Source organism: Bos indicus, chromosome 23 (genome assembly GCF_029378745.1).
Source record: "Bos indicus isolate NIAB-ARS_2022 breed Sahiwal x Tharparkar chromosome 23, NIAB-ARS_B.indTharparkar_mat_pri_1.0, whole genome shotgun sequence".
NCBI lineage: Eukaryota > Metazoa > Chordata > Mammalia > Artiodactyla > Bovidae > Bos > Bos indicus.
Genome location: NC_091782.1, coordinates 444,557 through 516,645, shown reverse-complemented (window position 1 = coordinate 516,645; position 72,089 = coordinate 444,557). Strand labels below are relative to the sequence as shown.

General features: G+C 36.6%; 3 protein-coding genes and 3 pseudogenes across 3 annotated transcripts; 1 reads left to right on the top strand and 5 right to left on the bottom strand.

Moving 5' to 3' along the window:
• LOC139179041 (olfactory receptor 4C13-like) overlaps positions 1–2,452 on the bottom strand; it is a 9,279-nt pseudogene extending 6,827 nt beyond the window's left edge.
• Positions 2,453–8,044: 5,592 nt separating this feature from the next.
• Positions 8,045–8,972, bottom strand: LOC139178857 (olfactory receptor 4C11-like; annotated as a pseudogene).
• Positions 8,973–15,145: 6,173 nt separating this feature from the next.
• On the bottom strand, positions 15,146–22,781 carry LOC139179040 (olfactory receptor 4C46-like; annotated as a pseudogene).
• Positions 22,782–34,491: 11,710 nt separating this feature from the next.
• On the bottom strand, positions 34,492–37,417 carry LOC139179039 (olfactory receptor 4C46-like). The gene is made up of 2 exons (XM_070778326.1): positions 37,385–37,417; positions 34,492–35,427 (listed from the first exon to the last, which is right to left on the bottom strand). Exons 1-2 carry the CDS (start codon positions 37,415–37,417, stop codon positions 34,492–34,494), a joined length of 969 nt encoding a protein of 322 aa, XP_070634427.1.
• Positions 37,418–49,785: 12,368 nt separating this feature from the next.
• LOC139179038 (olfactory receptor 4P4-like) lies at positions 49,786–50,748 on the top strand. The gene has a single exon (XM_070778325.1). It carries the CDS (start codon positions 49,786–49,788, stop codon positions 50,746–50,748), a length of 963 nt encoding a protein of 320 aa, XP_070634426.1.
• A 7,377-nt stretch (positions 50,749–58,125) lies between these two features.
• On the bottom strand, positions 58,126–59,088 carry LOC139179037 (olfactory receptor 4C13-like). The gene has a single exon (XM_070778324.1). It carries the CDS (start codon positions 59,080–59,082, stop codon positions 58,126–58,128), a length of 957 nt encoding a protein of 318 aa, XP_070634425.1. The 5' UTR covers positions 59,083–59,088.
• Between the last annotated feature and the right edge of the window lie 13,001 nt (positions 59,089–72,089).

The following is a 72,089-nucleotide window of genomic DNA, read 5'->3' as shown; positions in this document are numbered from 1 at the left end:
ATTATAGAGAGTGAAGTAAGCCAGAAGGAAAAACATAAATACAGTATACTAATGCATATATATGGAATTTAGAAAGATGGTAACAATAACCCTGTATACGAGACAGCAAAAGAGACACTGATGTATAGAACAGTCTTATGGACTCTGTGGGAGAGGGAGAGGGTGGGAAGATTTGGGAGAATGACATTGAAACATGTAAAATATCATGTAAGAAACGAGTTGCCAGTCCAGGTTCGATGCACGATACTGGATGCTTGGGGCTAATGCACTGGGACGACCCAGAGGGATGGTATGGGGAGGGAGGAGGGAGGAGGGTTCAGGATGGGGAACACATGTATACCTGTGGCGGATTCATTTTGATATTTGGCAAAACTAATACAATTATGTAAAGTTTAAAAATAAAATTAAAAAAAAAAAAAAAACTACAATTATGGCATCTGGTCCCATCACTTCATGGCAAATAGATGGGTAAACAATGAAAACAGTGACAGATTTTATTTTCTTTGGTTCCAAAGTCATTGTGGATGGTGACTATAGCCATGAAAATAAAAGACACTTTCTCCTTGGAAAGAAAGCTATAACAAATCTAGTCAATGTATTAAAAAGCAGAGGCACACTTTACCAACAAAAGTCCAGTCAAAGCTTTGGTTTTAAAGTAGACATGTTCAGATGTGAGAGTTGGATCATGAAGTAGGCTGAAGGCCAAAGAATTATTGCCTTCAAATTGTGGTGCTGGAGAGGACTCTTTAAAGTCCCTTGAACACTAAGAAGATCAAACCAGTCAATCCTAAAGGAAATCAACCCTGAATATTCATTGGAAGGACTGACAGGGAAGCTCTAATACTTTGGCCACCTGATACGAGAATACAACTCATTGGAAAAAACCCTGACCCTGGGAAAGATTGAAGGCAAAAAGAGAAGGGGACAGCAGAGAATGAGATAGCTAGGTAGCATCACTGACTCAATAGAGATGAATCTGAACAAACCTCTGGAGTTTGTCCCACTAAGGACATGGGAGCCTAGTATACTGCAGTCCATGGATTCACAAAGAGTCCACCAAGACTTATCAACTGAACAATATCCTCATGATAAAAATACTTCTTTTAGAATTTTTATGGTTTTAGATTTTACATCTAGTTCACAGACTTATTTTGCGTTAATATTAGTGTATAGTGTAAAGTATTGTTGAGGTTCATTTTTTTGCAAGTGGATATCATATTGATCCAGCATTTGTTGAAAGATCTATTATTTCCACCCTGAATTTCTTTGATATCTTTGTTGGGAAATTCATACATTTAGATTTTCATGAACATTCTAATATGTTTAAATAGCACATAACTTGTTTTGTAGTAATTTTATACTATGCCTTGAATTTAAGTAGAATAAATCCTTTCTTGAGAGTGATTTTCTACCATGAGCTTTCAGACCAAACCAAGTCTCTAAAAGATCAACAAGACTAGGAAATGGATCACTTAACTAAGAAATCTGATTTTCTCTGTAGGTTAGTAAATGCTTTGTATTGTAGGATTCATCTGTATAAAATACAATTCATCTGTATAAAAATGCAGCATGAGTTTGAATTATTTTACAAGTTCCCCCTGGATATGGCCATATGATTTCTGTAACTTAGTTTTGTTATCATGTTGCTGTTGGTTTTCTCACTCAGTCAAGTCAGAGTTTTTGTGACCCTATGGACTGTAGCCCACCAGACCCCTCTGTCCATGGGATTTCCCCAGCAAAAGTACTGCAGTTGGTTGCCATTTCTTTCTCACAGAGATTCTAGAATTCAGTAAGTTTGTGGCTTGATTACTGTCATTCTAGGCCTTATATGTGAATTCTGAAAAAAGTTTCCATATAGGCAATTGCATCTTTCCATCCTCTGAAGGCATAAAATAGCTGTTAAATACCAGTGAAATACTGACCTCTTTGTCCCTCAGTCTCATATAATGGAAAAATTGCTGGGGTCACAGCTAGGTTAGTGCACACATGGCCTTGAGCACAAAAGAATCTTAAAGTACTTCTTCCTGTTCATCCAAGTAGAAGCCCAGGCCATATATTGGTGTAATTAATCATGACCTGAGATACAGGTATAATAGAAACAACATGACAGAATCTGTTCTGCTGGGGTCTCACAAAATCCAAAGAACCAGAAAATCATATTTGTTGTGTTTTTGGTCATCTACCTTGTCTCTATGATAGGAAATGTGCTCACTATGGTCACCATCACCACCAGCTCTTTATTAGGTTAACCTGTGTGATAGTTCCTGGCCCATATCTCTTTTGTTGATGCCTGCTACTCCTGTGTCACTATTTCCAAACTGATCATATATTCACTCTATGAAAACAAAATCAGCCTTTTCAATGAAAGCATGATGCAGATCTTGGGGAACATGTCTTTGCAGGTGCTGATGTCATCCTACTTACTCTGATGGCCTATCACCCTGTGCGGCATCTGCAAGCCCTTGCACTATACGACCATTATGAATCAGTGGCTGTGTGGACTGTTAGTGGGAGTGGCATGGGTGGGAGGCTTTCTTCATTCAGCTGTAGAACTCCTCTTCATCATCAGAGTACCCTTCTGTGGCCCTGCTGTTATAGATCAAAAACAGTCCAGGACTACTCTTAAATATTTGATGTTTTATTAAAACCAAATTGAAGCCTAGTTTCACAAGCTTGATTATTGTATATGTATTCATAAGATTTCATCCTAGTAAAATGCATTGAAGAAATTAAAAAATATAGTGATGAAGCTTTCCTGGTAGTCCAGTGGTTAAGAATGTGACTGCTAATGCAGGGGACACTATTTGACCCCAGTCCAGGAAGATTCCACATTATGCAGAGCAACTAAGGCTGTTTGCCACACTATGGAGCCCACATACCACAACTACTTAAGCCTAAGTGCCTAGAGCCTGTGCTCCTCAACAAGAGAAGCTATCATAGTGAGAAGCCCACACACTACCACAAAGAGTAGTCCCAGCTTGCCACAACTAGAGAAAGCCCACACACAACAATAAAGTGGCAATGTAGCAACAATTAATTAATTAAAAATAAATGCACAAAAAATAAGCAAAACAACAACAGTGATATTCAGCACTAATCTTTATAGCAATACAAAAAGGCAAGCACTTATATTATCTTCATTTTACAGATGGGTAAACAAACGAAAGGAGTACATTCTAAAACAGAAATATTGAAGAACATGTAACTGAAATCTAACTGACATCTCAGATCATGCACTTAAGTGCTGTGTGAGATGGCCAAGGCAATGATGATCGAAGAGCAGCATAACTATACTAATTAATATTTATTGATTTGGGGACTTGAAAGACTACCTATCCATTTCCCTATCCATATATATACATACACACATATATATGTTGCATATATATATATGTATTTACATGTGTACACACATAAATAATATTCATACATTTAATTAGTTATAACAATTATATGAAAAATATAATACCAGTTCAGTTCAGTCACTCAGTCGTGTCCGACTCTTTGTGACCCCATGAATCTCAGCACACCAGGCCTCCCTGTCCATCACCAACTCCCGGAGTTCACTCAGACTCACATCCATCAAGTCAGTGATGCCATCAAGCCATCTCATCCTCTGTCGTCCCCTTCTCCTCCTGCCCCCAATCCCTCCCAGCATCAGAATCTTTTCCAATGAGTCAACACTTCGCATGAGGTAGCCAAAGTACTGGAGTTTCAGCTTTAGCATCATTCCTTCCAAAGAAATCCCACGGCTGATCTCCTTCAGAATGGACTGATTGGATCTCCTTGCAGTCCAAGGGACTCTCAAGAGTCTTCTCCAACACCATACTTCAAAAGCATCAATTATTTGGTGCTCAGCCTTATTCACATTCCAACTCTCACATCCATACATGACCACAGGAAAAACCATAGCCTTGACTAGATGGATCTTTGTTAGCAAAGTAATGTCTCTTCTTTTGAATATGCTATCTAGGTTGGTCATAACTTTCCTTCCAAGGAGTAAGCGTCTTTCAATTTCATGGCTGCAGTCACCATCTGCACCATACCCCCAAATATATATATATACTTTAAATTATTTTCTCTCATTATTAGGGTTGTCTTTTCATTTTGTTTATGGGTTCCATTGTGGTGCAAAAACTAAAATTTAATAAGCTTTCATTCGTTTATTTTTGTTTTTATTTTCATTACTCTGGGAGGTGGATCCAAATAGATATTGCTATGATTTATGTAAAAGAGTTTTCTGGTTATTTTCCTCTAAGACTTTTATAGTGTCTGGCCTTACATTTAAGTTTTTAATCCATTTTGAGTTTATTTTTGTGTATGGTGTTAGGAAGTGTTCTAATTTCATTGTTTTATATATAACTGTCCAGTTTTCCCAGACCACTTATTGAAGAGACTGTTTTTTCTCCATTATATATTCTAGCTTACTTTCTCATAAGTTAGGGGACCATAGGCGCATGGGTTTGTCTCTGTGCTTTCCATTCTTTTTTTGTTGATCTTTATTTAAATGCTGAAGAGGATGTGAAGAAAATGGAACCCTCCAACACTGTTGACAGGAAGGTAAATTTATGCAGTAGCTATGGGGAACAGTATGGAGGTTCCTTCAGTTCAGTTTAGTCACTCAGTCATGTCCGACTCTTCCTGACCCCATGAACAACAGCACGCCAGGCCTCCCTGTCCATCACCAACTCCCAGAGTCCACCCAAACCCATGTCCATTGAGTTGGTGATGCCATCTAACCATCTCATCCTCTGTCATCCTCTTCTCCTCCTGCCCTCAATCTTTCCCAGTATCAGGGTCTTTTCAAACGAGTCAGCTCTTCACTTCAGGTGGCCAAAATATGGGAGTTTCAGCTTCAGCATCATTCCGTCCAAGGAATATTCAAGACTGATTTCCTTTAGGATGGACTGGTTGGATTTCCTTGTTGTCCAAGGGACTCTCAAGAGTCTTTTCCAACACCACAGTTCAAAAGCATCAATTCTTTGGTGCTCAGCTTTCTTTACTCACATGCATACATGACTACTGGAAAAACCATAGCCTTGACTAGATGGACCTTTGTTGACAAAGTAATGTCTCTGCTTTTTAATATGCTGTCTAGGTTGGTCATAACTTTCCTTCCAAGGAGTAAGTGTCTTTTAATTTCATGGCTGCAGTCACCATCTGCAGTGATTTTGGAGCCCCCCAAAATAAAGTCAGCCACTGTTTCCACTGTGTCCCCATCTATTTGCTATGAAGTAATGGGACCATATGCCATGATCTTAGTTTTTTGGATGTTGAGCTTTAAGCCAACTTTTTCACTCTCCTCTATCACTTTCATCAAGAGGCTCTTTAGTTCTTCTTCACTTTCTGCCATAAAGGTGGTGTCATCTGCATATCTGAGGTTATTGATATTTCTCCCAGCAATCTTAATTCCAGCTTGTGCTTCCTCCAGCCCAGTGTTTCTCGTGATGTAAGCTAAAAATAGAACTACCCTATGACCCATCAATCCCACACTTGTGCATACATCTAGGAAAAAACAATTTGAAAAGATACATGCACCACAATATCCATTACAGCACTACTTATAATAGTCAGGACATGGAAGCAATCTAAATGCCCATCAATAGAGGAATGGATAAAGAAGTTGTGGTACAAATATACAATGGAGTGTCACTCAACCATGCTGTGCTGTGCTTAGTTGCCTAATCCTGTCTGACTCTTTTTAACCCCATTGACTGTAGCCCACCAGGATCCACTGTCCAAAGGATTCTCCAGGTAAGAATACTGGAATGTGTTGTCATGCCTTCCTCCAGGGGATCTTCCCAATCCAGGGATCAAATCCTGGTCTCCCGCATTGCAGACAGCTTCTTTACTGACTGAGCCACCAGGGAAGCCCACTCAGTCATAAAAAAGAACAAAATAATGCTATTTGAATCAACATGGATGGACCTAGAGAGTGTCATACTGAGTAAAGTAAGTCAAACAAAGACAAATATCATGATATCACTTATATGTGGGATTTTTAAAAAGAGGGTATAAATGAAGTTATTTATAAACCAGAAGTAGAGCCATGAATGTAGAAAATAAATTTATGTTTACCAGGGAATAAAGAGGGGCAGGGATAATTTTGGAGTATGGGATTGACATGTACACACTACCATATATTAACTAGATAGCTAAAAAGGACATGTTGTATAGCACAGGGAACTACTCAATACTGTTTTATGGTGTATATGGGAAAAGAATCTAAACAAAAAGAGTGCATATATGTATATGCATAACAGATTCACTTTTCTATATACCTGAAACCAACAGAAAATTGTAAATTGACAACGTACCAATATATTTTAAAATGTCAAAACAACACACACACAAAACCAATGCTTGACGGATATCTTCAGTTTGATTTTCCTTCCATTATAACTGTAACTTGTATTCTCTGAATACAATAAAGTCTTAGCTATTTCAATAATACAAAAAATGAATTAAAGATACATAGAATGAAAGGAAGTAAAAAAAAAATATTGCTGGCAAACGTATGTGGTTGCCATTAATTAAAAACAGACATTTTAGTAATTATATTTAAAATTCATTTATGATAACAATAGCACATACTAGATTTTGTTATGTATGCAATCCTGAACCCTTATGACAAGCCAATAACATAGAAATAATTTTAATTTCCATTTTATAGACAAACACTGAGGCCTATAAGTCCATCTATCTTTCCTGAAGTTACAGGTCTATGAGGTGATAGAACAAGTATTTGGATTCACCAAGACTGAATCCAAACCTAATGCTCTTAATCATTATATTTTATTCCCCATTTCAAAGCTAGAATAAAACCAGTTCATGACCACTTTATCAATTCCTAATGTTTCTTGTGTTTTAGTTTACATTGCAGATGTTTAAATAAAGTGGAAGAGTCATTTATTATAGATTAGAGATAAGGAAGACATATGGAACTGTTTTGAAACCTTCCTTCTTATATTTCTTAGCAGAACAATCTCGAGGATGAGTTTACTCTGGGAACTTCAGAGAATTGCTATTTGTTCTGAATTTGCTTTTTGTATGTTTTTGAAAGACATATTCAACTTTATAATATATTTGAGCCATAACTGAGATAGCAAAAAAGCACTGGAAACATATCAGGAATTCTACTTCTTCGTGAGAGAAATGAAATTATACTTAGAATTGAGAGTTTCTCCTTTAGGTGAATCACTTTTGAGGGCAGATGACTATGAACAATTATATACTCTGTTTATATTAATAGCATCTTCCAAAAATCATTTAAAATTACACCATTTCCCCTATTTAATTTGGCTGTAAGTACTTCTGAACTACATAAAAACTTCTAAGTTTTCTTTCCCTGTATAACATCTTATTCTATTATCAAAAGTTTATGTTTTCATCTGCATGTGAGCTTATTTTCTTCTCTTTTATATCTCTTACACTTGTTCATCCATTCAATCATCTGAAGTACAAATAACCACAAACTCCTGTAGAGTAAGTGTATGTCTCTGTGCCTGTTTGTGTACTGGCATGAGGGATATTTAGACTAGATGAGCTTGCAACAAAATTATGACACTTCTGTTCTTTTTTATACATATGGGCCTCCTAATGCATCACATGAAACTTCTGAGTCACCAGTTTAGACACCGAACTTTGCAATGTCACAAAAAGTACAAATACATGAGAATTAAAACAAACAAACAAAAATTCATGTTATTTTTACTCTTTAGGTGATGTACAAGGGAAGCCTGGTGTCCTGCAGTCCATGGGGTTGCAAAGAGTCGGACACAACTGAGCAACTTAACTGAACTGAACTGATTGAAAAATAAACTTGACAGGGGATCATTATTAGAATTGGCATGTTTGGTGCATGTAAGAATGAGAAGCCTTGGCATTCATCTTGTCTGTGAATTAAAAAAAAATAATAATAAAGCAAAGAATACTTTGATTTTAATTATGCTATTCCCACAAGAGTCAAATATTGTAATATATGATAATTTGTACAGATTCACTAAAACCATGACTCAATAAACAATCAATCCAGGCCCACAATTCATCTTTTGTTTTTTGAGGTAATTCTGACATGCCATAACTTTCTCAGGGCATTTTTCACTTCTGCATTCCTCAGTATGTAGATGAGTGGATTGAGGAAGGGTGTTCCAATAGTGTAAAATACGTCCACCATCTTGTTCATGGGGAATGTGGTTGGGGGCCGAGTATGTATAAATATACACAGACCTAACGAGAAGACAACTATGATGACATGGGAAGTGCAAGTGGAGAGGGCCTTTTTCCTCCCTTCTGCCCTGTGGTTCCACAGCAATTGCAAGATAACAATGTAAGAGATCATCAGAATTATAAAACTGCTTGCACAAAGTGCCCCACTATTAATTGCCACCATAAGTTCATCACATAAATATCCATGCAGGCAAGTTTCAGCAGTGGCTGCATATCACAGCAATAGTGATCAATGAAATTGGATCCGCAGAAGGGCAATCTCAAGGCCAGAATAATCTGAGCATGTGAAAAAGAGTCTATCCATGCAAGAACAATATGGATGATGCAGACTTGCCAGCTCATGATGGTTGCATAGTTCAAGGGCTTACAGATGGCCACATACCAATCCATGGCCATGAGGACCAGGACAAAGATCTCCATGCATCAAAACAAATGCAGTGCAAAGACCTGTGTCAGGCACTCATTGTAAGATATGCTTTTCTTTGCAGACAGGGCATCCATGAGTAATCTTGGGGATATTGAAGTTGAAAAGCAGGTATCAACCAAAGACAAATAAATATGAAGAAGTACATGGGGCTCCCAAGTGTCCAGCTGAAATTTATGGTCATAATAATAAGCAAATTATCATTCAATGTTCCTACATAGAAAATGAAGAAGATTACATATACCCTTTTCTTTCTCTTAGGATCTTGAGTCAACCCTAACAGTATGAATTACACTTTTATTTTGCTGCATTGTTTCATGTGGTGAGGGCAAAGCTCTGTTGAGAAAGTATCTGCAGGGTTAGGGTTAGGGTTAGGATAAAAGGATAAAAGAAGAAAGAAAATGGCATGAATGACACATGCGTGATAAGTCACTTTAGTCATGTTCCACTCTTTGTGATCCCATGGACTGTAGTTGCCAGGAACCTCTGTCCAAAGAATTCTCCAGGAAAGAATACTGGAATGGATTGTTATTTCCTTCTCCAGGGGATCTTCCTGACCCAGGGACTGAACCAGTGTCTGTCTCCTGCTTTGGCAGGTGGGTTCTTTACCGCTAGCGTGATAGAGCCCTAATAGGTACACATGTTCATGGGACTGCCACCTTTCAATGCTTAATCATTTATCTGCAGTGCAATGTTTTATCTGCATTAAATGGAATTCATAATACTCATTCAACCTGTTTCATAAATGCATCTGAAAATAATAATATAAGAAATTGAAGATAATTTAAAAAGTAAATAATTCTTCAGATGCCATGAATAATAATTGAGTTATTTCACAAGAGAGAAAAACTTTTTCAGCTGGTTGTCTTCAATTTCTATCAAGGACATACTGATATTAAAGTTCCCTATTGCAGAAGTAGAGAAATAGTTTACCTAATTAACTCAATATGCTGTCACATCTTTAACAAAATGTCCAGTGACAAAATACTGTTCTACTCAATATTGCTTTGAGTAATGATTCAGAATTCAAACATTTCAGAATGTCTTTCATAATAAAACCTGAAGATTCTTGAGAATCTCTTGGACAACAAAGAGATCAAACCAATCAATCCTAACGGAAATCAGTCTTGAATATTCACTGGAAGGACTGATGCTGAAGTTGAAGGTCCCATACTTTCATCATCTGATGAGAAAAACAGACTCATTGAAAAGACCCTGATGCTGTAAAAGATTGAAAGCAGGAGGAGAAGAGGATAAAAGAGGATAAGATGCTTGGATGGCATTACCGACTCAAAGAACATGAGTTTGAGTAAACTCTGGAAGATAGAGAAGGACAGGGAAGGCTCGTGTGCTGCAGTCATAAAGAGTCGGATATAACTTAGTGACTGAACTACAACAAAACACACATAAAAATATATGCACATATACACACTGCATAACACACATAGACACATATGATAGTAGACTGAGTGGAGACAAAAAAAAAAAAAAAAGCATACAATTTTAGAAATGAATACACAGCCAGGTGATCCAGTCTATCATTAAATTTATTTTAATCTGTTCCCTTGACTAAGTTTAATTTTTACTTCTTAAACCTTTCTTCAGTTCAGTCGCCCCGTCATGTCCTACTCTTTGCAACCCCATGAACCACAGCACACCAGGCCTCCCTGTCCATCACCTACTCCCAGAGTTCACATCCATCGAGTCGGTGATGCCAATCAGCCATCTCATCCTCTGTCAGCCTCTTCTCTTCCTGCCTCCAATCCCTCCCAGCATTAGGGTCTTTTCCAATGAGTCAACTCTTCGCATGAGGTGGCCAAAGTATTGGAGCTTCAGCTTCAGCATCAGTCCTTCCAATGAACACCCAGGACTGGTCTCCTTTAGGATGGATTGATTGGATCTCCTTGCAGTCCAAGGGACTCTCAAGAGTCTTCTCCAACACCACACTTCAAAAGCATCAATTCTTCAGCACTCGGCTTTCTTCACAGTCCAACTCTCACATCCATACATGACCACTGGAAAAACTATAGCCTTGACTAGATGGACCTTTGTTGGCAAAATAATGTCTCTGCTTTTTAATATGCTGTCTAGGTTAGTCATAAATTTCCTTCCAAGGAGTAAGTGTCTTTTAATTTCATGGCTGCAATCACCATCTGCAGTGATTTTGGAGCCCAGAAAAATAAAGTCAGCCACTGTTTCCCCATCTATTTTCCATGAAGTGATAGGACCAGATGCCATGATCTTAGTTTCCTGCATGTTGAGCTTTAAGCCAACTTTTTCACTCACCTCTTTCACTTTTGGCAAAACTAATACAATTATGTAAAGTTTAAAAATAAAATAAAATTTTAAAAAATATCAAAAAAAAAAAAAAAGAAGCTTTTTAGTTCCTCTTCACTTTCTGCTATAAGGGTGGTGTCATCTGCATATCTGAGATTACTGATATTTCTCCCGGCAATCTTGATTCCAGCTTGTGTTTCTTCCAGTCCAGCATTTCTCATGATGTACTCTGCATATAAGGTAAATAAGCAGCGTCACAAAATACAGCCTTGAAGTACTCCTTTTCCTATTTGGAACCAGTCTGTTGTTCCATGTCCAGTTCTAACTGTTGCTTCCTGACCTGCATATAGGTTTCTCAAGAGGCAGGTAAGGTGGTCTGGTATTCCCATCTCTTTCAGAATTTTCTACAGTTTATTGTGATCCACACAGTCAAAGGCTTTGGCATACTCAATAAAGCAGAAATAGATGTTTTTCTGGAACTCTCTTGCTTTTTTGATGATCCAGCAGATGTTGGCAATTTGATCTCTGATTTCTCTGTCTTTTCTAAAACCAGCTTGAACATCTGGAAGTTCATGGTTCACATATTGCTGAAGCCTGGCTTGGATAATTTTGAGCATTACTTTACTAGCATGTGAGATGAGTGCAATTGGGTGATAGTTTGAGCATTCTTTGGCATTGCCTTTCTTTGGGATTGAAATGAAAACTGACCTTTTCCAGTCCTGTGGCCACTTCTGAGTTTTCCAAATTTAAATACAAACTTTTAAATACAAAAATTTAAATATGAAAACTGAGTGGCATATTTTGACTCATCCTCATTTTTTCTGTTGTAGCATGTGTCAGAGACTCATTATTTTTAAGTGCTGAATCATATTGTTTTAACTGTATACCACATTTTGTTCATCTTTTCATGTGTTGATGGGTACTTAGGTTCCTTAACCATTTTGGCTGCTCTGAGTAGTGCTACTACCCTATGAATATCTGAATTCCTCATGTCAATTCTTTTGGGAATATGCCCAGAACTGGAAAAGCTGGATCATTGGGTAATATTATTTTTCACTTATTTAGAAATGTAATACTGTCTTTCACAATGGCTGCAATTTCCTTAACCAGTGCTAGGCTAATCCTTCAGAGAGAGGATGAGAGGTCATGTCCTCTGGGTCTGGGGAGACCTCTTCTATTGGCAAAGAAGACTTGGTTTTCTTTTTTTCCCTCTCCCTGGGTTACTCAAACCTCCAGTGATCTATGATAGAATCTGGATTTCAACATGACTCTTCTTTCTTAAATCTTCATTTTATATATGAAATTATTTTGCCTATATCTCTGGAATACTTCTGGAACCCTTCTCTATTTTTCCATTTTACTTTGGTTTTCTTAGGTCAAATGCAGAGAGGGAAATTTATAAAAGTAATTTCTAAGGAGAAATGTTGAGGGAAGCTGTCTGTAGCACAGGGGGAAAGGAATAGAGTCTCAATTAGTGTTTGGATTTACCAAGGAGCCCTGAGAGTTCTGCAGTATTTATTGTACTATGATATTGGCTCCACTTTAAGGCAAGAGGACCAGCCTTTCACCCCAAACCCAGTCATTTATTGGCCAGTGGTGGACACTGGGATAGTGAGAATAATCCCCAGTGAAGCAGTTCCAATTTTCTCTGGTGCAATTGTACAGAAACAATGGGGTTGTGAGCTCTTAGCCGCTCAGCCATATGATAGCTATTCCTGGGTACATTGGCCCAGTGAAGGAGATTTGACCAGGTGCAACATGGCCACCACATTCCGTGTCATCATTAGTACCACCGCAGCTCAAGCCTCTATCATTTCATACCCAGATAATTACAGTAACATTCTAACTGCTCTACTGCTGCTTGTGTTGCTCCCTTCAATTTATTTTCTGTATTGTATCTGGAGTCATCACCTAAATTTCAAGTCTAACTGCATCACTAGATAGCTTAAAAGACCAGTCCTTTCCATATAGTACATAGCATGAAGCCTTGACACAATTATGAGACCCTTCTTTAACTTCCTTATTTCTATCTCTTGCTATTTTCCCTTTATAAGCTAAATGGCCAGCATGTTTCCTGGCATATAGTTGGAATACAATAAATAATTTTAAATGAATAGTTGATTTCACAACCACAACTCTATCAAAATTATTAGGATTCCTGCATTCTTATATTCACCTTCTAGCCTTTGTTATATACTCCATCTCCAAGAACACTCTTACTTCAATTGATGTCTATTTATTCTGGTAACATTTTCTCATACTTCTAGTTTCAGTTTTCAGATTTTTTTCACTCTGTAAATTTTCTGATTCCAAAGTCTTTGTTGTGTATCCATCAAGCATGCTCTCAGAGCATCCTGTCCTTCCACTGTCTTATTTTTTTGTAAAACTGCATTATAATCACCTGTACTTTTTGGGGTATCTCAGTGGTCCTAAACTTTGTGAAGCCATCACTTGAATTTCTCTTTATTGGTGCTTCTGCTGCTGCTAACTTGCTTCAGTAGTGTCCGACCCTGTGTGACCCCATAGACAGCAGCCCACCAGGCTCTCCCGTCCCTGGGATTATCCAGGCAAGAAGCCTGGAGTGGGTTGCCATTTCCTTCTCCAATGCATGAAAGTGAAAAGTGAAAGTGAAGTAGCTCAGTCGTGTCCGACTGCGACCTCATGGACTGCAGCCAACCAGGCTCCTCCGTCCATGGGATTTTCCAGGCAAGAGTACAGGAGTGGGTTCCTAGTTCCTCCTCCACTTTATCACTGAAACCCAAGCAAATATTAATGTGCTTTATTCATTCCTTGGACCCAAAACTATTTATTGTTTAATGAATGAAATATGAAAGTGATAAATGGAATACATTTATGCTGAAATTACTTCGTATGTAACTGAAGCTACTTATTTAAATTTTTTTTCATAATATAATGTTACCCAAAACTAAATTGATTAACAAATAACAGAAAAAGCCCACAGTAACACAATAATGAAATCTTAGTAATAGCACAAAGATTAAAAGGTTAATAATTTGCTCATTTGATTACAGAAACAGCTTTAGTTTCTTTCTTTTTCATAGTTTAAGTGGGAATAAATAAAAAATTGTTGTTTCCAAGGAGATAAAACTAGAATTCATCCCAGACTTTAAAACACATAAAAGTAGAAAAAGTTTCCTAATCTCTATCACTACCTTATTTATCTTTATTTTATTAATGTTATTCATCTTTGTTTACACTTATATTATTTATTCAGCATTTATTATGAACCAGACATTGGGCTAATTGTAAAAAAAAATGTTAGCAAGTAGGCAAATAGTTTATGGAGTATGACTATTTATATACTTAATACAGTGAAATTCCCATTTGACATGAAATGCTATTTTATTTGAATCATTCTTCCTTTTGATTCCTTATCAGGATAAGATGGTTACATGAGTGATTCAAAGTGATTCTGAATGCAACAGGAAATTTTGAAATATAGTATATCATTTAGATATTAAATGGTACATTGCTTTTATATTCCTAGAATAGTTACACAACACAATAGCACACTACTTGACATAAAACCATCAACTATGACACATAAAAAGTGGTCAGTATTATTAATTAAAATCATTAGCATTTATTCATATATAACGACAACTAAATATATGTGTGTGCATATATATATATATATATATATATATATATATATATATACACACATTATGATAGTGTATATACTAAGGTATAATACATGTATAAATATACATTTCAGCAGAACTATTTCTATAAATGTTAACAAATATAACTATGTTGCTTGTTGATCATTATGGCCTGGTCGTACACTGCAGCATTTAAGAACATAGTCTGACAGTTCAGGTAGCTTCAGGTTACTGGTTCCTCAGTACTTTTGCTTTGAAACATATTCCTTTCTGTTTGTTGGCTCACTTGTAATATGGCAATAATAACTATGTCTACACTTTGGATTGTAATTGAAATTATTAATAAATATCAGCATATTTTGTTACTTCTGTTTTATTAGAAAAATAGTTTTGAATCCATAAACATTAATGAAGTTAGATAAATAGGTAAAAATTTGGTAGTTTTCCAAATTTACAAAAGCTTATTTTTTTTGTCCCATTTCTACACCCGTTTATTCTGCCCTCTTTGTAGAATTTATGATTTATACTAGTTTCTTTCTTTGGTCAAAAATATCCTTTGAACATTGCCTCTCTTCAATTGACTTTGGTGTCAAAGCACATTTATATTTACATCTGAAATAGCTTTCTGACTAAACAATTTCCTAACGGCATTTTTCATCTGGTCATTTCTCAAGGTATAGATTAAGGGATTTAATATGGGAGTTATAATACTGTAGAATACAGCCACTGCTTTATCAACAGGTAAAGTAGCTGTGGGTCTCATGTACACAAATATGCAGGGCACAAAGAATAAGATGGCTGCCATGATGTGGGAGATGCAGGTGGAGAGGGCTTTTTGCCTCCCTTCCAAGCTGTAGGTCCTTAGGGAGTGCAGAATGACCGCATAAGAGCCCATCAAGAGAATGAAGTTTAATAGACAGATGAATCCACTGTTGGCAGCAACAAAGAGTCCTAGAGTGTGGATATCAGTGCAGGCAAGATCGAGCAAAGGGTTCAGATCACACATAAAGAACACATCAAACATTAAAAATCCAAATTCAAAAAATTAACGGAAGGGGAATTTAAGTATAGTTCTCCCCATCAAATCTTGCAACATGCTCTTTTCGTAATAAATATTTTAAATACTGATTCAGCTGGAACTACTGCAATGCTTCATCATTGGTGCTCGGAGCAATTAAATGCAAAACCATTAGTTAAATGGAAGGACCTCCTCTCCAGACAATGGAAGGGTCCTGATCAATTATTAACTAGCGGTCGAGGATATGCTTGTATTTTTCCACAGGACGCAGATTCTCCAATTTATCCCAGACAGGCTGATGCACCATGTTGCAGTCCCCCAGACATCCGGTTCCCCCATTGCTTCTATCACAGAAGAGGAGGGGCACTCCTCTGCCCCTGCCACCGCAGCTGCTGCACAGAACAGCTGCACGTTGGGAGCTGCGGACCCGACCAGCCTGGCTGCCTGGGCCCAGCGCACAGTGCTTGCAACAGATAGCCCCGCCAGCCTCCGTTTGCACTCGCTTGGCTGCCCCTGAGCCCGAGGCCGGATCAGCGAAGGAGTGGGGGCGATGCCCACCGTAAGGGGAGGCAAGATAAACATGGAGATCCCGGTGAGACTGACGGGGCTGCTGCAGCGCAGACTCCAACCAGAAAATAATTCTACTTATTCTGTTTTAGCTTGTCTACGCTTGCCTTATGTTTTTCTTTTTACTAATGACTCCAAGAAACTCAATGTACATATGAATTATTCAGGTGGATCTAATGTAGTGACTTGTGAACAAGGCATCTTGTTTAAACCCTCAATGTAACGTTTGCTCCTTTGTAATGTTATAACATCCACCTTATCTTATAATGTAACCACTTATTGATATAACTATAGTCTTGCTGTATTACAACAACTTCAGGATTTAATGTGATTGTGATGGTTTGCGGGCTTGTTTATCCTGGGAATAACAGCGTTAATAACCGCAATTACTTCTGCAGCAGCAATATCATTGACTCAACAGGTGCATACTGCCCAATATGTTGATACCATATCTAAAAATATGTTGTCTACAAGAGACACACCTCAAAACAGGGGACACATAAAGACTGAAAGTGAAGAGCTGGAAAAAGATTTTCCATGCAAATAGGGATCAAAAGAAAGCAGGAGTAGCAATACTCATATCAGATAAAATAGACTTTAAAACAAAGGCTGTGAAAAGAGACAAAGAAGGTCACTACATAATGATCAAAGGATCAATCCAAGAAGAAAATAAAACAATTATAAATATATATGCACCCAACACAGGAGCACCGCAGTATGTAAGACAAATGCTAACAAGTATGAGAGGAGAAATTAACAATAACACAATAAGAGTGGGAGACTTTAATACCCCACTCACACCTATGGATAGATCAACTAAACAGAAAATTAACAAGGAAACACAAACTTTAAACGATACAATAGACCGGTTAGACCTAATTGATATCTATAGGACATTTCATCCCAAAACAATGAATTTCACCTTTTTCTCAAGGGCACATGGAACCTTCTCCAGGATAGATCACATCCTGGGTCATAAAGCTAGCCTTGGTAAATTCAAAAAAATAGAAATCATTCCAAGCATCTTTTCTGACCACAATGCAGTAAGATTAGACTTCAATTACAGGAGAAAACCTATTAAAAATTCCAACAAATGGAGGCTGAACAACACGCTGCTGAATAACCAACAAATCACAGAAGAAATCAAAAAAGAAATCAAAATTTGCATACAAATGAATGAAAATGAAAACACAAAAACCCAAAACCTGTGGGACATGGTAAAAGCAGTCGTAAGGGGAAAGTTCAGAGCAATACAGGCACACCTCAAGAAACAAGAAAAAAGTCAAATAAAAAACCTAACTCTATACCTAAAGCAACTAGAAAAGGAAGAAATGAAGAACCCCAGGGTTAGTTGAAGGAAAGAAATCTTAAAAATTAGAGCAGAAATAAATGCAAAAGAAAAAAAAGAGACCATAGCAAAAATCAACAACCAAAAGCTGGTTCTTTGAAAGGATAAATACAATTGACAAACCATTAGCCAGACTCATCAAGAAACAAAGGGAGAAAAATCAAATCAATAAAATTAGAAACAAAAATATTTGGCAAAACTAATACAATTATGTAAAGTTTAAAAATAAAATAAAATTAAAAAAAAAAAAAACAAAGAAAATGGAGAGATCACAACAAACAACACAGAAATACAAAGGATCATAAGACACTACTATCAGCAATTATATGCCAATAAAATGGACAACGTGGAAGAAATGGACAAATTCTTAGAAAAGTACAAATTTCCAAAACTCGACCAGGAAGAAATAGAAAATCTTAACAGACCCATCACAAGCACGGGAATTGAAACTGTAATCAAAAATCTTCCAGCAAACAAAAGCCCAGGTCCAGACGGCTTCACAGCTGAATTCTACCAAAAATTTAGAGAAGAGCTAACACCTATCCTGCTCAAACTCTTCCAGAAAATTGCAGAGGAAGGTAAACTTCCAAACTCATTCTATGAGGCCACCATCACCCTAATACCAAAACCTGACAAAGATCCCACAAAAAAAGAAAACTACAGGCCAATATCACTGATGAACATAGATGCAAAAATCCTTAACAAAATTCTAGCAATCAGAATCCAACAAGACGTTAAAAAGATCATACACCATGACCAAGTGGGCTTTATCCCAGGGATGCAAGGAGTCTTCAATATCCGCAAATCAATCAATATAATACACCACATTAACAAATTGAAAACTAAAAACCATATGATTATCTCAATAGATGCAGAGAAAGCCTTTGACAAAATTCAACATCCATTTATGATAAAAACTGTCCAGAAAGCAGGAATAGAAGGGACATACCTCAACATAATAAAAGCTATATATGACAAACCCACAGCAAACATTATCCTCAGTGGTGAAAAATTGAAAGCATTTCCTGTAAAGTCAGGAACAACACAAGGGTGCCCACTTTCACCATTACTATTCAACATAGTTTTGGAAGTTTTGGCCACAGCAATCAGAGCAGAAAAAGAAATAAAAGGAATCCAAGTTGGAAAAGAAGAAGTAAAACTCTCACTTTTTGCAGATGACATGATCCTCTACATAGAAAACCCTAAAGACTCCACCAGAAAATTACTAGAACTAATCAATGACTATAGTAAAGTTGCACGATATAAAATCAACACACAGAAATTCCTTGCATTCCTATGCACTAATAATGAGAAAACTGAAAGAGAAATTAAGGAAACAATTCCATTCACCATTGCAACGGAAAGAATAAAATACTTAGGAATATATCTACCTAAAGAAACTAAAGACCTATGCATAGAAAACTATAAAACACTGGTGAAAGAAATCAAAGAGGACACTAATAGATGGAGAAATACACGATGTTCATGGATTAGAAGAATCAATATAGTGAAAATGAGTATACTACCCAAAGCAATTTATAGATTCAATGCAATCCCTATCAAGCTACCAACGGTATTCTTCACAGAGCTTGAACAAATAATTTCACAATTTGTATGGAAATACAAAAAACCTCGAATAGCCAAAGCAATCTTGAGAAAGAAGAATGGAACTGGAGGAATCAACCTACCTGACTTCAGGCTCTACTACAAAGCCACAGTTATCAAGACAGTATGGTACTGGCACAAAGACAGAAATATAGATCAATGGAACAAAATAGAAAGCCCAGAGATCAATCCACGCACATATGGACACCTTATGTTTGAAAAAGGAGGCAAGAATATACAATGGATTAAAGACAATCTCTTTAACAAGTGGTGCTGGGAAATCTGGTCAACCACTTGTAAAAGAATGAAACTAGAACACTTTCTAACACCATACACAAAAATAAACTCAAAATGGATTAAAGATCTAAATGTAAGACCAGAAACTATAAAACTCCTAGAGGAGAACATAGGCAAAACACTCTCCAACATACATCACAGCAGGATCCTCTATGACCCACCTCCCAGAATATTGGAAATAAAAGTAAAAATAAACAAATGGGACCTAATTAACCTTAATAGCTTCTGAACATCAAAGGAAACTATTAGCAAGGTGAAAAGACAGCCTCAGAATGGGAGAAAATAATAGCAAATGAAGCAACTGACAAACAACTAATCTCAAAAATATACAAGCAACTCCTACAGCTCAACTCCAGAAAAATAAACGACCCAATCAAAAAATGGGGCAAAGAACTAAATAGACATTTCTCCAAAGAAGACATATAGATGGCTAACAAACACATGAAAAGATGCTCAACATCACTCATTATCAGAGAAATGCAAATCAAAACCACTGTGAGGTACCATTTCACACCAGTCAGAATGGCTGTGATCCAAAAGTCTACAAGCAATAAATGCTGGAGAGGGTGTGGAGAAAAGGGAACCCTCTTACACTGTTGGTGGGAATGCAAACTAGTACAGCCACTATGGAGAACAGTCTGGAGATTCCTTAAAAAACTGGAAATAGAACTGCCTTATGATCCAGCAATCCCACTGCTGGGCATACACACTGAGGAAACCAGAAGGGAAAGAGACACGTGTACCCCAATGTTCATCGCAGCACTGTTTATAATAGCCAGGATATGGAAGCAAACTAGATGTCCATCAGCAGATGAATGGATAAGAAAGCTGTGGTACATATACACAATGGAGTATTACTCAGCCATTAAAAAGAATACATTTGAATCAGTTCTAATGAGGTGGATGAAACTGGAGCTTATTATACAGAGTGAAGTAAGCCAGAAAGAAAAACGCCAATATAGTATACTAATGCATATATATGGAATTCAGAAAGATGGTAACAATAACCCTGTGTACGAGACAGCAAAAGAGACACTGATGTATAGAACAGTCTTATGGACTCTGTGGGAGAGGGAGAGGGTGGGAAGATTTGGGAGAATGGCATTGAAACATGAAAAATATCATGTATGAAACGAGATGCCAGACAAGGTTCGATGCAGAATACTGGATGCTTAGGGCTAGTGCACTGGGACGACCAAGAGGGATGGTGTGGGGAGGGAGGAGGGTGGAGGGTTCAGGATGGGGAACACATGTATACCTGTGGCGGATTCATTTTGATATTTGGCAAAACTAATACAATTATGTAAAGTTTAAAAATAAAATAAAATGTTTCTCTAACTCTAACAACACAAGAAGCTATAGATAGAAAGTTGGAGCTGAGGGTAGATGCCTTGGAGGAGGCAATAATGCATATTGGGACTCAGTTACAGGCTTTAAAAATGAAAATGGCTCTGTCTTGCCAGGCTGATTACCAGTGGATATGCGCAACATCTTTAAAGGTAAATGAGACAGATTATGAATGGGAAAAAATCAAAAATCATATCTCAGGTGTTTGGAACAGCTCTGACATTGGCCTGGACTTAGGGAAACCTCATAATCAAATACAGACCCTGGAACACTCTCAACTGGATTTTACCGCTGCTGGAGCAGCTAATGACTTTTTTCACACTTTCTCTAACTTCATTTCAGGAAAAAACATACTGTCTAATATCCTTGGTTATGTCGCTGCTGGTGCTTTAATTTTGCTTCTCATAAGCATTCTTCCTTGTATTGTCAGGATTCTTCGGCAGAACATTCAGAAGCTTGCGACTGAGCTGCATCTGGCTGTTTTAAGAAATAAAAAAGGGGGAGATGCCTGGAGCCAGCGTGAGGAATTCTGCCTGTGGCAAAGGTCATGAGGAAGGAGGCTCGCCATAGGCACAGGAGAGATAAAGCCTCAGGAGTCCCCCTGGAAATTCTCGAGCATCTACCCCCCAAACCAGAGTCTGCCTACTTTCTGCTCTCACCTACACCTCTGACTTTATGTGGGGTTGTCCTCTCTCTTGAAAAGAGTTAACTTACAGCTCCAGTTAATAAAGTTCCTGGGTGTGATAGTGTTTCAACCTACAAACTCCTTTGGAAGTCCTCTAGCCTGCCTGAATAGGATTTTCTGGCCACATGTGATTGTTCAGAGTCTCCCAACTGTGAGAGGCATGAGATGTTCTAAACTGTCTAAATACAGATTCCTTTCAGCAGTTAAAAGATTGATTAGAAATTGTATTAGTGAAGGGTTTTTCACTTGTTGGGCCAATGTTTGCTGCTAAGTTTCCATATCCCTTACCTGCTGTGTCCCTGGCAGTGTATTGATTAATATAACTGGTGTAAGTAGTAGCTTTAACGTTTGTAACCTTGGACCCTTGAGTTAATTCTTTTTCTTGTTATAGCCCACCATACCTTTGCCCTATAGGAATGCAACTTTATCTAATGCTTTTGGAGGGTGGCACCTGACTAATCACCCTTAGAGAAAAATAAGTTTTCTGAAGAAAGGGTCTTAAAATGTTAACAGGCCTCTGGGCCAGAAGATGATGCAAATCAGCTAAACTTTTGCATATGATAAGTTTGCAGGAAGAAAGCCTGGCTTACTGCATGACTCTACCCCTTCCCCCATTATCCTGTATACATAACTTAAGGTATAAAAACTACTTTGGAAAATAAAGTGTGGGCCTTGTTCACCGAAACTTGGTCTCCCCATGTCGTTCTTTCTCTCACCTTCTTGCTGAATTATTCAGCCTCTTTTTTCCACTGAATTTCCTCACTGAGCTGTCCTTATTTAACCACTCTTTATATCCTTAATTAATGTTTAATTAAGCAATTGTTTCCTGATCCTCACTGACGCCATTGTCACTTCAAATTCCCTGGATCCACCGGGGCTGAACCCCGGCAATTAGGGCTACAGAAGGGTAACATGAAGATGAAGAGGATCTGAACGATTCCATGAAGAAAGCCTCCCACCCATGCCAATCCCACTAGCAGTCCACACAGCCACCCATTCATGATGGTCGCATAATGCAAGGGCTTACAGATGGTCACATAGCAGTCATAGACCATCACAGTAAGTAGGATGACATCAGCACCTCCAAAGAAATGTTCCCCAAATATTTGAGCCATGCATCCATTGTTTGGGGGTATTGACACAGGAATTGCAGGCATCAATAAAAGAGAGATGAGCCAGGAAAAAGTACATGGGGGACCCCAATAATGAGCTGGTGGTCATGGTGACCAAGGTGAGCACATTCCCTACCATAGAGACAATGTAGACGATGAGAAACACAGCAAATATGACTTTTTGCACCTTCGGATTCTGTGTGAGTCCCAGTAGAATAACTCTGTCACATTATTCCTTTTCTCCATGTATCTCATATTATGGTTAATTACATTACATGAAAAAAATCTCACTTTTTCATAATGCAACCTTGAATTCATTGTCCCCAGTAATAAATACCTAAATTCTATTGAGTTCTGTATCCTTATGAGTTTATTTGAGATTAAATAAAAAAAAGAGCTTCTGATATCTTGAAAAATTACTCAAATTCTTTCCTGGGAGAAGATAATGCTTAGAGTCATGAGGAACTTAGTGAACACAGAGGCAAGAGGGAATCTGTGTATACTGAACCATGTGAGATGATTTAGGGTCTTAGTAGAAGCAGTAAGTTTCATGTATAGTGGCAACTAAGCCTGAAAAAAGAAGTAGAAAATGGATGCAAAGGCTATAAATTCAAAGTTAAAGAGTTTTCCTTTTAATCTTAGAAAATAAGAAACCAGGGAAAGTAACTGGAATACCATTGGAATGATGAAGAAGCATTTGAGAAAGAGGGAATGCTGGATATAACTCTGATAGAGGTCTTTGTGTGACTTTTATGAAACAGGTTGAGGTTCAGGAAAGTAAAGGAGGATAGATATGGGAACCCCAGGGTCAGACTGATTGCAATAGTTGACATAAATTGTAACAGAACATTGTTGATGAGAAGGAAATGAAAGGACACAGTTACTGTAGTCAAATGATCAATGTGTTGCCTAATTCTAGTAAATTTATAATGCCAATAAGCATACTTCCAATGACTGGCATTATCATGGCATGATAGCAACATATGTGGATAGTATTATTTCATTTTTTGCACAGGATTAAAAATTGTAAAGACTACTTTTAGTCATAATAATAATCATTAACTAAAACTTAATGAATACTGATTCTGCTTCAAATTTTTAATTCATGCTCTATATTATGTCATAATAAACAATATTTACATAGTAAATTCTTTTGATATGACCATGATGACTTGAATTACTTTAATAACTTTAGAGGCAAGTGTATATCAAGCAAATACAACAGAAACACAGGAACATCCACACATACACACACAATATAGCTTTTTTGAATACTCAAATATTAATTAATTAGTGAGTTTTAGTAAGCTCCAGGAGATGGTGGAGGACAAGGAAGCCTGGCATGCTGCAGTCCATGGGGTCACAAAGAGTTGGACATGACTGAGCAACTGAACAACAACAACAACAATGACATATGGTGCTGCTTTCTTTGTAGATCCACTTTATTTTTGTGTTCCCTTAGTCTTTTTGTTCTCTCCCCAATTCTGCTATAAAATATAATCTCGCAGATTCTTCTGAAAAATGTTGAAAACCACAATCCCAGTGGTTAAGTATGTTTTTTTGAGAGTCAGAAAAACCAGATGAGAATCTTGTTTTCCCCTACTTACAACTTCTTGATCTGGGGTACACTTCATTGCAGCTTCCATCCTTGTTTCCTCTAATCAAGTGAGAACAATAGTGTCTGACTCACAGGTTGTTATAAAAAGTGATTCAGGAAACATATATGAATATATCCACCACACTGTGGAGAACACATAAAGGTATTTCATTTATTCCTCTATTTATGCAGCAGTAGGAAGAATTGATATTTTGTGTGATAATACAAATAAATTAACCAATTAAAGTGAGGAAGAGTCATCTCCAATTTTATTTTTAATGAAGTCACAGAGAACTTTATTTTGCACAGTAGTTGATCCCAGGAAATGTTCTTTACATTCATGTTTGAACTAAACAAGTGATGATTTATATCATCTAATATTTACATTTATTTACATATGTGTGTAAATTATATTTAAGTTTTATTTTCACTCACATGATTAGTCTTAATGATTAAAAGAAGTATCTCATGGCCAAAGAACTATATTTAATATTTAGCTAGATCTTAAATTTTTCTTAAATTCTATGCACCATAATTTTTTATTTGTAAAATTATGTAAATTATATTTACAAACTACCTTTTGAAGAATTGGGTGAAGTTAAAATGCTCTATCACTATATTTGAAAACTGTTGAAACAGAATGATTACTGTATACATAAAATCACAAGCTCTATGATCGACCCTATCAAAGAACTTACTTTCTGGTTTTAGATGATAGTAATGATTTTCAAAGTGTTCAGAACTAATTCCATTTTCAAATTATCCCGCCTCATCTTTGGATAAGTAGCTTTTGGTATGAAAGATATGACAAATTTCAAAAGACCCTGTTCAGATTATTCACAGTAGAAATATTATCCTTTTTATAAGTCTAAGTCTTTTCTTCTAGCCTAAAGACTCACAAAGTTTACAAAGAAAATTCGGGGCTTGAATTTAGAATGCATTATCTTGGAACATCATGGGGAAATGGCCAAAACAAGTAGTTTTAGTCCTTCAGACAACAGGCAGAAAGAGTGGTGAAAACATATGCAAATGTGTCATTGCACCCTTGATGAATCTTGCTCTGGAGATGAAAACAGAAATGACATTTTCATAGGTGATGCATGGATATTTAAAGAGATTTCCATAAACGTTCTTGTCTTGTAGATGCTATTTTCTCTCCAGTGAATTAATTATCTGCTTTGATGTTAAAGTTTTGTCTTAAAAACAGGTATTATGGAGGCATGCATTTATCAAACTCTCATTCCTGAGTGGGGAATTGCATTCCCTGCACTTGTAACCAAGACATGTGAGTCCCCTTATTCTATCTGAACCAAGCTTTCTAAGAAGGTAATGTTTGGTGAATAGCAAGGATGGCTTAATTCCAGCCTGGCAGCCTATGATGTAGTTAACCTGTGCACTCATTTTGGAAAGAAAACTTTGTCTAATCCATACTAAGGTATTACTGGAAATCTGGTATCCATTGCCAAGAGAGACAAAAGCAATGAGGACATAATAATGACAGTGGTTTTAAAATACTTGATGTCAAACCAGTTTTTTGCAATTATCATAGTACTTTTAGAATAAACAGAAACTATACATCACAGCAGGATCCTCTATGACCCACCTCCCAGAATATTGGAAATACAAGCAAAAATAAACAAATGGGACCTAATTAAACTTAAAAGCTTCTGCACATCAAAGGAAACTATTAGCAAGGTGAAAAGACAGCCTTCAGAATGGGAGAAAATAATAGCAAATGAAGCAACTGACAAACAACTAATCTCAAAAATATACAAGCAACTCCTACAGCTCAACTCAAGAAAAATAAATGACCCAATCAAAAAATGGGCCAAAGAACTAAATAGACATTTCTCCAAAGAAGACATATAGATGGCTGACAAACACATGAAAAGATGCTCAACATCACTCATTATCAGAGAAATGCAAATCAAAACCACTATGAGGTACAATCTCACACCAGTCAGAATGGCTGCAATCGAAAAGTCTACAAATAATAAATGCTGGAGAGGGTGTGGAGAAAAGGGAACCCTCTTACACTGTTGGTGGGAATGCAAACTAGTACAGCCACTATGGAGAACAGTCTGGAGATTCCTTAAAAAACTGGAAATAGAACTGCCTTATGATCCAGCAATCCCACTGCTGGGCATACACACTGAGGAAACCAGAAGGGAAAGAGACACGTGTACCCCAATGTTCATCGCAGCACTGTTTATAATAGCCAGGACATGGAAGCAACCTAGATGTCCATCAGCAGATGAATGGATAAGAAAGCTGTGGTACATATACACAATGGAGTATTACTCAGCCATTAAAAAGAATACATTTGAATCAGTTCTAATGAGGTGGATGAAACTGGAGCCTATTATACAGAGTGAAGTAAGCCAGAAAGAAAAACGCCAATATAGTATACTAATGCATATATATGGAATTCAGAAAGATGGTAACAATAACCCTGTATACGAGACAGCAAAAGAGACACTGACGTATAGAACAGTCTTATGGACTTTGTGGGAGAGGGAGAGGGTGGGAAGATTTGGGAGAATGGCATTGAAACATGTAAAATATCATGTATGAAACGAGATGCCAGTTCAGGTTCAATGCACGATACTGGATGCTTGGGGCTAGTGCACTGGGACGACCCAGAGGGATGGTATGGGGAGGGAGGAGGGAGGAGGGTTCAGGATGGGGAACACATGTATACCTGTGGTGGATTCATTTTGATATTTGGCAAAACTAATACAATTATGTAAAGTTTGAAAATAAAATAAAATTAATTTAAAAAAAATTAAAAAAAAAGAAAAGAAAAATTAAAAAAAAAAAAAACTATAAAAGGCTGCAGATAAAACATCTCAGGAATCCATGTGATGGTCATTATGGAATCCTAGGCAACATTAAACATGTGGAAAGATATCTGAAGCTCAAGAGGGAAGTTCTAAATTCAAACACAAGAATTGTTCACCATTCTTATCACTTTGCATGATTTTTTTTTTTTTTTCCTTTTAGTCATTTAGGACATGTGCAATGATAGATTATTGAGGTTTTAGTTTGTTTACCCTGATGACTAATGATGTTGAACATTAAAAAATATATATTCTATTGGCCATTCATGTATCTGTTTCCCCCACCAAGAAGTTTCTTTTTTTTATTTTTTTAATTTTATTTTTAAACTTTACATAATTGTATTAGTTTTGCAAAATATCAAAATGAGTCCGCCACAGGTATACATGTGTTCCCCATCCTGAACCCTCCTCCCTCCCCCCTCCCCATACCATCCCTCTGGGTCGTCCCAGTGCACTAGCCCCAAGCATCCAGTATCGTGCATCGAACCTGGACTGGCAACTCGTTTCATACATGGTATTTTACATGTTTCAATGCCATTCTCCCAAATCTTCCCACCCTCTCCCTCTCCCACAGAGTCCATAAGACTGTTCTATACATCAGTGTCTCTTTTGCTGTCTCATACACAGGGTTATTGTTACCATCTTTGTAAATTCCATATATATGCATTAGTATACTGTATTGGTGTTTTTCCTTTTGGCTTACTTCACTCTGTATAATAGGCTCCAGTTTCATCCACCTCATTAGAACTGATTCAAATGTATTCTTTTTAATGGCTGAGTAATACTCCATTGTGTATATGTACCACAGCTTTCTTATCCATTCATCTGCTGATGGACATCTAGGTTGCTTCCATGTCCTGGCTATTATAAACAGTGCTGCGATGAACATTGGGGTACACGTGTCTCTTTCCCTTCTGGTTTCCTCAGTGTGTATGCCCAGCAGTGGGATTGCTGGATCATAAGGCAGTTCTATTTCCAGTTTTTTAAGGAATCTCCAGACTGTTCTCCATAGTGGCTGTACTAGTTTGCATTCCCACCAACAGTGTAAGAGGGTTCCCTTTTCTCCACACCCTCTCCAGCATTTATTATTTGTAGACTTTTGGATCACAGCCATTCTGACTGGTGTGAGATTGTACCTCATAGTGGTTTTGATTTGCATTTCTCTGATAATGAGTGATGTTGAGCATCTTTTCATGTGTTTGTTAGCCATCTATATGTCTTCTTTGGAGAAATGTCTATTTAGTTTCTTGGCCCATTTTTTGATTGGGTCATTTATTTTTCTGGAGTTGAGCTGTAGGTTGTTTTGCACAATTTTTTTATTTTTTTAATTCTATTTATTAAACTATATTGGAGGTTAATTACTTTACAATATTGTACTGGTTTTGCCATACATCAACATAAATCCGCCACAGGTATATACGTGTTCCCCATCCCGAACCCCATCCCTCCTCCCTCCCCATTCCATCTCTCCACAATTTAAGAATGATATCTGAGTTTCCTATTACTAAGTTGTTGTAAAGATGGTTTATATATTCTAGATATAGGTATATATATTATATTATATATAGATATATATATATACACACACATTTATGTATTATATAAAATTGTATGCATAAACTTTTATATATAAATATATTTACATGCTCTCTCTCTCTCTCTCTCTCTATATATATATATATATATATATATACATAGCATGTATATACAAAGTACCTATTTGTGTGTCTGTCCTCAGCAGTGTTCAACTCTTTGCAACTTCATGAACTGTAGCCTACCAGCTTCCTCTTTCCATGGGATTTTCCAGGCAAGAATACTGGAGTAGGTTGCCATTTCCTTCTCCATAATGTACCTATAAAAAAAACTTTACGTTTTCTTAGTAATAATGCTAATTAGCACTATTATATATTCTAGATTATCCATGTAAGAAAAAAATGGACTTCAACCACTGCTTTATGTAAAAGTTAATGCAAAATGAGTCAGATAACTAGATGTTAAACTTAAGCCTGGAAAAATTCTAGATCAAACATACCTGATGTGGAGGTAGATCAATATTTTAGACCTGATGCAATAAATAAGCACTTGTGAAAAATCAACGTTTGTTGAAAAATCTGTTGTTTTGCATTGAATTAATTTGATGTCTTTTTTAAAAAGAACCTCTACATTTACATTTTTATGTATATTCTATTATGTTTCAATACTATACAACATGGTTATGAGAGCTTTATACTAAGTCTTCAATTTGGGTAGAATTATTTTTCAATTTTGTTCTTTCATTGAGAGTTATTTTTTATCCCCATTTCTTTTAAAAGTTTATATTTCAGTATAAATTTCAAAACATTATTTTTAGTTTCTTCAAATATCTTGTGGGCTATATTTATTGGAATTGCTTTAAAAGTGTAAAAAATGATATGGTAAACATATTGAATCTGTTAATCTATCAACATAGCATATATCTCCCTTTGCTTAGATATTTACTTTCATTAGTATTTTATGGTTTTCATGTATAAATATTGACTATATTTTTAAATATGCTCATAATATGCTCATCAAAGTTCATGTTTTGTATTATTTTACATAACATTTTGTTTCTACTTTCAATTTTTAATTGCTTTTATAGAAATCCATTTGATATTTTGTGTTAAATTCTATCCTGTGAGCTTGTTTAGTTAGTTGCTTAGATCTATTTTATTTTTTGTAGAGCCCTTCACAATTTTTACCTATATTGGGATGTTATATGCCCATAAATATATTTGCATGGTCTTGCTCTTCTCTACCCATCTGTGTGTCTTTTATTTTTCTTACTTTGTTGCAATGGCTGGAGTCTTATAATGTAGAACAGAATTTGGAAAGGAGAGACTTGTTTCTAACCTTGAGAGAGAATTCATCTTTAAGTATGAGGGTGGCTATAGTTTTTATACCAATGCCTTTTTTATCAGGTTGAGTAAACAATTTTACTTTCCTTATTTAGTAATAACTATCTTGTGGAATATTTATTCATAAATATTTTAATTCATAAATACAAATAGAAGTGTATTAATTTGTATGCATCTATTGTAATGATCTCAAAATGTTAGTCACAACTTAGCAACTGAACACAACAACTGAAGTGATGTTATTATCCTCTTTTATTTTGTTAATTTAGTGAATATAATTGATTATGTTTTTCACTTCAAACAATATTTTATTCCTGGTATAACCTACATATGATCATGGTGAATTATTGAATAACTTAGCATATTTCATTTACTTTAATTTGTTTAATACCAAAGTTAATAGAAGGAAAGCAATCATAAAGATCAGAGAAAAAAAAATAAATGAAAAGAAAATGAACAAAACAATAATGAGGACCAACATCTTATCACTATTTTACATCCCATCAGCAGTGCTTCTGGCTTTCATTTTCTTGATAGTGTCCCTTGATGCACAAGAGTTTTTAATTTTGATGGAATCTAATTCTATTTTCCTTGTGCTATTTGTGCTTTTGTTGCTATATTTAAGAAACCACTGGCTTATACAAGGTTATAAATATTTCTCCCTACCAAGAATTTTATATTTTTAGATGTGCATCTGATCCTTGATCTCTTTTGATTTAGTATCCATTTATGGTATGAGGTAAGGTTTCAAATCCTTTTTTTTTTTTTTCATTTTGAAACAAAAGTTTTTCAGTACTACTTGTATATATACTATTCAATGCCTATGGAATGGTGTTGGAAACCTTGTGAAAAAACAATTGCCAATAGATATAAGGGTAATTTATGGGCTTTTATTTCTATTCTTTTGATCTTTGTCTTCTCATTCTAATACATTGTTTTAACTACTTTAGCTTTTAGTAAGTTCAGCAAGAAGTGTGAGTCCTCCCCATTTGTTCTTAATAAAGAATATTTCAAAACTATATCAAGACTCTTTAGCTATTTAGGGTTTCTTGGAGTGCCTTATGAATTTTAGGATCAATGTTTTCTTTCTGGAAAAAAATGAATACTAATAGTATCTTGATGGAAATTATATTGAGTCTATAGATCACTGTGAGGAATTATGTTATCTTAATTATACTAATTGTTTAGCCCATGAATGTGAAATATGTTTCTACTTATAAGACTTTTAAAATTTCCCTAGAGTAACATTTTATAGGTTTCAATATAAAGGACATCTATAAAAGGGGAAAGGCAGATGGAGAAACCTTCTCTCTGAATGTAACTATTGCTTCCCCAGGAACTCTTTACTTGGGAACAGGAAATGACTTGACGTTTTTCTTAGAAGGAAGCAAGGACCTTGGAAACCCATGTTTGACCTGATCAGTATCCAGACTCTGGTCACTGAAAACCTCAACATCCATCGATGGGCCTTTCCTTCACATGCACAGGGTCTTTTGATTAAATTTCTAAGTACTGTCACCATTTTTGTTTTTTAGTTCCAAAATCATTTAACTGTATTTGAGGTTTTGCTTTCAATAATTGTGTATAGTATGAACCCCCAAATTGTAATTTTACGTGATATATTTGTAATACAGCATGTATACAAATAAGTTTTCTATAGTTATTCCTAAATCTTAAAGACAGGAACGCTACCATATATTTTACTTACAGTTGTTTCTTTTCTTCCAACAGCTGGAAAAAAAATTGTATTTAGACTTTCTTGAAAGTTCCTTTTTTGATTACAATTTGTTATTTTTCAAGCCGCTTCTTATACTTCATGCAATATTCTTTCTTTACTCTCTCAATTCTTTCAAACAACCTACTTATGATTGAATTCAGCTTTTATGATTGAAGTTATTTTGAAAGGTTTTACTTTGGAAATTTTAGGCCCATTGCAAGTAGCCTGATGGTGCAGTGAAAGTGTTAATCACTCAGTTGTGTCCAACTCTTTGTGACCCCATGTGACTGTAGGCCACCAGACGCCTATGGCACCTTATACTCTCAATCTGACCTGTTCCTTGTGCTGAGATTCTTACCCCATGTGCCTCAAACAACTGCTTACATATTATAAACAACTGACCTTAGAATTTTGGGGGTTTGACCATATTGGTTTTGCCCAATTTTCTAAACACGTTCTTTCCATGTTCCTAACCACCCGTCCTGAAGAAGGCAATGGCACCCCACTCCAGTACTCTTGCCTGGGAAATCCCATGGATGGAGGAGCCTGGAAGGCTGCAGTCCATGGGGTCGCTGAGGGTCAGACATGACTGAGAGATTTCACTTTCACTTTCCACTTTCATGCATTGGAGAAGGAAATGGAAACCCACTCCAGTGTTCTTGCCTGCAGAATCCCAGGGACGGGGGAGCCTGGTGGACTGCCGTCTATGGGGTCGCAGAGTTGGACACGACTGAAGTGACTTAGCAGCACCAGCAACCATCCAGCCAAATTGTTGGTCAAAATCCATGATTCAGTATATATTGCACATCTGATATGTCTTTTTCCAATCAAGGTGAAAAACCAGGTGTATTGCCTGAACTTGTACTAATTGGGAGGCTTTCCATCTCTACTGACCTTCGAGGATTTTTTTTTTTTTTTTTAAGAATGAATGGGGCTATTAGTTCTGCAGCTGTCTGCTTTAGGGTGATGCCTGCTTATCACTGCAGGACTCTTGGTATAAAAGTCACAAAACTCCCCTTCCTCTGTCCACTGATCAAAGTCAAATATGTGCACATGTGCAGTCACTTCAGAAGTGCCTGACTCTTTGCAACCCTTGGACCACTGTTATACTTCTTGAGCTCAAGCATATTTGTTGTTTAATGAACGAAGGACAAAAGAAATGAATGGAATATATTTTCACTGCAATTGTTTTCTGTATAGACAGAGCTACATATTTTTAAAACTGTTTTTATTAATAAAGAAATAAAAAGTTAGAAATAAAAATTAATAACAGAAAAATACAACATGTACATGGGTTGGACGTGTGCACACTGCTATAATTAAAATTGATAACAAACAGGGATCTACTGAATAGCACATGTAACTCTGCTCAATGTTATGTGGCAGCCTGGATGGGAAGGGACTTTGAGAAAGAATTAATATGTGTATATGCATTGCTATTAAGTCCCTTTGCTATTCACCTGAAACTATCACAACATTGTTAATTGACTATACTCTAATATAAAATTAAAAATTAAAAACATTAATTTGAGAAAAGAAAAATATAACAAATCAAACAATATTCATAAAAAATCTTTCTAAGAGCAGAGAAGATATCAATGTAAAATATTTTTTTTATGTAATAACATACTTTCAATTTTTTTTCTTACATAAGCAGGACTAAAACAACTTGTGGCTTCCAAAATAGACATAGCTAGAATTCTTCCTAGATTCTGAAAAAGATGAGAAAAAAAATTCCTATTCTCCACTACTACTTTCTTTTCCCCTATATTTTACTGAATATGTTCATTTTCCTTTCAAATAATGTTTATCCATTCAACATTTATCATAAATCAAATGTGTGCTATTTGCAGAAATTATTGCTAGGAAATCTAAAAGTATTTCATGGAGTAGGACTGTTTAGAGAATACATTGAAATTACTGTCTGGAATTAAAATATTCTTTTATTTAAATCATCCTCTTTTCTGATGGTTTTTAAACTTAAGTTGCTGACATGAAAAATACAGAATTTTTTTTTGATTTTTACTTTTTTATGCATCACTTTTTTATTTTTAGTATTTCTTAATGCTAAAAGGATATTTGGATATGGTATAATATTGTTACTTATGCATTAGAGTTTAAATTACACATTAATTTTGTATTTCAAAAGTAGTTACATAACATGGTGTTAAAATCAACATATTACTACCCACTATGTTATATAAAAATGAACAGAGTGAGTGAAAATATGTGATTTAGTTATATATATGAATATATGCATGTAATAAAAGACAGTACGTATACTAGTATATAGAGCCAATTAAATATATAAATATATAACAAATACATATTTGCATATATATATAGAGAGAGACAGAAAGATAGATAAATAGATAGTCCAGGATTACTGTTGTCTCAATAAATTGTAACAGTATAATTATATTACCTTACTATTGCATTTCCAAACATTATCACAGCAATAAAGAACATGGAATGAGAGGAAGTTATACTCTGATTACTGGATCTTCATTTTGTTTGTTTGTTTGTTTTGGATCATCCTCTTTTATGTTTGTTACTCACCTGTTAAAATGGGGATAAAAAGAGTACCTACCTCTTTGTGTTATTATAGAAATGACTGCTAAAAGTCAATTAATTATCTATTTTATTTCATTTTACTGGGATTAAAGCTTATGAATGTATGTACAGTGATGAAACTAGTAAAATCAGTTTCTGATTTTGCAGAACATTTTAAATATGAGTTGTCCTCTGCTAGGTCATTCTATCATATCTTGCATTACTTTCTTCTCCCCTTTTTGCAGAAGCAATGATTTCTGTTGGTTATTATTTTCTTTATCTTATTGATATTCTTAACTGATAATGTGTGTTCACCAATAATGTCCTTTTGACATTTGCATCAGTTGAATGAACATTGGAACACAAACACATTTTATTGATCACTTGAAATCACTTTTCTACCACACAATTTCCTAATGGCATTTTTCATCTGGTCACTTCTCAAGGTATGGATTAAAGGATTTAACATGGGAGTTATCATAGTGTAGAATACAGCAACTGCTTTATCAATAGGTAAAGTAACTGCTGGTTTCATGTAAGTAAATATGCTTGGCACAAAGAACAAGAGGATCATTGTAATGTGGGAGATCAAGATGGAAAGGGCTTTTTGCCTTGGCTCCAAACTCCATGTCCTCAAAGAGAACAGAATGATAGTATAGGAGCCAACCAAGAGGAGGACGATTAACAGACAGATGAACCCACTGTTGGCAGCAACAAAGAGTCCTAGAGTGTGGGTATCAGTGCAGGCAAGATTGAGCAAAGTCTTCAGATCACACATAAAGTGGTCTATGATATTAGGGCCACAGAAGTGTAACCTGAAGATGAAGAGGATCTGAATGATTGCATGAAGAAAGCCTCCTGCCCATGCCACCCCCACCAGCAACCAACACACCTGCCAGTTCATGATGGTTTTGTAGTGCAAGGGCTTGCAGATGGCCATGTAGTGGTCATAGGCCATTGCAGTCAAGAGGATGACATCAGCACCTGCAAATAAATGCTCCCCAAAGATCTGGCACATACACTCAATGAAAGAGCTGGCTTTCTTCTTATGCAGTGAATCTACATTCAGTTTAGGGATATTGACACAGGAATAGCAGACATCAATAAAAGAGAGATGAGCCAGAAAAAAGTACATGGAAGGCCCCAATAATGGGCTGGTAGTGGTGGTGACCATAGTGACCACATTTCCTACCACAGAGACAATGTAGAAACCCATAAAGACTACAAATATGACTTTCTGCATCTTTGGATTCAGTGTGAGTCCCAGTAGAATAAACTCTGTCATGTTGTTTCTATTCTTCACGTATCTCTATAATTAATGATGTTACCTGAAAAAAGTTACAATTTATTAGTTCTACTTTGAATTTAGTAAGCCTATCAATGTAATAAATGATTAATCCATAGTTTATACTGTATTATAAATTTCACGACTTTTTCTGATAAAAGAAAATAATTCTGAACCACTGAAAATTACTTAGATATGAGTGTATGAGAATATAAAAATATGAGTGTAAGAATTTTATATGAGAATATGAATGTAATGGAGAAGAGGGTTTTGAGAAGGAGGGAATCTTGCGTACACTTCACGTAGTCACTTAGTCATGTCTGACTCTTTGAAACCCCATGAACCACAGCACGCCAGACCTCCCTGCCCATCACCAACACCCAGAGCCCACCCAAACCCATGTCCATTGAGTGGGTGATGCCATCCAACCATCTCATTCTCTGTCGCCCCCTTCTCCTCCTGCCCTCAATCTTTCCCAGCAACAGAGTCTTTTCAGATGAGTCAGCTCTTCACATCAGGTGGCCAAAGTATTGGAGTTTCAGGTTTAACATAAGTCCTTTCAATGAACACTCAGGACTGATCTCCTTTAGGATGGACTGGTTGGATCTCCTTGCAGCCCAAGGGACTCTCAAGAGTCAAGTATAGTAAAATTTTCATGGACTTGGATGAAGTAGGCTGAGATTCAGTAACAGGATGGAAATCAGAGAATTTAATGCCATTGTCAAACTATTTGTATTCAGTTCAGTTCAGTTCAGTTGCTCAGTCATGTCTGACTCTTCGTGACCCCATCACAGCACACCAGGCCTCCCTGTCCATCACTAACTCCTGGAGTCTACTCAGACTCGTTAGTTGACATTAAATGTACCTTTGCATTGGTAATGGGAAAGAAAGAAAAACATACAGGGAGTATTGTAATAGAATTGATAAACCAATTGCCTAAACCTGATAGTTTTATAATACCTGATATACTTAATGAATAATTTCCATGCCATAATAAGTATGGCATGATAGTAGCCTGGAATTTGCACATAATCTCAGAGACTAATGTAATTAGTAATACTAATGATACTATTAACAAAACCCTTACTTTAAATAAACAATACTCCAATAAATTTATTTTAAAAAAACTTAATGAACACTTACTGTGTGCTATTTTTTCAGACATTTGGTTATTTAATCCTCGTTAAAAATCTTTAGGATGTTTACTGCCATCATTTTTATACTTATTTTACATATCAGGAAGAGAAGAATAGAGAAATTAGGATCCTGCCAAGATCAAGCAGCTAATAAAGTGCAAAGTCAAAATTAGATCAGATTATACTTCTTATCTTCTTTTTCCTCTAAATTCTTACAGACACCCTATATTGTGATGTTATATTATAAATAATGTTAAGCCAGCAAACTCCTTTGATATGACCATGATAATAAAAATAATTATTGTGGTTACTTTAATTAATGTCTTTAGATTCCTGCACCGAATAGAACAACTAATGAAAGATAGGTGTAAAATTAGGTCAGAGTATACTTTTTTCCCCTCCAAAACTCTTAAAATGCATGCCTTATTGTTAAGTTTAAATTAACCATGTTGAATTAGAACTCTTCCTTTTGACATGATCTATAACCATAATAAGTATAATTGCTCAGAGTCAAGAATATATGAAGCAATTTCATTGACAGTCACAAATACAAATACACACAGACTCGGACACAACCACACACAGTGTAACATACTGGAATTCCCAAATTTTGAAAGCTATGCTGTACTGCTTTCATTGAAGGCCCATTTTATCTTTGTCCTTCTTTTACCTCCGTTTCCTTCCTACCTCAATTTCCATAGAAATCATACACTCACAAACTCTTCTACAAAATGCTGATCCCAGTGGTTAAATATTTTGACTGGCGAATCTAAAGTCCATGTTAGAAGAGTCTTGCCTTTTCTACTTGCAGCTCTTTATCCAGGTTACATTTCTTGTCAACTTACACCCATGTTTCCTCTAGTATCAAGTGGGAACATTATGTCGGCCTCACAGTCTCTTACGAGAATTGGTTGAGGAAACATATATGAATATATGCATCATACTGCTGTGAAAACACACAAAAAACTTCAGTTTATTTTATGGCTCTATACGCAGCTAGTAGACAGGAATAATTGACAATTTGAGTAATAATACAGAGAAACTTTTAAACATGCAGTACACTGGGAGTTGATCCAAAAAAGAATTATCTTTCTTCCTGCTTGGAATAAAGGTTATTATTTTTATTTTATAATGCATTTATATATTTTGTGTATGAAGTGTATTAAATTGTCTTTTTATCCCTCAGAAATGGCTTTCATTATTAAAATAAGTGTTTCCTGATTAAAATAAAAAAGAATATCTCATAATGGAGTGTTAGCTCACACACATTTCTTAATCTCCAGCCTCAAATATATTATCAATCAAATTAGGTTAATGTTATTTGCCAACTGTCTTTTAAAGAAACAGATGAAGTTGTAATGTTCTGTATCCATATTTTAAAAGTATTGAAGCATGTGATTACTAACTATATATGTAAAGTAACAATTTAACAAGTATTAACACTAATGAATAACTTACCTTCTGGTTTTACATGATATTAATGATATTTGAGGGCGTTCAGAATTAATTATATTTTCAAATTGACTTCAACTTGGGATAAGTAACTTCAGTTTGAAAAATATGACATAAAGACATTTCAGATTATTCAATTTCAGAGTAGATATTAATTCTTTATATAAGAGTAAATCTTTTCTTATAGCAGGCCTGGCATGCTGCGATTAATGGGGTCGCAAAGAGTTGGACACGACTGAGCGACTGAACTGACTGAACTGAAAGCCTTATAAATTTTCAGAGGAAACCTTGGACTTGGATTTAGAATGGATTCATTTAGAACATTACGTAGGAATGATCGTCTATAGGTGGTTCTTGTCCCACAGACAAGAAGCAGAAAGGTCGGTGGAAACACATTCAAGTGAGTCATCCCAACCTTGATGAATCTTGCTCTGCATATGTAAACAATTCACAAAAGACTTTTTCAGTGGAAATACATGGATATTTAAAGAGTTTTCCACAGATGTTCAAAGACCTCATCTTGTAGATGCTATTTTCTCTCTCAGGAATTAATTAACTCTTTTGATGGAAAAACCTTGCATGAAAAGCAGGTATTCTGAAGAGGTATGTTTGTGGAACACTGATTTTGGAGTGAGGAATTGTATTCCCTGCACTTGCAACCAAAACATGTGAGTCCCATTCCTATATCTGAACCTGGGTTTCTAAGAAACCTGAATGTCATGTGAATACTAATGATGACATAAATCAGGCATGGGCACATGTGATACAGTGAACTTGTGGATTCATCTCAGAGAGAAAACTTGTATCATTTTATCAGTATTTGACTTTTTTTCAGGAAACCTAATGTTGATTACTTGAGAGCTAGAACAGTGTGAGGGTATAAGGTTAATGGAAGTCATTTCAAAGTACTTGAGCCCAAACCCACCATTTTTCACTTTCATCAAAGGGCTATGTATATAAACAGAAACTCTAATAGGATCCATGTGATGGTCAGCATGAAACACTAGGCAACACTAAATATGTGGAGAGATATTTAAAGCACAAGGAGGAATGCCTAAATCAACCACAAATAATTTTTCATATTCTGGTCACTTTGTAGTATTTTTCATTCAGTTATTCTAGGAGGTATGCAGTGATAAACTACTGTAATTTTAATTCACTTTTCCTGCTGACTAATGATGTTGAGCATTTAAAAAATATTTTTATAGGTGTATACTTTGGGGGAGACATTTATTTTTCAGTTCTTTCTATAATTTAAAAATAATAGTTCTTTGTTTCTTATTACTTAGTGCTTTCTACATATTCTAAATACATGTTTGCCATATATATGTTTCATATATATAAATATATTTATTTACAAAAAATTATGGTCAAATTCTTGATTTATATATATATATCATTTCAGTTCAGTTCAGTCGCTCAGTCATGTCTGACTCTTTGCGACCCCATGAATTGCAGCACGCCAGTCCTCCCTGTCCATCACTAACTCCCGGAGTTCACTCAAACTCACGTCCATCGAGTCAGTGAGGCCATCCAGCCATCTCATCCTCTGTCGTCCCCTTCTCCTCTTGCCCCCAATCCCTCTCAACATCAGAGTCTTTTCCAATGAGTCAACTCTTTTCATAGAGTGGCCAAAGTACTGGAATTTCAGCTTTAGCATCATTGCTTCCAAAGAACACCCAGGACTGATCTCCCTTAAGAATCGACTGGTTGGCTCTCCTTGCAGTCCAAGGGACTCTCAATAGTCTTCTCCAACACCACAGTTCAAAAGCATCAATTATTCAGCACTCAGCGTTCTTCACAGTCCAACTCTCAAATACATACATAACTACTGGAAAAACCATAGCCTTGACTAGACAGATCTTTTCGGCAAAGTAATGTCTCTGCTTTTGGATACGCTATCTAGGTTGGTCATAACTTTCCTTCCAAGGAGTAAGCATCTTTCATTTTCATGGCTGTAGTCACGATCTGCAGTGATTTTGGAGCCCAGAAAAATAAAGTCAGCCACTGTTTCCACTGTTCCCCATCTATTTCCCATGAAGTGATGGTACCAGATGTCATAATCTTAGTTTTCTGAATGTTGAGCTTTAAGCCAACCTTTTCACTCTCCACTTTCACTCTTATCAAGAGGCTGTTTAGTTCCTCTTCACTTTCTTCCATAAAGTTGCTGTCATCTGATATTTCTCCTGGCAATCTTGATTCCAGCTTCTTCTTCTTGTAGCCCAGCGTTTCTCATGGTGTACTCTGCATATATATTAAATAAGCAAGGTGACAATATACAGCCTTGACATATTCCTTTTCCTACTTGGAAACAGTCTGTGCTTCCATGTTCAGTTCTAACTGTTGCTTCCTGACCTGCATATAGGTTTGTCAAGAGGCAGCTCAGGTGGCCTGGTATTCCCATCTCTTTCAGAATTTTCCAGTTTATTGTGATCCACACATTCAAAGGCTTTGGCATAGTCAATAAAGCAGTAATAGATGTTTTTCTGGAACTCTCTTGCTTTCTCCATGATCCAGCGGATGTTGGCAATTTGATCTCTGGTTCTTCTGCCTTTTCTAAAACCAGCTTGAACATCTGGAAACACGGTTCACTAGTGAGAGGGCGTCAGAAGGCAGACACACTGAAACCATAATCACAGAAAACTAGTCAATCTAATCATATGGACCACAGCTTTGTCCAACTCAGTGAAACTAAGCCATGCCCTGTGGGGCCACCCAAGACAGGCAGGTCATGGTGGAGAGGTCTGACAGAATGTGGTCCACTAGAGAAGGGAATGGAAAACCACTTCACTATTCTTGCTTTGAGAACCTCATGAACAGTATGAAAAGGCAAAATGATAGGATACTGAATGAGGAACTCCCCAGGTTGGTAGGTGCCCAATATGCTACTGGAGATCAGTGGAGAAATAACTCCAGAAAGAATCAAGGGATGGAGCCAAAACAAAAACAATACCCAGTTGTGGATGTGACTGGTGAGAGAAGAAAGATGATGTAAAGAGCAATATTGCACAGGAACCTGGAATATTAGGTCCATGAATCAAGACAAATTGGAAGTGGTCAAACAGGAGATGGCAAGAGTGAACGTCGACATTCTAGGAATCAACGAACTAAAATGGACTAGAATGGGTGAATTTAACTCAGATGACCATTGTATCTACTACTGTGGGCAGGAATCCTTTAGAATAAATGTAGTAGCCATCGTGGTCAACAAAAGATTCTGAAATGCAGTACTTGGATGCAATCTCAAAAACATCAGAATGATCTCTGTTTGTTTCCAAGGCAAATCATTCAATATTACGATAATCCAAGTCTATTCCCCAACCAGTAATGCTGAAGAAGCTGAAGTTGAATGGTTTTATGGGGACCTATAAGATCTTTTAGAATTAACACCCCCAAATATGTCCTTTTCATTATAAGGGACTGGAATGCAAAAGTAGGAAGTCAAGAAACACCTGGAGTAACAGGCAAATTTGGCCTTGGAATACAGAATGAAGCAGGGCAAAGGATAATAGAGTTTTGCCAAGAGAACGCACTGGTTATAGCAAACACCCTCTTCCAACAACATAAGAGACGACTCTACACATGGACATCACCAGATTATCAACACCGAAATGAGATTGATTATATTCTTTGCAGTCAAAGATGGAGAAGCTTTTTACAGTCAGCAAATACAAGACCAGGAGCTGACTGTGGCTCAGACCATGAACTCCTTATTGCCAAATTCAGACTTCAATTGAAGAAAGTGAGGAAAACCACTAGACCATTCAGGTATGACCTGAATCAAATCCCTTATGATTATACAGTGGAAGTGAGAAATAGATTTAAAGGACTAGATCTGATAGATAGAGTGCCTGATGAACTATGGACAGAGGTCCGTGACATTGGACAGCAGACAGGAATCAAGACCATCCCCATGGGAAAGAAATTATATATATATATATATGTGTGTGTGTGTGTGTGTGTGTGCACGTGTGTATGTGTGTGTGTATATATATACTATCCAAATTTGTGGATTTTCTATTATTTCTTTTGTGAATTTGCTTTTATTTAAAAATGAGGATGATAAATTGGGTGTGCAGGACAAATTAACAGGTTTTAATTTAAGTTGTTTTATGCTTTATGCTGTTCATCATATCTCATAAGTAATAGTCTATCTCAAGGCCAATTTTTTTTGAATGTTTATATATGTAGATGTAACTTCTAGACCTCTAATTCATTTGTATTAATTTTTGTGTATAGTGTGTGGTAGTGGTTCAGGCTCATATTTTTTTGCATATAGATATCTTATGATTGAAAACTGGAAAAGGTCAGTTTTCATTTCAATCCCAAAGAAAGATAGTGCCAAAGAATGCTCAAACTACTGCACAATTGCACTCATCTCACATGCTAGTAAAGAAATGCTCAAAATTCTCCAAGCCAGGCTTCAGCAATATGTGAACCATAAACTTTCAGATGTTCAAGCTGGTTTTAAAAAGGGCAGAGGAACCAGAGATCAAATTGCCAACATCCGCTGGATCATCAAAAAAGCAAAAGAGTTCCAGAAAAACGTCTATTTCTGCTTTATTGACGATGCCAAAGGCTTTGTGTGGATCACAATAAACTGTGGAAAATTCTGAAAGAGATGGGAATACCAAACCACCTGACCTGCCTCTTGACAAACCTATATACAGGTCAAGAAGCAACAGTTAGAACTGGACATGGAACAACAGACTGGTTCCAAATAGGAAAAGGAGTACGTCAAGGCTGTATATTGTCACCCTGCCTATCTATCTTATATGCAGAGTACATCATGAGAAACGCTGGGCTGGAAAAAGCAGAAGCTGGAATCAAGATTGCCGAGAAGTATCAATAACCTCAGATATGCAGATGACACCAAACTTATGGCAGAAAGTGAAGAGGAACTAAAGAGCCTCTTGATGAAAGTGAAAGAGGAGAGTGAAAAAGTTGGCTTAAAGCTCAACATTCAGAAAACTAAGATCATGGCATCCGATCCCATCACTTCATGGCAAATAGATGGGAAAACAGTGGAAACAGTGGCTGACTTTATTTTTCTGGGCTCCAAAATGGTGATTGCAAATGGTGATTGCAGCCATGAAATTAGAAGACGTTTACTCCTTGGAAGGAAGGTTATGACCAACCTAGACAGCATATTAAAAAGCAGAGACATCACTTTGCCAATAAAGATCCATCTAGTCAGGGCTATGGTTTTTCCAGTAGTCATGTATGCATATGAAAGTTGGACTATAAAGAAAGCTGAGCCCTGAAGAATTGATGCTTTTGAACTGTGGTGTTGGAGAAGACTCCTGAGAATCCCTTGGACTACAAGGAGATCTAACCAGTCCATCCTAAAAGAGATCAGTCCTGGGTCTTCATTGGAAGGACTGATGTTGAAGCTGAAACTCCAATATTTTGGCCACCTGATGCGGAGAGCTGACTCATTTGAAAAGACTCTGTTCCTGGGAAAGATTGAGAGCAGGAGGAGAAGGGGATGACAGAGGATGAGATTATTAGATGGCATCACTGACACAATGGACATGGGTCTCGGTGGACTCCGGGAGTTCATGATGGACAGAGAGGCCTGGTGTGCTGCAGTTCATGGGGTCAGAAAGAGTTGGACATGACTGAGCAACTGAACTGAACTGATCCAATTGATCAAACGTTTATTCAGAAAACTATTGTTTCTGCATTAATTTTCCTTGATATTTTTGTTTAAAATTTATACATATATGTTTATTTATAAACATCCTGTCACGTTTAACAGCACACAACTTAACTTATGGGAGCTTTATAGTTCCTCTTGAATGCTGGTAGAATAAATTCTCCAGCTGTGTTCTTTCTTTGAACATGAATTTCTATTCCACGTAATTTTGAAACTGTATCTTCCTACACAAATTTCAAAAAAGAATTGTCAGTTTCTTCTGTCTAAGCCACTAGGGAATTCATGTGTATATGCCAATGATAAACTCCTAATTTTCCCTCCTTCCTCTCCCTTTTGGTAACCAGAGGTCTGTTTTCCATGTCTGTGAATCTAGTTCTGCTCTGTAAATAAATGAATTTGTATCAATTTTTGATTCCACATAAGGGATGTAATTATTTGTCTTACTTGGTCTGACTTACTTCACGTAACATGAGAATGTGTAGTTCCATCCATGTTTCTGCAAATATTTACCTTCCAAACAATATTTTATAATTTTATTATTTTTAAATTACTTTTGTTGTTCAGTCTCTAAGTCATATCTGACTCTTTGTGACCCCATGGACTGCAGCATGCCAGGGTCCCAGTCCTTTACTATCTCCTGGAGTTTCCTCAATCTCATGTCCATTAGCCATAGTTTATTTAAAATGTGTTAATTTCTACTGTAGAGCAAATTGATTCAGTTTATGTATATGTGTATACATATACATATATGTGTTTTCTATTTCATATTTCCCATTGTATTTTATCACAGGATATTGAGTATAGTTCCCTTTGCTATACAGTATGTGTGCTCAGTTGTTCAGTTGTCATGTTCAAATCTTTGCAACCCCATGGACTGTAGCCCACCAGGCTCCTCTCTCCATGGAGATTCTCCAGGCAAGAATACTGGAGTGGGTTATCATGCCCTCCTCTAGGGGATCTTCCCAACCCAGGGCTTGAACTCAGGTCAGTTACATTGCAGGTTGATTCTTTACCATCTGAGCCAGCAGCTAGCTACACGGTAGGACCTTGATTGTCCATATGTTTCATTCTTGGAATGCACATGATTGGTTCTGTCTGTCCTATTTCATCTCAGGTTTTCCTGAAAGCCACTTTAGTTTCCCTCCCAGCTTTCAGAAAGCTGGATGAACACGGAGCAGAGTTTTCTGAAATGCCTTGTTTACAGACTTTGTGAGCCTCGAGGTGAATAATACCTGAGGCAAGATAAGATAAATTTGGAAAGTAAACAACCAGAGGAACAGGGACATTACCTTGGACAGTGAGTGGCTTGACAATCTTTGTTTTGGATAAGCCCTGGGTGTTCTTTGGAAGGAATGATGCTAAAGCTGAAACTCCAGTACTTTGGCCACCTCATGTGAAGAGTTGACACTTTGGAAAAGACTCTGATGCTGGGAGGGATTGGGGGCAGGAGGAGAAGGGGACGACAGAGGATGAGATGCCTGGATGGCATCACCGACTAGATGGACGTGAGTTTGAGTAAACTCCGGGAGCTGGTGATGGACGGGGAGGCCTGGCGTGCTGCAATTCATGGGGTTGCAAAGAATTGGACACGACTGTATGACTGAACTGAACTGACAAATACCTTTGGGAATATAATTACTTACAGCTTTCAAATACTTATTAATTTTTGCATAGTTACTGAAGTTTATATTCTGTCCTTCCCAACCAAATTTTCCTCAGGCATAGGTATAAAATAGATGATACCAATGACCTAAATATGATTTCCTGTGGGATAAAGATACACTGCTTTCATTCCTGACAATTTTAGTGAATATTTTAATCCTGCTTCCCGTGTAAACCTGTGGAAGATTTAAGATGTATTGATTTCCAAAATATTTGAGAGATATGTTTGAATTAATGGTTTTTATTCTTTGCATTTAACTTCAGATTTTTTATACAAGGAACAAATTGATGACTAAGTATCTGGGGGTGGAATTCTTCTTGATGCATCTTAAAACTAACCTGACAGCCACTCAAGTCTGATGTTTGTGACACTGGTTTGGGTAGTGTCCCACCAGCCATGTGCTAGCTTGGTTTATGCTGTTTACATTTGTTTGATATAATTTCTTTCTAAAATCTATTACTCCTCTTGTAACATGTGATAATTTAATTACTATAATAGTGTCACAGCATATTTTAGTTGTAATTATATATTATTTAAATGGAAAATTCTGTTTAATAACAGAATGAAAGCATTCTCAAGTTGGCAATGTACTTCATTGTGCCTCATCATCTACTTTTTCCCCATATTAGTATTAAGATAAGACACCATTTCAGCTTGAATATCCATCTGTTCAGTTCAGTCGCTCAGTCGTGTCTGACTCTTTGCAACCCCATGAATCGCAGACTGCCAGGCATCCCTGTCCATCACCAACTCCCGGGGTTCACTCAAAGTCATGTCCATCAAGTCAGTGATGCCATCCAGCCATCTCATCCTCTGTTGTCCCCTTCTCCTCCTGCCCCCAATCCCTCCCAGCTTCAGAGTCTTTTCCAATGAGTCAACACTTCGCATGAGGTGGCCAAAGTACTGGATTTTCAGCTTTAGCATCATTCCTTCCAAAGAAATCCCAGGGCCGATCTTCAGGATGGACTGGTTGGATCTCCTTGCAGTCCAAGGGACTCTCAAGAGTCTTCTCCAACACCACAGTTCAAAAGCATCAATTCTTCAGCGCTCAGCTTTCTTCACAGTCCAACTCTCACTTCCATACATGACCACTGGAAAAACCATAGCCTTGACTAGATGGAACTTTGTTGGCAAAGTAATGTCTCTGCTTTTCAATATGCTATCTAGGTTGGTCATAAATTTCCTTCCAAGGAGTAAGCGTCTATATGATAAATATGTGTAATTCTCCATTTCAAAGTATCTGCCACTTTAACATAACTAGTTTCATCTAGGTCAATAAAAATAAGTTTTTAACATGCAATGTTTTAATAAAACAAGAGAAAATTTAAGTATATTCTGGAGAATGTAATTTAAATATGAGAGTGCCTGCTCTTATGCTGACAGCATAACGAACAGCAAAGATATTTTCAAATGAAGAAATAAAGTAATTTTGGAGGATTTTTTCATGACGCAAGGAAAATCAGACAATTGACATATGTTAAAAATTGCCAAATAACCAACCTATCAACAAACTGATTGATAATTTTTATCACCATATTGTTGAAATTGATGCTTATATGATTTCACTTGTTAAAATTATGTGGGATTTTTTCTTTTTGTTGAACTTTTATGTAGTCAAACTTTTATGTTTGACTGCTAAACTACTTACTAAAACAAAAATGAGTGTTAAAAAGAAGTGTGTTATGAACCATATATATCACTGGGTATTTTATATTTTTCATCAAATTTCTGAATTATGTAATAATATCTTAATTGTAAGATAAATAAGATAGGACTTTCAAACATGTTAAACCATTAGCCTGTGAGTCACACTAGTTAGTTAATTTAGCACTCCTCAACTTTCACCCCATAACTTTGCTGTCATTACTTGAACCATCTGTTTACTGGCTGCCTGGTATTCTTTATTTTATCTATTGTGTCTTCAGTTTTGTATAGATTTCCTTACTATCACATGTTCAAAATGCTGTTTTATGACAATATTTTATCACCTGACTTTTCACATTTCCTCTGTTAACACCATTAATTACATTGTAATAGCTCAGATGATACAATGCTGTTTTAATATATTATCAGTTAAATGTGTGTGTGTGTGTGTGTGTGTGTTTAAATATATAGTATCTTTTTACAAGTGCAAATACTCAGAAAGACACACTGGACATTCATTAACCAGATATTTGCATGTTGCTTTCTGCTCAGATAAGGATTCTGAATTGAGATTTCATTATTTTCATTGCTGCCCTTTGTGATAACTTTTTCCCCATTCATCTCAACTCTCATGTTTAACCTCAGATTAAAAAAGAATCAGGGCGTTTATCTTTTCTAATTTTAGTGTATTACTTTCCAATTCTGAGGAATTATTTTAACTCTCTATCTAGGTCTCTTCTAAAGTCAAAGATTCAGGTTAATGAAGTTCTTTCTCTCCAATTCATTTATTTATTTTTGTCTACTTATATAATAATGCTTTTATTTGACATATCAATATTATTCAACCTGACAAAAAAATCTATGTATCAATTGTAATTATGTAAATACAGATCAATGTGCTGCAAACCCCCCCACTCCCCCCACACACACAAAAAAAACCTTTTAAGTACTTTTGAATTGATGCTAATTGCTAAACACTCTATGACAGATATTTTGTTCTGGTAGTTACAGAAAAACAGTCTGGAAGCTTTATAGTGAGAGTGAAAAAGTAGGATAATGAGAAAATTTAATCTCTGTGATATTGCTGTTTTGAATAATAGTTTAAACTAGAATTGGTGTCATACAGGCCATTTAAAATGGTTGTTAACTATTTGCCATCTAAAATAATCATCAAGACTATAAATAACATTAATAATAACTTTGTGAAGCCCTAGACTTGACAGTTTTTAAATATGAAAACCATGCAATTGCTATAAAAACATTCATTCTCTGTTTTTTCTTTTTTCTTTTAAATAGATATTTGGGGCCCTGGATATGAGTGTAAAACACTAAAAGTGTGCTAGCTTTTGCAAAGCCACTGTGGACAAACAGTACCTCATCAGTGGTTAAAATAGTGTCTAGAAGTGAACTTGTTCTATCTTGCACTTATTTTACACTGATTAAATAATGTCCTAAGGTTATCCCTTAGTTACAAAAGATGAAAATCTATAAACATTTCATTAATTCTTTACTGCAACACATGCCACTGAGGGATAACTGGACCAAAAGTTGTCATATCATTTCTTTTACTAACAGTAGTTTTTTTTTTTTTTTCATGAAGTTTCCAGCAACAAACACTTGAGCAATTTCATGTTTATTGTTCTTTACCAATATTCAAAACAAACTTCAATATCAGTATGTATATATTAATTGTCTTAACACATGAAATATAAATACAAGAAATAAATTAATTTGTAGATTTTTGCAATTTAAATCATCAGATCAGATCAGATCAGTTGCTCAATCGTGTCTGACTCTTTGCGACCCCACGAATCATAATGTATAAATAAAATATAAATTGTGAATCTTAATGTATATTTCTCAAAAGTTCTTTACCTTTTTATGTAACAACAATCACATTGATTTACCATGCCCCATTAACTATGCTTGATCACAGAGTATGTGTACATGCTAACTTGTGTCCAACACTTTGAGATGCTACAGGCTGTAGCCCTCCAGCTTCCTCTGTCCATGGGATTTTCCAGGCAAGAATACTGGAGTGGCTGCCATTCCCTCTTCTAGGGTATCTTCCCAACCCAGGGATCAAACCAGTGTCTCCTGCTTTGAAGCAGATTCTTTACCACTTGAGCCATTACAGAAACCTTAGGATGTCCTATTTAAATTAATGTTCAGCAGTTCAAGCTGGGATTTTATTTTATTTATTTTTTTGTCTTTTATTTTTTTATTTTTTTTTTAATTTTATGTTTTAACTTTACAATATTGTATTGGTTTTGCCATATATCAAAAAGAACCCACCACAGGTATACATGTGTTCCCCTTCCTGAACCCTCCTCCCTCGTCCCTCCCCATACCATCCCTCGATTTTAAACAAATATGTGTTTCTTTGGGATTCATCCCAGATAATTCAGGGAATTTGGTTAGATAATTTTAAAAGAAGGAAAGTTGCCTTCATGTATATTGCCATAAGAATTGAAAAATATACAAAAGAATATTTTCTTGCCTTGGGTCAATTAGCCTTCTTTATTTTGTAAAATATTTTATTAACAGCAATTAACATTTTTATTTTCAAAATAATGTTTAAATATTTAAAAATTTTACAAGTAATTGAGTAAATTATATAATCATTTTCATTATAAATTGTTTTGCAATAGATTTATAAAGTAAGAGAGATTAAAACATTTGCTAAATCAATAATTAATATTAAAGTTTAATTCATGTAAATGTATTTTTGGTAAATTTTATATTATTGTGCTCATATTCACCCAAGCATATGTTTTCTTTTTTTTCTGAAACATAAGTCATTTGTGTATAATCTACATTAAACTCAAATGGAAAACCAGAAAAACATATCAGAATTCATTCTTCTAGGACTTTCATATAACCAGAACATACATATATTTTGCTTTGTGTTTTTCTTATTCTGTTATCTTGTCCTGTTGATAGGAAACCTTCTGATCCACTTCTCCATTCAATGCAGTCCTCTTTTTAACCAACCAATGTACTATTTCCTCAGCCACTTATCCCTCATAGACATCTGCTATACCTCCAGAATTACATCCAAATTAATTGGAGATCTGTTAGTAGAGAGAAAGACTATTTCCTATGGTGACTGTATGCTACAGGTCCTTATTATGCACTTCTTTGGAAGTACTGAGATCTTTATTCTTACTGACATGGTTTTAGATCGCTATGTTGCCATCTGCAAGCCTCTCCACTATGTGATTATCATGAACAGAACAAGATGCAATCTTCTTTTCTTAGCTGCTTGGGCTGGTGGAGCTGTCCATTCCTTTCCTCAACTTTTTATAGCAATCGGCTTGCCTTTCTGTGGTCATCATGAAATTGATCACTATTTCTGTGATATTTTTCCATTGCTAAAAATTGCATGTACCTACATCACTGGTGTGCTTGTGACTGCCTTTTCAGGAATGGTTGCCTTAGTTACATTTGCTGTCTTGTTTGCTTCTTATGGCATTCTATTATTAACTTTAAATAATCATTCAACCAAGGGAAGACACAAAGCACTCTCTATCTGTGGGTCTCATATCACTGTGGTCATCTTATTTTTTGTACCTGTTATCTTTATCTATCTTAGACATCCCAATACTTTCCCTGAGGATAAGGTATTTGCACTATTTTACACCATCATTGCCCCCATGTTCAATCCTTTAAGCTATACTCTAAGAAAGGCAGAGATGAAAAATACTTTGAAAAAAATTAGTATCAAACTTTGTTTTCAAAGGAAGCACACCTTTAAGGAACAAATTGTGCAGCAGAGATATTTAGTGTAGCAACTATTTTAATGTGTTTCCTGTGAGTTAACTCTCTTGGTGCCCTATAGAAAATAATAATGATACAAAGATAGAATCAATAATTCAGATCACTGTAAACAAATTTACTTGTTTTCCACCTAATGACCTGAATTTAATACCATTCCCAATATTAATTAAGGAGTTGTATAATAAAATTATTTTCCTAAATTTATAAGTGTCTAGTGATTGTATCCAGAATCAAAGCCCACTCCTGTTAAAATGAAAGTGCAAGTCACTCAATTGTGTCCAACTCTTTGCGACCCCATGGACTATACTGCTGCTGCTAAGTTGCTTCAGTCATGTCCAACTCTGTGCGACCCCATATACAGCAGCCCACCAGGCTCCCCCGTCCCTGGGATTCTCCAGGCAAGAACACCGGAGTGGGTTGCTATTTCCTTCTCTAATGCACAAAAGTGAAAAGTGAAAATGAAGCTGCTCAGTCATGTCCGATTCTTAGCGACCCCATGGACTGCAGCCTACCAGTCTCCTCCAGGCTCCTCCGTCCATAGGATTGTCCAGGCAAGAGTACTGGAGTGGGGTGCCATTGCCTTCTCCAATGGACTATACAGTCCATGGGATTTTCCAGGCCAGAATGCTGGAGTGGGTAGCCTTTCCCTTCTCCAGGAGATCTTCCCAACCCAGGGATTGAACCTAGACCTGCCACACTGCAGGTGGGATTCTTTACCAGCTGAGCCATAAGGGAAACCCAGGAATATTGGAATGTATGCTGCTGCTGCTACTGTTGCTAAGTCACTTCAGTCGTGTCCGACTTTGTGTGACCCCATAGATGGCAGCCAACCAGGCTCCCCCGTCCCTGGGATTCCCCAGGCAAGAACACTGGAGTGGGTTGCCATTTCCTTCTCCAATGTATGAAAGTAAAAAGTGAAAGTGAAGTCGCTCAGTCGTGTCCGACTCTTGGCGACCCCATGGACTTCAGCCCACCAGGCTCCTCCGTCCATGGGATTTTCCAGGCAAGAGTACTGGAGTGGGATGCCACTGACTTCTCCACTGGAGTGTATCGCCTATCCCTTTTCCAAGGGATATTCCCAACCCAGGAATTAACCCCGGGTCTCCTGAATTGCAGGCAGATTCTTTAGCAACTGAGCTGTTAAAATGAAGGGGGAAAATATAACAAGGCAAAACAAAACAAAAACTAGTAAAAAGACAAAATGTGGTCTATAAACATATTCACACACATACACACGAAGAAAGCAGTTTTGCTGTGCAAGGATGTTTATAGCAGCTTTACTCATGATTATCAACTCTTGGAAGCAACCAAGATGTCCCTCAATAGGACATAAATAGATAAAAATTGTAGTACATCCAGACAATGGAATATTATTCAGAGTTAAAAATAAGTGAGCTTTTATTTCCAATATTCTGGGAGGTGGGTCATAGAGGATCCTGCTGTAGGATCCTCTATGACCCACCTCCCAGAATATTGGAAATACAAGCAAAAATAAACAAATGGGACCTAATTAACCTTAAAAGCTTCTACACATCAAAGGAAACTACTAGCAAGGTGAAAAGACAGCCTTCAGAATGGGAGAAAATAATAGCAAATGAAGCAACTGACAAACAACTAATCTCAAATATATACAAGCAACTCCTACAGCTCAACTCCAGAAAAATAAATGACCCAATCAAAAAATGGGCCAAAGAACTAAATAGACATTTCTCCAAAGAAGACATACAGATGGCTAACAAACACATGAAAAGATGCTCAACATCACTCATTATCAGAGAAATGCAAATCAAAACCACTATGAGGTACCATTTCACACCAGTCAGAATGGCTGTGATCCAAAAGTCTACAAATAATAAATGCTGGAGAGGGTGTGGAGAAAAGGGAACCCTCTTACACTGTTGGTGGGAATGCAAACTAGTACAGCCACTATGGAGAACAGTCTGGAGATTCCTTTAAAAACTGGAATTAGAACTGCCTTATGATCCAGCAATCCCACTGCTGGACATACACACTGAGGAAACCAGAAGGGAAAGAGACACGTGTACCCAATGTTCATCACAGCACTGTTTATAATAGACAGGACATGGAAGCAACCCAGATGTCCATCAGCAGATGAATGGATAAGAAAGCTGTGGTACATATACACAATGGAGTATTACTCAGCCATTAAAAAGAATACATTTGAATCAGTTCTAATGAGGTGGATGAAACTGGAGCCTATTTTACAGAGTGAAGTAAGCCAAAAGGAAAAGCACCAATGCATTATACTTAACGCATATATATGGAATTTAGAAAGAGGGTAACAATAATCCTGTGTACGAGACAGCAAAAGAGACACTGATGTATAGAACAGTCTTATGGACTCTGTGGGAGAGGGAGAGGGTGGGAAGATTTGGGAGAATGGCATTGAAACATGTAAAATATCATGTATGAAATGAGATGCCAGTCCAGGTTTGATGCACGATACTGGATGCTTGGGGCTAGTGCACTGGGACGACCCAGAGGGATGGTATGGGGAGGGAGGAGGGAGGAGGGTTCAGGATGGGGAACACATGTATACCTGTGGTGGATTCATTTTGATATTTTGCAAAACTAATACAATTATGTAAAGTTTACAAATAAAATAAAATTAAAAAAAAAGAAAATAAATAAATAAATAAATAAATGAGCTATTAAATTGTGAAAAAATATTCAGGAAACTTGAATGCATACTACCAAATGAAAGAAACCAGACTGAAAGGGCTCCCTCTATATATTTCTACTATATGACATTCTGAAAAAGGCAAAACTATGGAGACAGAAAAAGTATAAGTGAAAGTAAAGGATTAGGGAAGGGAGAAGGATGAATAGATGGAGCACCAAGGATATTTAACACAGTGAAATTCTTCTGGCTTGTTTCTATAATTTTGAATCTTATCAATGTATATGTCAAAATCCTCACAATATACAGTACTTAGAGTGAACCCTAATGTAAACTATAAAATTGGGGTGATAGCAGTGCATCATTGTACGTTCCTTTGATTTTAACAAGTGTATCCCTCTGAAGGGGAGAGTGTCCCATTTGGGGACAGGAGGTATATGGGATCTCTATACTTTAATCTCAGCTTAGCCATGAACCTAAAACCTCTCTAAAAGTAAAGTTTTACTGATTAGCAAATACATTGTGGTACAATGCTTAGAGGAAATCTTATAAGTAAGTGAAGAAGAGACTCTCAGAAAGATTTTCTAGTAAATTAGGGGTAAATTTCTAGTAAATTTCTAGTAAATCAGCTTTTATTAAAATGTTTTTCGTGCAAGTTTAATAGTTTTTAAAAATAAGGTCATTTAAGATACACTGAAAATATCATAATAGAGAAAGAACTGGATAATGGGATTTTATGAAAAGAAATAGAGTTAAAATAATGGAAGAATTTTAGAATATATAAATGCAAGAGTTATTATCATTAGGAGGCACTGTACAAAGAAGATTAAAGAGCAGAAAACAGTAAAAAGGGAGATAAAACTAAGTGGAGCTGTTTTAGCAAAGAGGAATGATTGTGCCTTCAATAATCACCTAACTTGTTCATTATCTTTGCCTGGTGGAATGGCATAGACCTTCATCGTTGAAAATTCTTCACTGTTAGTAATTATAAATGGATTGGGTTGTTGCAGTTTTTTATTGATCTTAATCATCAGATATGGTGATTAAGGGGGGGCCCTTAATGTAACTCAGGAGGGGCCCTTTGGGACCTACTATATTCCAGACATACTTTTATTTTCTCCTTTAAGGAGGAGTAGTCCAATTATCCTTAGCAGTCAGGATCACACTACCTTATATTTTTGTTTGTTGATTCAGAAGCATGAGGAGCCCAAAGTGATCAGGCAGGAGTCTTAACTCTCAGATCAATACAGCATTGTTGTGTCTCCTGGTGAATCATTTATCCCTTTGGAAATAAGACCTCTAAGCAGGCAAAACCTAAGTTAATGGCAATAGAAAGCACAGATTTTGCTAATAGATTTCTAAAGGTAGTAGCAAGTGGTGTCACTCCAATTTTTACATTGTGGCATGTAACACACATTTTTTAAAAATATATCTAAAAAAAGTAGGTAAAGATAACTATTCCTTCAATTTTCTTGTTGTTTATCTTCCAACCATGTTCCTTCCAAGTCTCTTGACCATCTGGCAAAACCATTGATCAAAATCATAAATCAGTATACAGTACACATGTGGATATTTTTCCTTCCAAGCAAAGTGAATAACCACGTACACTGCTTCAAGTTTTATTGATTGAGTGGAGTTATCTTCCTTCTGACCTTTAGGGATTTTCCAGAATGGGGCTGTAGCACTCAATTTTCCACTTTTGAGTTTATGATGCAATAGTAAAGAATTGGAATTTGCTGTATGACTCATGGAGAAGGGTGGGATAGGGAGGGAGATGGGATGGAGCTTGGGGAGGTGGGGGGACATGGGTCCACCTATGGCTGATTCTTTTTGATGCATGACAGAAAACAACAAATTTCTCTAAAGCAATTTTCCTTCAGTTAAAAAATAAATCAATTAAATATGATTTAAAAAAATAAAGAATCTACCTGCCAATGCAGGAGATGCAAAAAGCAAGGGTTTGATCTCTGGATCAGGAAGATCCCCTGGAGTAGGAAATGGCAACCCACTCCAGTTTTCTTGAAAATTCCATGGACAGAGGACCCTGGTGTGTTAACGTCCTTGGGGCCAAAAAGAGTCAGACATGACTGACCAACTGAACACACACATATACAAACTTAGCCTGATTACATATACTGTGCTTCCATTTGATGAAATTAATGACTAATGAACTATTACTGTGCATACCCAAGCATATGTCATTGATGAGTCCAGCAACAAGTTCATGATGGGCAACCCAGGTTGACTAGTAACTTGGTGGTCCATGGTTTAGCATTCAATCTATGTTAAGAAAGCCAAGAGCTATTTCTCAAAATGATAGTAGTTATCTGAAAAGGATCACAAGATTTTGCTCCACAGTCCTAAGTGTCTGCACTGAACTTCACATGTGGAGGCCTGCCAAAGACTCCCACATCCCTATCTCCACTGACACATCAAGCACCATAGATCTACTGGACCATTTGTCCCTAGTGGCTGAGAAGCTTGAATGACAATCTGAACCTGTGGCAAAGCTATTTCTTTTTCCAGACTTCACTCAAGACTAGTAGCTCTCTGCGTCCCTTTACAAATACATCCACACAAAAAATGTGCTTTCTCCAAAGAACAGTGAAGTCCACTGAGTACAGTGCATCTTCTTTGGTTATAGGAGAGGACAGAGGGAACAAATTAACTTTCACTTTAAAAGGAATACCTTGATATGCCCCATACCACTGTGCCTAAAATTATCACTGAGTTTGATACTCTGAATTTTATTTGGATTTATTCTAACATCAGACAGAAATGTCTTAGAAAAAAATCTAAAGCAATTGTTGCTTCTTGATCAGAAGATGCAGTCAGCCTATCATCAATGTAATGGATCAACATAGTGGATTATGGTACAATGAACAACAATAAGAATCTGTTGGTTGTTCTTTGTCCATTTCAGCTATAGATCTGAGGAAATAACCACATTGGTTCAGTAACATGGACCTGAGCTAAAATTCCATAATCAATTAGACAATTCCAGACTCATGCTAAATTGCTCAGTCATGTCTGAATCTTTGCAACCCCATGGACTGTAGCCTCCCAGGCTTCCATTTCTATGGGATTCTCCAGGCAAGAATACTGGAGTGGGTTGCCATGCCCTTCTCTAGGGGATCTTCTCAACCAGGGAAGACAATATTATAGGTGTTTGTCATTCTGCTTACTGTAAATACTTGTATTTATTCATTTGATATTTATTATAAACCATACATCATGCTATTGTAGAATCCATTTCTATCAAGTAAGCTAATGTTTTAAGGAGTATGACAGTTTATGTAATAAATTGAAATTTCTGTTTTACTTCAAAATATTCTTTGATTTAAATCATTACTTTTCGTGATAGATCAGAAACATAAGAAGGTCACATGGACAATGCAAAAGAATTCAGAATGCTAAAAGGATATTTGGACACATGATGTGATATTCATTACTTGCCCTTTAGAGATTGAATGCCCTGTTGCTTTTATGAGGGTTTCCATGGTAGCTCAGTTGGTAAAGAATTTCCCTGCAATGCAGGAGACCACAGTTCAATTACTGGGTTGGGAAGATCCACTGGAGAAGGAATAGGCTACCCACTCCAGCATTCTAGGGCTTTGCTGTGGCTCATCTGATAAAGAATCAGCCTGCAATTCCAGGGACCTGGGTGTGATCCTTGAGTTTGGAAGATCCCCTGGAGAAGGGACCGGCTAAAGCAAATACATATCACAGTGATAAGTCAATGTCTTATAATCTACTGTGATGTATATAAGTAGGCATAATTATTAATAAAATTATTAGTATTTAGTTATATGTAATAACCTAGTACACATACTAGGGCTTCACAAGTGGCACTAGTGGTAAAGAATCTGCCTGAAAATTCAGGAGACACAAAAATACAGTTTCCATACCTAGGTCAGGAAAACCCCAAGAGTAGGGAATGGTAGCCCACTCCAGTATTCTTGCCTGGAAAAATTCCATGGACAAAGAAGCCTAGTGGGTTACAGTCCATGGGATCACAAAGTTGTACATGACTGGGAACACACATATATACATACCAACCTAATAATATGTTATATAACCAATTGTATATATAATATATACATATAACTATACATGTAATATAACTAATTATATAATAAATGCATATACTATATTAATAATATGTAATGATTATATGATAATATATGGCATGTAATATAACTCACACATAAATATATATGTGTGTGTGTGTGTGTGTGTGTGTGTAGTCTGAAACAGTCCCAGATTCTTTGAATGGTAATTAGGCTACCCTTCTGTCATTGTTTTCTGACAGTTAAGAGCATGATATGAATGATCAGTTAAATTCTGTTTATTAGTTCTTTTATATTTTCATTTTGGAATTTACTCCTTTCTGTTTAGTATCTCACCTGTTAATGGGGAAAATAGCCATGCCTATCTCTATGGATTGTTATTGAGATTATTAATAAGAAACAATATATTTTATGGCTTTTATTTTTACTAGAATAAACATTTTGAATCCATATAAATTGATGAATTCAGTGATATCAAGTCCCAATTTGCTAGAATTTTCTACATATTTAGAGAATGGTCCTGGGTTTGGCTTTTCCCATTTTCTTGCACCAATTTCTAATTTGCTTTTTACAGAATCTAAGTTTGGTAAAATTTTTTGTGGTTGTTGTTGTTCTTTATTTCACTAGGTATTCTTTGCAGAGATTATCAGCAATGTCCTTTTGACAGTTATCTCTGTTCAATAGACTTTGGGTTCTGGCCACATTTGTATTTCATCTGAAATAGCTTTACTTCTAAACGATCTCCTAATGGTAGTTTTCAACTGGGCATTCCTCAAGGTATAGATTAAGGGATTTAATGTGGGGGTTATCATAGTGTAGAATACAGCCACTGATTTATCAGTAGGCAAAATAACTGCAGGTCTCATGTATACAAATATGCAGGGCACAAAGAATATGACAACTGTTGTGATGTGGGAGACACAAGTGGAGAGGGCTTTGCGTCTGGCCTCCGAGTTTTCGGTCCTTAGGGAGTACAGAATGACCACATAGGAGCCGACCAAGAGAAGGAAGTTTAACAGACAGAGAATACCACTGTTGGCAGCAAGGAAGAGCCCTAGAGTGTGGGTATCAGTGAAGGCAAGTTCAAGCAAAGGGTTCACGTCACAAATAAAGTGATCTATGACATTAGGGCCGCAGAAGGGTGATCTGATGATGAAAAGGATCTGTATGATTCCGTGAAGAAAGCCTCCTATCCATGCCATTCCCATTAGCAACCAACATAACTGCCAATTCATGATGGTTGTGTAGTGCAGGGGCTTGCAAATGGCCATATAAAGGTCACAGGCCATTGAAGTAAGCAGGATTATATCAACACCTGCGAGGAAATGTTCCCAAAAGATTTGATTCATGCATCCTTTAAAAGTACTTGTTTTCTTTTCATAGAGTGAATCTATGACCAGTTTAGGGGTATCAACACAGGAATAGCAGACATCAATAAAAGAGAGATGAGCCAGAAAGAAGTACATTGGGGACCCCAATAATGAGCTGGTAGTGATGGCGACCACAGTGAATACATTTCCTGTCATAGAGATGATGTAGACAACTAAAAACACAACAAATATGATTTTCTGCATCTTTGGATTTTGCGTGAGTCCCAGTAGAATAAACTCTGTCACACTGTTCCTATTTTCCATGTTTTTCGTGTTCTTGTTGATCACAGTACCTTAAAAAGTCACAGTTTTTTAACACAGCTTTGAATTTTTTGTTTTTCATCCAATAAATAGCAATTGCCTAGATTCTATAGATATCTAAATTCTAATAACATTTTTTAAGATGGAAAATATTCTGATATCTTAAAGATTTTTCAACTATGAGTGCATGAGGATTTGAGTGTAAATATTAGAATATAAGTATAAGAATATGAACACATGAGTGTAGACATGAAGGCAAATTTGAGAAAGAGTAAATTTTACATATAACTTTCATAAAGATTTTTGTGTGTGTGTGTGACTTGGACCAAGTGGACTTGGATGAGGTTCAGTAAGGAGATGGAGATCAAAGTGTTATGTGTAACAGAGTAATTAAGCATTCACATTAAGTGTTATGGGGCATCCATAATAGGAAAGGAATGAATACAGGGACTCTGGATATTGTAATAGAACTGAAAAGTCATGTTGCCTAAATCCAATAACATAACCATAGCTAATAGTGATTGATTGCTATGTGTATGGCATGGTAGTAACCTATACATGGTATTATTTAATCCATTTGCACAAGGGAAAGGATATCAGAGACTAATGTTAATAATAAGACTAATGAACACATACTGTGCTCTAAATATTTTTTCAGACATTTGATTATTTAATTTTCACTGCAAACCTCTGAAATGATTACTACTAACATTTTTATATTTATTTTCACACTAGAAGCTTAGAGAAAGTAAGGATCTTGACAAAAATCAAGCAATTAATGAGAGCAGATCTAAGACTAGTTCAGATTCTACTTCTTTTTATTTCCTCCAAATTCTTAAATAGTGTTCTATTTTGTTAGGTTAAAATAAACCATGTTGATCTAATAAGAACCTTTAGATATAATCACAATAATTAATTAATGTTACTTCAGAGACAAGTGTCTATGAAGCAACATCATTGAAGAAATATAAAAATACATATACATACACAGATGCATACACACAGCAAAACTTACTAAAATTCTTAATTTTGAATAACCATATAATACTACTTTCATTGAAGGTCAATTTTAGTTTTGTCTCTTCCTCACCCCTATTTCTTTTTTCCACAATTTCCCTACAAAGCATTAACCCACAGACTCTTCTGCAAAATGTTGAAATGATGTTTCCAGCAGTTAAACATACTGATTTGAGAATCAGAAAAAAAAAAAAAAATAGATAAGGATCTTCTCTTTCTCCACTTGCAGCTGCTTGATTCTAGGGTATGTTTCTTGGCAACTTACATCCTAGTTTCCTCTAGTATCAAATGAGAACAATAATGTCCACCTCACAGGCTGTTATGAGAATTGATTGAGGAAACATATATGAATATATCCAGCACACTGCAGAGGGCACACAGAGGACCTTCACTTATTTTATGACTGTCTATGCACCTAGGAGACAGAAAGAATTGGTATTTTGATCAATAATACAAGGAAATGTTTAAGCATGCAATAAACTGAGGAATAATCATCTGGTACTTTATTTTTTAAAAAGCCACAGAGACTCACATTATCCATAATGATTGATCACAGGAAGAGTTCTTCCTATTCATGTTTGGATTAAACAGATGATAATTTACATCATTTAGTATTTACATTTACTAAATGTAAATGTAAAAATCTTGAGTGTGAAGTGTGTTTCAAATTTGTTTCATTCTCATGATTAGTCTTAATTATTAAAAGACATGTCTTTTGGCAAAAGAAGGGCATCTGGTGTTAGAGAATTGAGTCCTACAAATTTCTTAATCTCTATGAGCCTCAATTATTTCTTCATCACCTAAATTAGGTTAATTATATTCATTAACCCCCTTTAGAGTAATGGGGTAAAGATTAAATGCTCTATTTCCTATTTGAAAAGTGATGAAATATAGTCATTACTATATATGGAAACTTAAATAAGAAATAAGAAACTTTATTAAGAAATAATTAATTTATTAAATAAAAAACTTTAATAAGAAATCTTTAATAAGAATCAGCACTATTGAAGAACTTACCTTCAGATCTCATATGATCTTAGTGACATTTCGGGGTATTCAGAACTAATCCCATTTGCAAACAGATATCCTCATGGGATAAATAGCTTTCAGTACAAAAACTATGACACACTCAGAAAGACAGTATTGGAGGTGGTCCTAGATAGTGGAGGAATAGGAAGGGGAAACCACTTTCTCCTACACAAGTTCTTCAAAAGAAGATTTAAACGCCGAGTAAATTCCACAAAACAACTTCTGAATGCCAGCAGAGGGCATCAGGCACCCAGAAAAGCAGCCCATTGTCTTCGAAAGGAGGTAGGAAAAATATAAAAGACAAAAAAAGACAAAAGAGGGAGGGATGGAGCTCCATCCTGGAAATGGAGTCTTAAAAAGACAGAAGTTTCCAAACACCAGGAAACACTCTCAGTGCTGAGTCTGTGGCAAGCCTAGGAAGCACAGAGGGCAACATGATAGAGAGGAAAAATAAGTAAATAATTAAAACCCACTGATTATGAGCCCAACAGTAACTCCCCCAGCGGAGAAGCAGAGCAGACGCCTGCACCCGCCACTAGCAAGCGGGGGCTGGAAAGGGAGGCTCAGGATGCATTTCTTAGAGTAAGTATAGGGCCTGAATGCCCTGAGGATAACTAATTTGGGCTAGCAAATCAGACCGTGGGATAGCTACCAAGCAAAAAGCCCTAAGACACCACCAGGCCCTCGCACAGAACGAAGGGCTGAACAGAACCAGCTGGCTGCAGATCATCCCCCTCCAGTGACAGGCAGCCAGACCCGGAAGGGGGAAATCGCAGCCCCAGAGAGACATTATCTACCTAACTGCAAGCAGGCTTCTTTGCTAACTAAGTCTTCTTGGGGTTCTGGACAGTCATCATCCGCCTGAGAAGGTGCACCAGTTGTACACCCAGAAAACCGAGCAGCAGGGACAGGAGAGGCAATAAGTTGCAGTGACCACACTCGCCAAACACCTCATCAGCCGAGCTGCTCGGACCTGGGAAGGGCACAAAACACAGGCCCAACGGAGTCTGTGCCTCTGAGGACTACCTGAGTGACTGAACCTGAGAGGCTTGGACCTGGGAGGTGCATGCAGCCCAGGGCCGGCCTTGGATGGTTACCGGCGAAGCAACCTAGAGCCTGAGCTGTGTGGGCAGGGAGGGTGCACACGCTGTGAGCGGGGGCAGGCCCAGTGTGGCTGAGACACTGCGAGCACACGCCAGTGTTAACTCTTTGCAGCATCCCTCCCTCCCCACAGTGCGACTGAACAAATGAGCCTAAAGAAAAAAAAGAGAAAAAGTGCCCACCACCCCATCCCCCTTGTGTCAGGGCGGAAATCAGACACTGAAGAGACCAGCAAACAGAGGAAACTAAAACCAAGGGAACCGCCTTGGAAGTGACAGGTGCAATAGATTAAAACCCTGTAGTTACTGCCAACTACATAGGAAGGGGCCTATAGATCTTGAGAAATATAAGCTGGACCAAGGAACTATCCGAAAATGAACTGACCCCACCCTGCCCACAACAACACCAGAGAAAGTCCTAGATATATTTTTACTATTTTACGATCATTCTTTTCTCTTTTTTTCACTTTTTAAAATTTTTAAGTCCTCTGTTACTCCTTTAATTTTCATTTTTATAGCCTACTATTACTTTTCAAAAAAAGTTTATTTTTAAAGTAAAACTTCATATATATATATATATTAAATATATTTTGTGACTTTTTTTTTCTTCTTCTTGTTTTCTTTAATATTGTATTTTTGAAAATCCAACCTATACTCTAGAATTTTAATATTTGCTTTTTGGTATTTGTTATCAATTTTGTACAATTGATACAACACAATCTTTAAGAACACAATCTTCAGTACCCATTTTTACTTGGGAGCGAGATTACTGGCTTAATTGCTCTCTTCCCCTTTGGACTCTAATTTTTCTCCACCAGGTCTCCTCTGTCTCCTCCCTCCCCCTTCTCTTCTCTACACAACTCTCTGAACTTCTGTGTGGTCCAGACGGTGGAGAACACTTAGGGAACTGATACTGGCTGGATCTGTCTCTCTACTTTTCATTCCCCTCTTTTATCCTCCTGGCCATCTCTGTCTCCTTCTTCCTTCTTCTCTTCTCTGTATAACTCCATGAACATCTCTGAGCAGTCCAGACTGTGGACTGCACATAAGGGAGTGATTACTGGCTAGCTTGCTCTCTCCTCTTTTGATTCCACCTCATCTCATTTGGGTCACCTCTACCTCCCTCCTCCTTCTTCTCTTCTCCATGTAACTCTGTGAACCTCTGTGGGTGTCCCTCACTGTGGAGAAAATTTTATCTTTAACCTAGATGTTTTATCAACATTGCAATATATAAGGAGACGTCTTGAGGCTACTATAAAAATAAGACTGAAAACCAGAAGCAGGAGACTAAGTCCAAATCCTGAGAACATCAGAGAACTCCTGGTTCCAGGGAACATTAATCGATAGGAGCTCATCAAATGCCTCCATATCTACACTGAAACCAAGCACCACCCAAGGGCCAACAAGTTCCAGAGCAAGACATACCATGCAAATTCTCCAGCAACACAGAACACAGCCCTGAGATTCAACATACAGGCTGCCCAAAGTTACTCCAAACCATTGATATCTCATAACTTGTTACTAGACACTTCATTGTACTCCAGAGAAAAGAAATCCAGCTCCACCCACCAGAACACCAACACAAGCTTCCCTAACCAAGAAACCTTGACAAGCCACCGAAACAACCCCACCCACAGTGAGGACACTCCATAATAAAGAGAGCTCCATGAACTGCCTGAATACAGAAAGGCCATCCCAAACTCAGCAATATAAATGAGATGACGAGACAGAGGAATACCCAGCAGGTAAAGGAACAGGATAAATTACCACCAAACCAAAAAAAAAAAAAAAAAAAAGAGGAAGAGATAGGGAATCTACCTGATAAAGAATTCCAAATAATGATAGTGAAAACGATCCAAAACCTTGAAATAAAAATGGAATCACAGATAAGTAGCCTGGAGACAAGGATTGAGAAGATGCAAGAAAGGTTTAACAAGGACCTAGAAAAAATTAAAAAAAGAGTCAATATATAATGAATAATGCAATAAATGAGATCAGAAACACTCTAGAGGCAAAAAATTGTAAAATAATGGAGGCAGAAGATAGGATTAGTGAAGTAGAAGATAGAATGGTAGAAATAAATGAATGAGAGAGGAAAAAAGAAAAACAAATCAAAAGAAATGAGGACAATCTCAGAGACCTCCAGGTCAGTGTTAAATGATCCAACATTCAAATCATAGGATTCCCAGAAGAAGAAGACAAAAAGAAAGACCATGAGAAAATACTTGAGGAGATAATAGTTGAAAACTTCCCTAATGGGGAAGGAAATAATTACCCAAATCCAAGAAACCCAGAGAGTCCCAAACAGGATAAACCCAAGGCAAAACACCCCAAGACATATATTAGTCAAATTAACAAAGATCAAGCACAAAGAACAAATGATTAAAAGCAGCAAGGGAAAAACAACAAATAACACACAAGGGGATCCCCATAAGGATAAAAGCTGATCTTTCAATAGAAACTCTTCAGGACAGGAGGGAATGGCAAGATATACTTAAAGTGATGAAAGAAAATAACCTACAGCCCAGATTACTGTACCCAGGAAGGATCTCATTCAAATATGAAGGAGAAATCAAAAGCTTTACAGACAAGCAAAAGCTCAGAGAATTCAGCACCACCAAACCAGCTCTGCAACAAATGCTAAAGGATCTTCTCTAGACAGGAGACACAAAAATGGTATATAAACTCAAAACAATAAAGTAAATGGCAACAGGATCATACTTATCAATAATTACCTTAAATGTAAATGGGTTGAATGTCCCAACCAAAAGACAAAGACTGGCTGAATAGATACAAAAAATGAGACCCCTATATATGTTGTCTACAAGAGACCCACCTCAAAATAGGGGACACATACAGACTGAAAGTGAAGGGCTTGAAAAAGATATTCCATGCAAATAGAGATCAAAAGAAAGCAGGAGTAGCAATACTCATATCAGATAAAATAGACTTTAAAACAAAGGCTGTGAAAAGAGACAAAGAAGGACACTACATCATGATCAAAGGATCAATCCAAGAAGATATAACAATTATTAATATATATGCACCCAACATAGGAACATCGCAATATGTAAGACAAATGCTAACAAGTATGAAAGAGGAAATTAACAATAACACAATAATAGTGGGAGACTTAAATACCACACTCACACCTATGGATAGATCAATTAAACAGAAAATTAACAAAGAAACACAAGCTTTAAATGATACAATAGACCAGTTAGATTTAATTGATATCTATAGGACATTTCACCCCAAAACAGTAAATTTCACCTTTTTCTCAAGCACACGTTGAACCTTCTCCAGGATAGACCGTATTCTGAGTCATAAACCTAGCCTTGGTAAATTCAAATAAATTGAAATCATTCCAAGCATCTTTTCTGATCACAATGCAGTAAGATTAGATCTCAATTACAGGAGAAAAACTATTAAAATTTTCAACATATGGAGGCTGAACAACATGCTGCTGAATAACCAACAAACAACAGAAAAAATAAAAAAAGAAATCAAAATATGCATAGAAACGAAAATGAAAACACAACAACCCAAAACCTATGGGAACTGTAACTGCAGTGCTAAGGGGAAAGTTCATAGCAATACAGGAATATCTTAAGAAAGAAGAAAAAAGTCAAATAAATAACCTAACTCTACACCTAAAGCAATTAGAAAAGGAAGAAATGAAGAACCCCAGGGTTAGTAGAAGGAAAGAAATCTTAAAAATTAGAGCAGAAATAAATGCAAAAGAAACAAAGGGGACCATAGAAAAACTCAACAAAATCAAAAGCTGGTTCTTTGAAAAGATAAATAAAATTGACAAACCAGTAGCCAGACTCATCAAGAAACCAAAGGAGAAAAATCAAATCAATAAAATTAGAAATGAAAATGTAGAGATCACAACAGACAACACACAAATACAAAGGATCATAAGAGACTACTATCAGCAATTATATGCCAATAAAATGGACAACGTGGAAGAAATGGACAAATTCTTAGAAAAGTACAACTGTCCAAAACTGGAACAGGAAGAAATAGAAAATCTTAACAGACTCATCACAAGCACGGAAATTGAAACTGTAATCAGAAATCTTCCAGCAAACAAAAGCCCAGGTCCAGATGGTTTCACAGCGGAATTCTACCAAAAATTTAGAGAAGAGCTAATACCTATCCTGCTCAAACTCTTCCAGAAAATTGCAGAGGAAGGTAAACGGCCAAACTCATTCTATGAGGCCACCATCACCCTAATACCAAAACCTGACAAAGATGCCAAAAAAAAAAGAAAAAAGCTACAGGCCAATATCACTGATGAATGTAGATGCAAAAATTCTTAACAAAATTCTAGCAAACAGAATCCAACAGCACTTTAAAAAGATCATACACCATGACCAAGTGGGCTTTATCCCAGGGATGCAAGGATTCTTCAATATCCACAAATCAATCAATGTAATACAGCACATTAACAAATTGAAAAATAAAAGCCATATGATTATCTCAATAGATGCAGAGAAAGCCTTTGACAAAATTCAACATCCATTTATGATAAAAACCCTCCAGAAAGCAGGAATAGAAGGAACATACCTCAACATAATAAAAGCTATATATGACAAACCCACAGCAAATATTATCCTCAATGGTGAAAAATTGAAAGCATTTCCTCTAAAGTCAGGAACAAGACAAGGGTGCCCACTTTCACCATTACTATTCAACATAGTTTTGGAAGTTTTGGCCACAACAGTCAGAGCAGAAAAAGAAATAAAAGGAATCCAAATTGGAAAAGAAGAAGTAAAACTCTCACTGTTTGCAGATGACATGATCCTCTACATAGAAAACCCTAAAGACTCCACCAGAAAATTACGAGAGCTAATCAATGATTATAGTAAAGTTGCAGGATATAAAATCAACACACATAAATCCCTTGCATTCCTATGCACTAATAATGAGAAAATAGAGAGAGAAATTAAGGAAACAATCCCATTCACCATTGCAACGAAAAGAATAAAATACTTAGGAATATATCTACCTAAAGAAACTAAAGGCCTATATATAGAAAACTATAAAACACTGGTGAAAGAAATCAAAGAGGACACTTATACATGGAGAAATATACCATATTCATGGGTCAGAAGAGTCAATATAGTGAAAATGAGTATACTACCCAAAGCAATCTATAGATTCAATGTAAACCCTATCAAGCTACCAATGGTATTTTTCACATACTTAGAACAAATAATCTCACAATTTGTATGGAAATACAGAAAACCTCGAATAGCCAAATATATATTTGAAAAGCCAATGGAAGATGTTTTCTATCAATAGAATACTAGTGTAAATATAAAATAAACTTTATAGTACAAATATTGTAAAGTACAAAATAAACAGTATAATTATAGTTTAGCAGCCATATGTTTAGAAACATAAGAATATGTGTGTGTGTGTGTGTGTGTGTGTATATATATATATATATATGCACTTTCATAAGAAAATTATTAGACTTAAATATGGATTAAAAAGCAATTTATAGATTCAATGCAATCTCTATCAAGCTACCAACAATATTCTTCACAGAGGTAGAGCAAATAATTTCACAATTTGTATGGAAATACAAAAAACCTCGAATAGCCAATGCAATCTTGAGAAAGAAGAATGGAACTGGAGGAATCTACCTGCCTGACTTCAGGCTCTACTACAAACCCACAGTCACCAAGACAGTATGGTACTGGCACAAAGTCAGAAATATAAATCAATGGAACAAAATAGAAAGCCCAGAGATAAACCCATGCACCTATGGACACCTTATCTTTGACAAAGGGGGGAAGAATATACAATGGAGAAAAGACAATCTCTTTAATAAGTGGTGCTGGGAAAACTGGTCAACCACTTGTAAAAGAATGAAACAACACTTCCTAACACCATACACAAAAATAAACTCAAAATGAATTAAAATTCTAAACATAAGACCAGAAATTATAAAACTCTTAGAAAAGAACTTAGGCAAACCACTCTCTGACATAAATCACAGCAGTATCCTCTATGACCCACCTCCCAGAATATTGGAAATAAAAGCAAAAATAAACAAATGGGACCTAATTAAACTTAAAAGCTTCTGCACAACAAAGGAAACTATAGGCAAAGTGCAAAGACAGCCTTCAGAATGGGAAAAAATAATAGAAAATGAAGCAACTGACAAACAACTAATCTCAAAAATATACAAGCAACTCCTACAGCTCAATTCCAGAAAAATAAACGACCCAATCAAAAAATGGGCCAAAGAACTAAATATATATTTCTCCAAGGAAGACATACATATGGCTAACAAACACATGAAAAGATGCTCAACATCACTCATTATTAGAGAAATGCAAATCAAAACCACAATGAGGTACCATTTCACACCAGTCAGAATGGCTGTGATCCAAAAGTCTACAAGCAATAAATGCTGGAGAGGATGTGGAGAAAAGGGAACCCTCTTACACTGTTGGTGGGAATGCAAACTAGTACACCACTATGGAGAACAGTGTGGAGATGCATGTTGATGTATAGCAAAATCAATACAAAAATGTAAAGCAAAACAAAACAAATGAAACAGAACTGCCATATGACCCAGCAATCCCACTTCTGTGCATATACACCGAGGAAACCAGAATTGAAAGAGACACGTGTACTCCAATGTTCATCACAGCAGTGTTTCTAATAGCCAGGACATGGAAACAACCTAGATGTCCATCACCAGATGGATGGATAAGAAAGCTGTGGTACATATACACAATGGAGTATTACTCAGCCATTAAAAAGAATACATTTGAATCAGTTATAATGAGGTGGATGAAACTGGAGCCTATTATACAGAGTGTTGTAAGCCAGAAAGAAAAACACCAATACAGTATACTAACGCATATATATGGAATTTAGAAAGATGGTAATGATAACCCTGTATGTGAGACAGCAAAAGAGACACAGATATATAGAACAGTCTTTTGGACTCTGTGGGAGGTGGGGGGGGGATGATTTGGGAGAATGACATTGAAACATGTATAATATCATATAAGAAACGAATTGCCAGTCCAGGTTTGATGCAGGATACAGGATGCCTGGGGCTGGTGCACTGGGATGACCTAGAAGGATGGTATGTGGAGGGAGGTGGGAGGGGGCTTCAGTATTGGGAACACGTGTACACCCGTGGCAGATTCATGTTGATGTATGGCAAAACCAATACAATATTGTAAAGTAATTAGCTGCTAATTAAATTAAATAAATTTAGAAAAAAAGAAAGACAGTATTTATACAATTCAGTACCACATCAACAGTGGATAAATAAGTTGTTTTATAAGCTTTAAATTTTCACTTTTAGCCTAAAGCATCAAAAAGTTTTCACAGAAAACCTGGAACTTTGTAATGGATTCAGCTGGAACACTATGAAGAAATGTTCTTCCATAGATGGCTCTCATCTCATGGACAGGAGGCACCATGTGTGGTGGAAACACACCAGAGTATTCACTTCAGCCTTGAGGGGTCTTGCTCTGTAGGTGTGAACAAGTAAAGGAAACTTTTTTGCCTGCAACCCATGGATATTTAAAGAGGTTCCCACTTAGATTCAAGTACTTTTTCTTATAGCTTCTTTTTCTCTCCCAGGAATTAATTATCTTCTTTGATAGAAAGGCTTTGTCTGAAGAGACATATTTGAAAAACACCTATTCTTGAGTGGTGACTTGTATTCTCTGCACATGCAACCTAAGCATGTGAATTCCATTTCTCTCTCTGAACCTGAGTTTCTATGAATGCTGAATGTTCTGTGAAGAGCAACAATGACATAATTCTAGTGTGGGATCTGCAATATAGTTATGTCAGAGAGAACATTCATGTCAGAGAGAGAACTTCTGTCTTCTTTTCAACATTAAACCTTTTCTGTAAACCCAGTTTTGATTGGGCTTCCCAGGTGGAGCTAGTGTTAAAAAATCTGAGAGGGAGGAGGGTTCAGGATGGGGAACACATGTATACTTGTGGCGGATTCATTTTGATATTTGGCAAAACTAATACAATTATGTAAAGTTTAAAAATAAAATAAAATTTTAAAAAAACTTAAGGGGAAAAAAAAATCTGGCTGCCAGTGAATGAGACATGAATCACAGATTACAGCACAAGCATAAAATTGATGGAAGCTACTTCAAAGTACTGGAATTCAAAATTTCTTTAATTAATTACAGGGTTACATGGGCTTCCCATGGGGGCACAGTGGTAAAGAATCCATCTGCCAATGTAGGAGATGCAAGACATGTGGGTTTGATTCTTGAGTTGGAAGATCCCATGGAAGAGGAAATGGCAACCCACTCCAGAATTCCTGAAAAATTCGTGGATAGAGGAGGCTGGTGATCTTTAGTACATGGAGTCACAAAGAGTCAGACACAACTGAGCACACACAGAGGACTATGGAAGTGACTCAGATGGTAAAGAGTCACTTGCCATGCAGGAGACCCAAGTTCAATTCCTGGCTTGGGAAGATCCCATGGAGAAGGGCTTGGCTATCCACTCCAGTATTCTGTCCTGGAGAATTCTATGCACAGAGGAACCTGGGCTTCCCAGGTGACTCAGGAGTACAGAATACACATGCCAGTGCAGGAGATGAAGGTTCAGTCCCTGGCAGGTAGGGAAGATCTCCTGGAGAAGAAAATGGCAACCTACTTCAGTATTCTTGCTTGGGAAATCTCATGGACAGAGGAGCCTGGCAGGCACAATCCATGGCATAGCGAAAGAGTTCAACATGACTTAGCAACAACAGCAATAAATTGTTAAATGATTTCTCCCACCTAGTTCAGTAACACATCCATAACCTCAACTTTCTTTTCTTTTGGTGAAAGTATTTAACTTCTATTCTCTTACCACATTAAAGTGATGTAATACAGTCATCATGCTTTCAACTGTAGTCATCCTATGCTGCATTATATTTTCAAAACTTTTTCATCTTGTCATTGAAAGTTTGTAGAGCTTCATCAACCTATTGCTATTTCCTCAAGCCCTCAGCCCCTAGCACACACTTTTATATTTTCTGTTTCTATGAGGTGACTATTTTTCTTAATTTATTTTGAATTGAAGGATAATTGCTTTACAATATGGGTATGATTTCCACCATACATCTACATGAATATGTTGCATGTTTGGTGTGCATAAGTTCCTCCATCCCAAATCTCCTTCCCATGTTCACCTTTTCCCAGCCCTCTAGGTTGTTACAGAGCCCCAGTTTGAGCTTCCTGAGCCATACAGCAAACCCCCATTGACTATCTATTCTACATGTGGTGGTGTCTATGTTTGCAGGCTTCTCTCTCCACTCCTCTCACCCTCTCCCCCCTCCTCTCACCCTATCCCCCATTCTCCACCCCACTTTCATCCATAAATCTGTTTACTATGTCTGTGTCTCCACTGCTTCCCTGCAAATAGGTACCATCTTTCTAGATTCCATGTAGATATGTGTTAATATGCAATGTTTGTTTTTCTCTTTCTGACTTCTCTCTGTATAGGCTCTAGGTTCACCCACATCATTAGAACTGACTCAGATTTGTCCCTTTTCATTAGTGATTATTGTTTCATTGTGTGTATGCACCACAACATCTTTATCCATTCATCTGTGAGTTGACTATGATTTGTCATTCTTTTGGTTTTTATTCATATTCCACATTAACTCATATTTAAAGCTGATGACACAAAATGTAAAAAGCTTGTCGCTTGTTCCCTAAAGTTTTCTTTATTTCTTATTTAAGCAATAGCAATGTGTTTAACATTCTCTTAGGTTTATATTTAATACTGTTAACAATACTGGGCTGATAGATGTAGTGAACATTTATAATTATAAATACTATAATTATAATTTAAATTGCA

Coding starts and splice junctions, on each gene's coding strand:
- LOC139179037 (XM_070778324.1), bottom strand. CDS start 59,082: ATGGAAAATAGGAACAGTGTGACAGAGTTTATTCTACTGGGACTCACG.
- LOC139179039 (XM_070778326.1), bottom strand. CDS start 37,417: ATGTTCCCACTTGATACTAGAGGAAACATGGGT. Junction 35,428..37,384: donor ATACTAGAGGAAACATGGGT/GTAAGTTGACAA, acceptor CATTAATTATAG/AGATACGTGAAGAATAGAAA.
- LOC139179038 (XM_070778325.1), top strand. CDS start 49,786: ATGGAAAACCAGAAAAACATATCAGAATTCATTCTTCTAGGACTTTCA.